General features: G+C 33.1%; 4 protein-coding genes and 1 non-coding gene across 17 annotated transcripts in view; 3 read left to right on the top strand and 2 right to left on the bottom strand.

Moving 5' to 3' along the window:
* The first annotated feature begins 19280 nt into the window (after positions 1 to 19280).
* LOC126691909 (uncharacterized) lies at positions 19281 to 29800 on the top strand. Its single transcript, XM_050387247.1, has 14 exons — positions 19281 to 19802; positions 21385 to 21460; positions 21608 to 21697; positions 21786 to 21830; positions 21965 to 22045; positions 22996 to 23110; positions 23434 to 23492; positions 24847 to 24957; positions 25071 to 25207; positions 25293 to 25332; positions 27125 to 27187; positions 27269 to 27462; positions 28238 to 28735; positions 29561 to 29800. The coding sequence occupies exons 1-13, from the start codon at positions 19471 to 19473 to the stop codon at positions 28728 to 28730; spliced, it is 1836 nt and encodes a 611-aa protein (XP_050243204.1). The 5' UTR covers positions 19281 to 19470; the 3' UTR covers positions 28731 to 28735; positions 29561 to 29800.
* A 1237-nt stretch (positions 29801 to 31037) lies between these two features.
* Positions 31038 to 31130, bottom strand: TRNAY-GUA (transfer RNA tyrosine (anticodon GUA)). The gene is made up of 2 exons: positions 31094 to 31130; positions 31038 to 31073 (listed from the first exon to the last, which is right to left on the bottom strand). It is a non-coding gene; the product is annotated as a tRNA-Tyr (tRNA).
* A 3971-nt stretch (positions 31131 to 35101) lies between these two features.
* Positions 35102 to 40686, bottom strand: LOC126690827 (probable xyloglucan endotransglucosylase/hydrolase protein 32). The gene is made up of 5 exons (XM_050385955.1): positions 40665 to 40686; positions 37114 to 37530; positions 36901 to 37001; positions 36505 to 36722; positions 35102 to 35945 (listed from the first exon to the last, which is right to left on the bottom strand). Exons 1-5 carry the CDS (start codon positions 40684 to 40686, stop codon positions 35579 to 35581), a joined length of 1125 nt encoding a protein of 374 aa, XP_050241912.1. The 3' UTR covers positions 35102 to 35578.
* Positions 40687 to 46730: 6044 nt separating this feature from the next.
* LOC126691908 (uncharacterized) lies at positions 46731 to 54335 on the top strand. Of its 9 annotated transcripts, none has more exons than XM_050387243.1 (6): positions 46731 to 46911; positions 47539 to 47599; positions 50229 to 50373; positions 52020 to 52107; positions 53817 to 53883; positions 53986 to 54335. In XM_050387243.1, exons 3-6 carry the CDS (start codon positions 50265 to 50267, stop codon positions 54037 to 54039), a joined length of 318 nt encoding a protein of 105 aa, XP_050243200.1. In that variant the 5' UTR covers positions 46731 to 46911; positions 47539 to 47599; positions 50229 to 50264; the 3' UTR covers positions 54040 to 54335. The 9 variants fall into 9 exon arrangements, with proteins under 9 accessions (XP_050243200.1, XP_050243198.1, XP_050243199.1 ...); XM_050387241.1 differs by having other exon boundaries at positions 50194 to 50373; XM_050387242.1 differs by having other exon boundaries at positions 50145 to 50373.
* Positions 54336 to 68112: 13777 nt separating this feature from the next.
* Positions 68113 to 72089, top strand: part of LOC126691907 (uncharacterized) — an 11817-nt gene continuing 7840 nt past the window's right edge. The window contains exons 1-3 of one of the 5 annotated variants that reach the window (XM_050387237.1): positions 68113 to 68321; positions 68530 to 68576; positions 68780 to 68899. In XM_050387237.1, the coding sequence (XP_050243194.1) occupies positions 68799 to 68899 (101 nt within the window). In that variant the 5' untranslated portion in view covers positions 68113 to 68321; positions 68530 to 68576; positions 68780 to 68798. Of the gene's footprint in view, positions 68409 to 68493; positions 68577 to 68779; positions 68900 to 72089 lie in introns of all 5 variants that reach the window. The other 4 variants (XM_050387235.1, XM_050387234.1, XM_050387233.1 and 1 more) reach the window with 4 other exon arrangements.

Below are 72089 nucleotides of genomic sequence, written 5' to 3'. Positions count from 1 at the left end.
TTGCTGTTACTAGTTGTACCGTACTCTTTCGCTTGCCCGGAAAGCCATTGTACCCTTTCTATAATTCTATTGTATTCTTTTTGCCTATAGTAACTTTTCTATTGTTGCTCACATCAGTCACATGTACTAAATATTTTGCTAAGAGTATTGTTTTATTCTACTCTAGGCTAAGGGAAATGATTAAACATGGGCGTGAATTTTGCATTCAGCACATAAAAGTCAGAAATAGATCACTTTTAAGCCTCTTTTCATGATGCAATAAGTCTTGTGTGTGAAAAAATTATTTGAGAACTAATAAAAATTTATCAATTTACATAATCCGACTAATAATTGTGCAATTAACTTTCACAAGCAAAAAATTTAAACTGTTGTTGTTTCATAGATAGATCAATTTAGTCTAAAGCCTTGCAAGCACATAGGCAGCAGTAGTTCTACTTTCTCACACGGGCAAATACTATTTTACACATTCGTTATTAGCTGAGTCCATAATTTCACACCTATATATTGTCCACATTTTTTATTTTTAATATGCCCGTATTTAACACGGATGGTTTAGATTAATATTAATCCCTCCTTACAAGCACTCCAAACTCCAAAGTCATTACCTCTTCACAACCACGGCATAGTTTACAACAATACAATAGATAGACAGAACCAAAAAAGAATAGTTATTAATAACCAGTAGATTTCCTACTTAATGTGACACCCATCATATACATATATGCAATTTCAGGTTAACTATGAACTTTACTATGCTACCTGATTTCGACGAGAGATTTGGAAAACAAACAAATTTCCAATGTAGTATCATATCATTAATGGAGCTACTTCAACATGTCAAATTGATTATTTCGGGCTCCACTCATAGGCTGCTATGTAAAGTTACATTCAGTGTAACTTTAAGTAATATTAAACTACTCAATATTTTTAATTGGATGTGAATTTTGACAAATCTATCGTTGGATTACATTATTTTTGTATATTCTTTATGTTTGCAAAATTTCAGGTAATTAAAAATCAATAGTTGTATTATCAATCAATTCTTTAAATTCAAGTTTTTGTAGTTTAAAATAATACATAAAATATGAGTTTATAGATCAAATGGTAAATAACATCTTATTGGAATGAAAATTAGCATGCACGTTAAAAACATATAAATCATGTAATCCAACGATGAGATTTCTAAAATATGAATTCAGAAATATATATATATTGGGTAGCGTAACTCCCATAAGTTTGTAATTAACTTTTATGAGCATTCACATTAATCTCCTTAGATTTTGAGCTAAATTAACCTAAAATTTTTTACTTTTTATAATTTAGCTATCTACTTTTTCCATATACATATATAAGACTCAATACTCTATTTTTTACTTCATTTAAATATTAATTTTTCCCTCTCTCCCCTCCCTCCTTCAGCATATACTATTATACTACCACCACCACCACCACCATATACACCAAAACCACAGCACCACCATAAAAAACCCAACAAAGCCCACATCAAAAAATCTATAAGAAAACTAAACAAACCCAAACCCATCCATCACAGCACCAACACCATGGCACCACCATCAAAAACCCAACAAACCCAAAGCCAACAAAACCCAAATAAAAAACTCAATAGAAAATCAAATAAACTAAAACCCAACCATGCACCATGACACCACTATCAGAAATCCCATCACAACCAAAAATTCACTGTGGACATCAAAATTTTATGATATATTCACAACTCCATTGATCTTTATCAAATATATGTGATAAATTAATTTCCAATTTATGATGTGTCCATAGTGGACAATAAAGTCACATGCTAAGTCTTTGAGTTACCATGACTCACATAGAAATGACACGTATCCAAGCCACATGGCAACGTCAAATAAAGAAAGTCATGTGACTGGTTTTTCCCCATTAATCAATTTATCCAAAATTAAAAAAAAAAAAATTTATTATTGTAACACGTTAAAACCCCCCAAGGCATTTATGAATAGTAGATATTGTGTAGTGTATAAGTTTTTTTTTTTTTTTTTTTTTTTTTAAGGAAAAAATTAATGGATGTCCTAAGAATATTAATTTAGGAAATAGTTTTTAAAAAATTTTATAGAAAAAAAAAAAAAAAAAAAAAAAAAAAAAAAAAAAAAAAACCCTAATTGAAGTGGATGTGTGCATTGAAGGAGAAAGAGAAGCTTTGTTCGTTGAAAAAAAGAGAAGTTGAGTTGCATATGAAAGTAAGCCAATTTTGTATATAGTTAATTTTTTTTTTTTTTTTTTTTATTGTATTCACTGTACAACAAATTGTGTAATGGAATAGGTCATTATGGATTTGGTACTTCTTGAGTAGAAAATATTAGCAGTCATGTTTTCTGCGCTTCCGCTACTTTTCTTTATGTCACATTCTGATCATAATGTTGTCATTGCCCAAGTTCTCCATCTCTTTTTTCATACTTTTGCAGTTTTGTCATAAACAATTATCATTATAGCTCATTGCCTTAGGAAGTAGTTATACAAGAGAATTTTGTATGATTGGATGTTTGCCTTAGGTAGTGTTCACTTCACTTCTTCTATACAATTTATTGATGTTTTAAACTTAAGAATGTAATTCTTTAGTGTTAGGTTCACATTTGTATGTAATTGGCATATCCTATGATAAAACGTACTTTACTTGTTTATTATCTGTCATTGTCTTCCACATGGTGCACATAACATGTTTGTTAGGTGCTTTCAGGAAAGACAGGTATAAAATAAATCAAAACAGTCAATCCTAGTTCGTGCTATGATTTCTCAGGATTGGTTGTTTTTAGATAGACTAATTTATTTAAATATGAGTTCATTTATTGTATTCGGGTTATTAATGTATTGGGCTTACTCTTGGACTTGAGGTTTTGTCATGGATTGACAAGGGGGGAGATTGTTAGGGTCATGTGTTTTGATATTGTCAAACTATGCCAAATTATGTGTCTTTTTATTGAGTTTTGATTTGTCTTAAAGTTATAATTGAAGACCAAGTTTAAGACACAAAGTTTGCTTAAGAAAATGAGGTGAATTCTCTCATTGCACAACAACCACATCAGCATTCTATATCAACAAGTTCTGCAGCTGAGCCTCATCAAAGAAAAAGGAGTAGGAAAGATCCACACGTTGAAGTTGTTATGGATATTGGTTCCTCTCATAAAGAGTATTGTTCATTTGTAAAAGAGTACTTCTCAACAAAGAAAAATCAAGAGCAACCACAACCTTCTGGTGAAGAGATACATGAAGTGGTTTCAAACTTTTGGTGAAGAGATACATGCAGTAATTTCAAAAGTGTCCAGACTCATGCAGCTTGAAATATTCAAAATAGTTGAGAAGTTAATACATGGAGGTGCAAAGGACTTTAAGTTTTTGAAAAGTCTTGCAAATGAGGATGATAAAAAGGATTGAATACGAGAGTTTTTGAAATAATTGAGAAATAAAGAGATGGGTTAGAGAATATCATTACAATACTTATCCATACAATGCTATAGTTGGAATGTTCTTGTAGCAAATATCAAATTTGGTGCACACCTGATGCTAGTGCTCTAAGTTAGTTAAAGCAGGAAATATCAATAGGCGATTTTTTTGTTTTATTTTTTTGCTTTAATATGCCATTTTTAAAGGACAAAGTTAATTTAGTACAAAATTAGTTGTAGTCTAAAGTTACAATCTTACTTAGTATCTTTGTATTGGATGTGAATTTTGACAAATCCGTCATTAGATTACATCTTCTTCTTATACTCTCCATACTTGCGAAATTTCTAGAAAATTAAATATCAATAGCTATGTCATCAATAAATTGTTTAAATTACAAGTTTTTGTAGTTTAAAATTATGCATAAAATATAAGTTTATAAATCATATAATAAAGTATATTCGATTGACATAAAACTTGACATGTGTATTAAGAATGTAAAGAACATGCAATTTAACGGTTAAATTTTCAAAATATGTAATAATATTTATTTTATTGAATAAGGTTGTAGCGTTAGGCTACAACTAATTTTGTACTAAATTTTTTCATTTTTTTAAAATTTCAATTTTTTAAAATATTTTTAAAAATACTTTTTTCACTTTTTCAAAATACAAGTATACTTTATCAAACTTGTAGCAAAAAGATAAATAAATTGTTCCCAAATAGAGTATGTCTAAGACCACAACTATTTTCACAATTTTGCACAATTTTCCCATATGAGAAGTAGTAAGCAGTAGGGGGAAAAAAAGAAGCAAAAGGTCCACATGGGTCATGTGTAAATTGATGTGGCAATAGACTTTGATACAATAATAATAATAATAATAATAATAATAATAACAACTAAAACTAATGTCATAAAAGATGTTGATAAACATGTAAATATGTAATAACCTGAAATGCTGTTGAATCTTTGCATTCATGTTTTGCATCTAATTACACATTTTCCTTTTCAAAATAATGGGAATCCACCTAAGGAAGAAGAAGAAGAAGAAGAAGAGATAGAGATGGACAATTTAATATGAACTCAACAAAAATGAATGCGTTTCAAATTGCATAGAAAGAGAAAAGAGAGGAAAAGTAGTCCTACATAAGTGATAAGAAATTCTTGTAATTGGCCTCTTACTTCCAGGATTTTCATCATCCGTAACTCAACGTTTCACATTGAGTGCCAACCCATTATGTACCAAAAAAAACTTGACTGAGCACTGAGCAGTATACTTTTTTTTTTTTTGGAGTCATGTTGCAGTTGACTTCAACCTTTTAGATTGTTATTTTACCATTTTGGGCTTTTTTTTTTGAATCATGTGGCAAACTGGCCATAGTCTTCAACCTTTTAGATTGTTATTTTACCATTTTGGGCTTTTTACAATGAGACTACCTTTATAAGAAGGGTAAAATCTTTAAAAATGAGGGGCACTTTCGGGTTTTACCATTAATGGGAAGGGCGCCAACTTGTTTCACATAAAAGTCCAGGCTTTTGCGTTAATGATATGCCCGTTTTCGCGGAAGGTTCATTTCACCCCCCAAGTCCAGTATAAAGCAAGAGCCCAGCCTTAAAAAGCTTTCAACTGCCCCGAATTTTAATATAACGAATATTCTCAAGGAATTCTTTCGTCCAATTAACACAAAATTGGTCCAACTCTTGTCAAAATTCAACCCACAGCTTCCACTGCCTTCAACTTCTGGTGTTCTTGTCGACCCAGAACTGGTAGTTGAAGTACGGCCAGCAGAAGCAGCTGGTCTAGTAGTTGTGCACCACCACATCCTGTACATGGACTGGGCTAATTTAACGATTGGTTTTTGTTTGTCTGTTGCCCTTGAGATGGCTTCACTATCCGCTCAAATCAACACACAGCTTTCTGCAGACTTCCACTTGCTTTCTCTAGCAATCTTATTCGCCTTTGCTTTAGCCAATTCATAAAGCCCAAGTTCTTGGTCACAGCCCAAAAGCTTCAGAAATTTGGCGAATTCTTCGCCGTAACAGCATTTTTCATCATCATTACCATTCCAATACCTCTTTACCTCAAATTCGCTACCGGGGCCATCTATGCAATTTCCGTCTTAACTATTATTATCTGCCATTGTTTGTAGCTTTGGGGTAATTTTTTGGAAAAGAAATATATAATTAGGGTTTAATGAGGATGCGTATGTCCAATATATGACATAATTTTTACTACAAATTTGTGTTATGTTTGAAACTTTGCACCAGCTCTCGGTCTGTGTAATAAAGCTGTAAAGGCTAAAGGGTGGTCTGCTGGTACACGATATGTTTTTAATTCAATATTGTAGGAACCAAAAAAAAAACAAAGAAAAAAAGAAATACAAGTGTACCGTCTTTGGAAGTTTGAAAGTGACAATAAATCCTTGTCTTAAACCGTTAGAATTTGGACCGAATCTAATGGATGGATCTAAAGTTATAATGATCTCATGCATAGGCTCCATTCTTGTTACTAGTTGTACCTTCTTCTTATACTAGTTGTACCCCAAAGCATTGTACTCATTTCTATTTTTTCTTTTTCTTTTTTGAGAAGAGCCATTGTACTCACTAGAGCTCATTTCAGTTGTCACATGTAATAAAAAAAATGTTAAAAGTATTATATTATTATTTTCTTGAGGAAACTGGATGTGAATTTTGCATAAACCTCTTGTAAGCCCCTTAATATGATATAACTACTTTCAAAAATATTTATCTAAATAAATGATCACATGAATCGTACCAACAAACAAGTCAAAAAAACAAAAAAAAAAAAAAACACCAGAAGCTAAAAAAAAAAAAAAACTGCTTGATTCATTTCTTGTTTCACATATGATTAGTTCCAACTGAGCTAGCCGCATTTATAAGGAAAAGACACCTGAACAATAGTTCCACAGCTCACAACACTCTCTACCACCTCCAAAAGGGTTCTGATGGAACAAGCATCCCAATTACAACCTTGAGACATATAGGTGGATAGATCAGATGCATTAGGTGAGACTATATAAACGAAAGGAACCCCTCTAGGAAAGGGGTTGAGAAACAGAAGCAAAACTAGAGATAAGAGTGTATCAACTTGTGTGAAGAAGATAGCGAACAATATATGAACAATCCATCCTCAGACAAGCCCGAGGAAGAGTTTATACTTAACTTGAGTTTCATTTCATCATATTAAGAGTCATTAATTCATTAATTTCATGCTTGGATCCTACTTAGCATTATAGTTGACTTAGAAAGCCCATTCTCTTATAAATTAATTGTGTTGAGCCGGAAATACTGAGTACCACTATTCTAAGTAGGTTTGGGTCATTTTTTGAGCTCTTATGTTATAAACATATATTAATTTAATTTAGTTAGTTAACTTTGTTAAATATTATTATATAATTATAAATGATGATTAAATTATTCATTAGTTGAATATATTTCATATTTATAATATATATACATTTTATGTATGTATGTATATAATTTTTTTTTTAATTCAATTGGTGTTTGTATATCTTAAAATATATGATATAAGATACTGAAAAATAAAAAATTAATTCTTGATATGCTCCATGTCATGACAATTATGATTTCTCACTTTTTAAGACACCCACTTTAGGGAATGAACAATGTCTCCTAAGATAGAGAGCAATTGTAGAAAAGTCCTTTTGGGGGGGGGGGGGGGGGGGGGAGTGGGCTTTTGGTTTTTTTTTTAGTTACTTATAAGTTATATTCACCTGTTATCCTATTCCAACTCCAAGCAAACTGCTAGGTTTCTACCAATGCTCTAAGGTAATTCCTCATTTCTTATTTGTCCGAAACTTTTCCTTAAACTTAGCAAGTCGTCTAATTACGTAATGTTGCTTCCTAAGATTCATTCCCCTACATAATCACTTATTCCATAATACAAATACTATTCACAAGCGATTATTTTAGAGATACTATTCACAAGTGATTATTTTAGAGATTCAATCTGGGTCGTCTATTTACAGGGCAAACTTTGGTCAAACAAGCTGCATGGGACTGTGAGGTGTGACCTTGTGAGAAAATCATAGGAAGGAGGGATGTGAAACATTCTTTTTTTAATCCCTCCCAATAAATTATGAGAAACATTGGAAAGATTGAGAACCCAATCAAGTCCCAATGGTTCATTGAGATTGATTGGGTTCCCAATCTTTCCACCCAACATATTAATAAGTGAAACATTTGTCGCAATCTTCCAAACCTAATCAAGCCCCAATCCTAAACCTAATCAAGCCCCAATATTTATCAATATTTATTGACAAATATTGCCCCAACATTTGTCGCAATCTTCCAAACCTAATATAGTTGACAAATTTAATCAGGATTAATTAGCAAGTATTAACAGAACAAATTAAAACAAGAAGAGCGAGAGAATAGCCAAAAGAATATGAGAAATCCACTCAAGCTATTCTTTGTTCCAATTATCCAACTCTTCTTAAAATTTTACCCACAACTTCCACGGCCTTCACCATCTGCTGAGACTGTTGACTCAAAAGTGGTGGTAGCTTCTCTGGCAGCTGGGAATGGTGCTAAAAAACAAGCTCAATAAGCTGGCTTGTTAGTCGTGCACCACATGGAATGGGCGGAGATTGTGATTGGTTTTTGTTTGGCTTGGGCCATTGATATAGCTTTACTATCCCTTCAAATCCACTCACAACTTCCTGCACCCTTCCACTTGTTCTCTCCAGCCATCTTACTCTCTTTTGCTTCCATTGTCGTTAGCAAATTCATAAATCCCAAGTTCTTGGTGAAACCGCGTTTTTCATCGCCATTACCATTCCTTTTCCTTTTTACCTCAAATTTGCTAGTTGGACGTCTATGCCATTTCCGCTCTTGCCATTTTAATTTGCAATTATTTTTATCTTTGTATAAAATTTAATTCAGTCTTTCAACTTTATTTTTATTCAATTTAGTTTTCTAACTTTCACTTTTGCTTAATTCAATATTCCAATTAGTTTTCATCAAAATTGCACTGTTAAATTTCAATTTTATTCAAGACAAACTATGTCATTTCGGAGATCATTAACATCTCAATTTTGACAGAGAGTAACAAGAAGATTGTATTGAACAAAGTAAAAAGTTAGAAAACTGAATTGAGTGAAAATGAAGTTAAAGAACTAAATTGAATTTTAGACAAAGTTAAAAAAAATTCAATTTGTAATTTAGCCTTAAAAGAGGCGTGGTGAGAGTTAGAGCACAAACTTCCAAAGATGTACAATTGCCCTTTTGTTACCTGCATTCGATAAGCAATGATAAATTAAAAATATGGAGTCGATCACCTCTCCTCCAGGCTTTACTGCACATACAAATTGGTAAAAGAGGATTCACATTAAAGGAAGAAGCTCTTGTGTCTCACCGTCTTTTGCTTCGTGTAACGACTTAGAAGTTAGAAGGGATTATGCTTCCTTGCGGTTACTAGTTGTGCTTTACTCTTTCATTGCACCCAAGTCATTGTACTCTTTCTCTCAAAAAAAAAAAAAAAGAAGAAGTCATTGTACTCTTTCTTTTGTTACTCGCATGTTCTAAATTTGTTAAAAGTATTATTTTGTTCTATTCTAGGGGATATTATTATACATGGATGTGAATTTTGCATACAGCACTAGAAGTCAGAAACAAATCACTTTTACGCACTTTTAAGCCTCTCGTCATGATGCAATAAGTCTAATGTGTTTGAAAAACTTATCTAACATTAATAATGGACTCAAATGAGAACTAGTAAAAATTTATTAATTTACATAATCCCCCAAAAATTGTGCAATTAACTTCCACTTGGGAAAATACCCAAATTAAACTCTAATTCCTTCAAGTTCTACATCCATACATTATGGAGACTTTTGTGTTGGAATAATCACGTGCTAATGATTTAATATGTTAAATCAAAGTTTTATTTTAGGAGGCAAGTATAAAAGTGAATGTTTGATAAAATATGTTGGGCCTAAGTGCACTAGTTTTAAGATTTTGGATCAAGTTGGTGTTCCAACATGTTACATCAAAACTTCACAGCAAATTTGTCAGTCGTTTTAGAAGAATATCAACATGAAACAAGAGGGTATTGGCAGTTTAATTAAGAAGGTGAAAAGTGATGAGCAATCATTGGAGCAATGATGAGATAAGCAAATTCCTTGGTAAATAGTTTCCAAATCATACTTTCATGTCTTCAGGCTTAATTTCATTTGAACACATGTTCCAAAAAAAAAAGGGATTCTCAACAATTTTATAAGCACATTCCTCGGTAAATGGTTTCTAAATCATACATTATTATTTGGCACTAGTAGAACTAATTATTTGCAATATCTATGTCTTCCGTAGACAACGCACTAAACTCTTTGATTGTGTACAACTATGACTTTATAAAAAGAGAATGCTCTCAAAGTTCTTTTCTTTTAAATTACATTGTTGCCTTTAAGTAATTCTTTATCTGTGTTACAAGATTCAACCTCATGTTGTGCCTTTTACATTAAACTTACAAGTTTGAACTATGAACTCTTTAACATTTGAAAGCTAAGGTTGAAGGACCTTATTGGTCTCTGCTTGCAAGCTTCCTGCTTAACATTTATTCACTTTTGGGTTAATTGGAGTTCCATAAAAAATAACCTAAAGCACTAGCAAACACTTATATCAGCCATTTAATAGTAATTAATGATACATGGCTAATTGTAACAGGGGCCTAAAAAATCACTCATGCTTTTATTATATGTTTTTGACTTTCGTATCTTTTTTTCTTAACTTATGCAAATCATATGGATTTTTTCATTTTCCATAAACTTATGCTTTTTTTATTTTTTTATTTTTTATAATTAATATAGTAATCATTTCATTTAAAATTAACATACCAGAGAAACCAATGTTACAACTCAAAATTTAAAGGGAAGCCACATCTACATGACTGCACTGTTATAGGCTACAGAGTACATGCAACTCAAGAATCAAAGCCAAGCACACCACATACCATGACAACCTGTATAACTCATTAATCCCATAGCTTTTGAAAGAGACCAGATCAACACACAAAACAGAGCTTATTACAAAAAATGACAGAGAGAAATAAAAAACTTACAGGACAGTTGCTGTCGATGCTGGGTAGTGGAGTCGGCGATGGCGCAGCACCGCAGTTATGGTTGAGAGAGAGAACATGGAATCGTTGAGGAGAGAGGCCGAGACAGTGGTTGGTGCGAGACCCGGCAGTGGCCTCGGCAGTGTTGAGAGGGAGAGAGCAGAGGGAGTGGAATTGTGAGGCAGAGAGAGGGAGTTTGAAACAATTAAATTGAGAAAGAAAGAGGCGGGTTTTAGAGAATAGGGATTTTAGTTTTATTTATTTATTTATTTTATTTTTATCATTTTCACGCGGATTAGTGATGTGTCTCTATCTTGGAATGAACTGAAGGACTGAGATTTGAATTGGAACTTAATAGAAATTGCATCACATTGACTAACCCCAATATTAGCTTTTGTTGCTGACTTGGTTTACTGATGTCAGAACTTTATACTTGCTTCCTCGAAGTTCCCCTGCATAATCAGTTATTCTTTCTATATACTATAGTATACGCTGTCAAGGATGAGGTGCGAGTGCGACCGCTTGAGAAAATCATAGGAAGTTGGATCGCGAGAGAATATATATATTTATATTATTATTTATTTATTTATTTATTTTGGCTCGGAAGAGTTCAACCTATTCTCCATATATAGTGACACATTAACTTCAGGATTAATTAGCAAGTAAACTGAACATAGTAAAACAAGAGGAGCAAATAGCCAAAAGAATATGAGAAATCCTTTCAAGCTTTTCTTTGTTCCAATTATCCAACTCTTCTCCAAATTGTACCCACAACTTCTACTTCCACGGCCTTCACCTTCTGCTGAGTCTGTAGACTCAGAACTGGTAGCTCCTCTGGCAGCTGGGGACAACGACGCTGTCCATCAAGCTGAAGCACCAACTCAAGCAACTGGGGATGGTGCTGAAAAACAAGCTAAAGCAGCTGGCTTGGTAGTCGTGCACCACATGGAATGGGCGGAGATTGTGATTGCTTTTTGTTTGGCTTCGGCCGTTGATATAGCTATACTCTCAGTTCAAGTCCATTCACAACTTCCTGCACTCTTCCACTTGTTCTCTCTAGCAATCTTACTCGCCTTTGCTTCCGTTGTCGTTAGCAAATTCATAAATCCCAAGTTCTTGCGGACAGCCCAAGTGCTTGAGAGATGTGGCGTTTTCTTCACCGTAACCGCGTTTTTCATCATCATTACAATTCCATTTCCTTTTTACCTCAAATTCGCTAGTTGGGTCGTCTATGCCATTTCCGCCCTCGCTATTTTAATCTGCAGCCGTTTTTAACTTAAGGTTAGTTTAAAAAAGAAAGAAGTGTTTGTGCGTGAGAGAGAGAGCAAACTTCCAAAGACGCACGGTTACATTTCTCTCCTTTTTTTTTTTTTTTTTTTGCCTTTTTTGTTTCCTGCATTCGATGAGCAATAGTGAATTAAAACATGGCATCGACCGCCATGCCTCCAGGCTCTACTACACAGTCACATACTGATAAATTGGTAAAAGAAGGATTCACCTTACAGAAGAAGCTCATGTGTCTTCACACTTGTACAAAGTTAACGACTTTGAAGGGCTTGTTGTTTAATAGTAGTACCGTACTCTTTCACTTGCCCACAAAGCCATTTTACTCTTTCAGCTGCCATTCACATGTACTAAAAATTTGTTGAATTATTTCGTTCTAAATTCTTGGGGAAATAATTTCACCTGGAAATGAATTTTGCATAAAGCACAGAAAGTCGGAAACAGATCACTTTTAAGCTTATCATCATGATGCAACTACTTTCAAAAACAGTTCCTGCAACTGTTATATATATCTAAATGATCACATGAACCCTACCAGCAAAAGAACAAAAAAAAGGCTATAAAACCAAACTGCATAATTTATAATAATAAAAAAAATAAAAAATGCTGTCATAGACATTAGAAGCTAGAGCACACAAATAAATAAGCAAGATTCTTAATCTGAATCCATGGGCTGTTTTTGTTTGTAGAGGATTCAGTCAACTGAGGCTAAGTGTGTTTCTCTTAAGAAGAAGGTAGGTATTTTCAGTCTGCAATGGTTTTCTAAACATGCCCTAGAAAAAGGCATAACAGTGCAAGGAGCTAGTTTCTAAGTCGTCTTTAATTGACTCTTTGGTTGGCTAATGGTGCAAGCATTTAGTTTTATACATTATTTTGTTTAGGGTGCCAATTGGTGCAAGAAAGAATTTGAACCGCAAAAAAGAGAAGCTGAGTTGCATATAAAATTAAGCCAGTTGACAGTTGACACACAGAGATAGACTTCATCGGTAGGTCAAGGTCCGGTTTTTAGATCTGGCCATCTTTGCGCCCTGCTTTGCATTTTTTTAAACATTATATGCACATTATTTGTAACTCTTTTGATATGGCTTTTGTTATATTTTATGAGTTTTAGCAGTCAAAAATTGCTTTTGTTATAGAATGAGTAAATTTTGTGATTCGGAAGTTGTTAGGCTGTTGAAAAGGTGATGAAAGGAATCAAGTTGTTTGGTTAATGAGAAAGTGATGGATTTTTTTGGCCTATATTTAGTTGGATTAAATTTGTGATTTGTGTATAGAAATTGATAAAAATTTGTCTGAATTTATGTAGTTTTTATTTTTATTTTTTATTTGGAAAAATCAGAATAGAAAATTTTTTTGGATTTTTTTTTTTTTGGTTTAAATCCACATCCATATTGGCTTTTCCTAGTCATGTATAAAAATTTGCATTGATATAAAAATTTTGTTGAATTTGTGTATTATGAGAAATTTTTTAGGAGAGGAGTCTATTTATTTCTAATTTATATATTTATAATTCAATCAGTTTTTTTCTTCTTCAATTAGGAAAATAAAATCAATTTTTATTTTTAAAATTTTGCTGATTTTTATTTTTTGTATTAAATTTTTTTTTTAAAATAACAAAACTTAGTTGTTTTAACTTTTAAGAGCACTTAACAATAATAACTTATTTAATAGAGTGCACAAAGTTTAAGGATTGAAATGATAAAATGGAATGAAAACCGTTTATTTATCTATCTATACTACTAATAACTGGATTCGCTTGTTTAGGTTTCATCATTTTGTGTACCAAAATATCCTCAGATTTATATATTTAGAAAGTTTAAATAATAGGGTTAAATACTTAGTATTCTAAAATAATACTCCCTCCGTCCTACTTTGTTTGTCCTATTTGAAAAGTCAAACTTTTTAAGGGAACATTATTTATTATCTTGTCTACCTTTTAAAAATGTATAAATTTCCAAAATTACCCTTAAATAAATTTATCAAAAAATTGAATTAGTTAATTAATAGGGGTATAATAGGAACATTAATAAATTAATTACTTTTATTTTTAGAAACAGGACAATATTTTGGGACATCCCAAAATGGAATAGAGGACAAACAAAGTGGGACAGAGGGAGTAATAATAATAGGGTTATTTATGTAAAACTAGCATGTAGTCCGTGCTTATGCACGGAAATATTAACAATTGTGATGATAAGATGTTTATCTTAGTAGATTCAATTTCCACATTGAGCATTATGAATGGAAGTAACTTAACACCAACATTTAAAAATCAAATTGGACACATAGCACAAAATTAAACTACAATTAGAAATTAATTTGATTCAATTTGAATTCTAAAATTGAACTTCAACTTAATATAATATATATGATTATATTTTTGTCACTTTTAACAAATTAACAAAATCTTAATCCAGACACAGTAAAAACTATTAAAAAATAAGAACTAATCATTGAGCTTGGAATCTTCTTGGAGGCGCCAATGAAGCGCTAATGTATGAGAGTGTGAAGCAAGGAAGAGTGGGATTGAACATTGTGTTTGAACCCGGCCTTGCTCTAAAAAATCCGTAAGGAGGAGGAGAGGGCAGTATGTGGATCTAGTTGGTAGAGGTTGAGAGAGGAGGAGACATGGGATGAAGATATGGAATTAGGAGGAGATGATGTTTTACTTTTATAGTCTTTCTCGTTGGACTCCTTGGTTCTGGTTGTGGGATTAGAAGAGCTCCAGACTCTATTGAGATCACCCATAAAAGTGTGCAGGTGAGATGTTCTTGCTTAGGCCAATGAATATTATTATTGTGGTTTTCTTGGCTTCCGTGTTAAATGTTAATGCATCATTTATTTGGGCACAAAAATTAGAAAATTTAGATAAGATATATGACACAAAATTGGAGTCCAATTTATAATCTTCATGAAAGTGTACAGGTAAGATGTTTTTGCTTAGGCCAATGAGCATTATTATTGTGGTTTTATTGGCTTCCGTGTTAAATGTTAATGCATTATTTATTTGGGCACAAAAATTAGAAAATTTAGATAAGATACATGACACAAAATTGAAGTCAAATTTATAATCTAATTAAATTTTTTTTGAGTTTTGGTTAGGACAAGTGGCGCAAAATTGAGAATCCAATTGAAATCTAATTGGATTTTCTCTCTGCTTCACCTATTATTATATATATAGATTATTAATTTAAACACTCCTAAATTTCAGATAAATTTTAAAAAGTAGTTTTTTCACTCTATCTCTCTCTTAAGTTTATTTTAGCTAATTTATTTTAATTCAATCATAACCCCTTATCCATATCCCTTAAAATTAGGTACTTTCATATCTCTTTATTCCTTGAGTAAGAAAATTACTAAAATCAAAGCTAAATAAATGTATCTCTTCCTCTGTTTTAAAAATCAAATTGAACTAGCCAGTTCAACCGGTTCAATCGAGAACTTGACACTAGTTTGATCTGGTAAAATTCCTCAAAACCAATAAAAACCAAATTAAACAAAAAATTGGGGCACAAATCAATTCTTTGACCATACTAATTTTTAAAACCATAGTTTAATCTTTTTAAAAAAATAAATAAATAAAAGAGCAAGATTTAGGTACAGTATTTAGGTGTTGTTCTTTAGATTCCCCTCTTAAAATTCTGTCATGTGGATTTTTTCTCATGAGATGTAAGTGTATTTTCTAGTTAAATAGCTACATGTTTGAATCTTAAAAAATGAATCTAAAAAACAATACTTAAGGTACTATTCTTAAGTTTTGTCTTAAATAAAACCTCTTTCTTCATCTCTAGGGTCCATTTGGATACAACTTATTTTTGTTGAAACTGAAAACTGAAAACACTATAACAAAATAATTTTTTAATGTGTGAAAAATTACTGTTCACTCTATTTTTTATTATTTATAAGACTAAAATCATTGTTTATGGACAATGAATAATGACATAGGCGCTGATCTTAAAAAAAAATATATTAAAAGGATAAAACACACAATTGCTAAAAATATAGACGCAGGACGTGAATCCAAACGCCACCCTAATAGGAGGGAGTTGTAATTTTTTACAAAGTATTCTTTTAGTGCTTTTTTAAAATTATTTTTAGTGCTTTTTTTTTAATTATTATTTTATTACTCGTATGACTTTGATTGTTATATACGCGTTTTAGTCGTTTCTTTCTTTTTTTATTTTTCTGGAAAATTTTGAAGATAAACTCAAAAAAAAAAAAAAAAAAAAAAAAATTTCTCACCACACTTGGGTGCGGCAAGGCTAGTGTACGGTATTGATTTTACTCAGCCGATCTTTGTCCCTCACGGTTTGGCTTGCGCGTGAGTGGCATTGATCACTTTACACGGTAGACTAACAAATGCCTCATGACACAATGACACGTGTGAAGCCAAGAGTCTGCCCTAAGTTTTGCTTTCTAACTGCCACAATATGACAAATATTCTGAAAGGAATCCTTTCTTCCGATTTTCACAAAATTGCTCTCAAAATTTTACCCACAGGCTTCATCTTCCAGTGATACTGTCGACCCAGAACTGCCAGAGCTGGCAGCTAGGGACGACACCGTCGGCGTCGGCCCAGCTGAAGCAGCTCGTTTGGTGGTTGTGCACCGCCACCATGGCCAGCACCACATGGACTGACCGATGTAATGATTGGTTTTTCACCATAACAACATAACAGCATTTTTCATCGCCATTACTATTCCTTTTCCTCCTTACCTTAAATTCGTCACCTGGGCTATTTATACAATTTTCGTCTTCGCCATTTTTATTTGCCATTGTTTGTAGCTTTGGGTTGAAAGAATAATTAACTATATATGGGTTAGACGAGGATGCATGATTATTACCTTGAAATTGTGTTGTGTTTGAAACTTTGCACCCGACTGTGTGTGTAGAAAAGTGGCGCTCCACGACGTGTTTCTGAGTCTCTGTCTCAATAATATCGTAGGAAAAAAAAAAAAACAAAAAAACAAAGAGAAGTACTAGTTTACCCTTTTTGGAAGTTGGAAAGTGACAATAAACCCATTTGGACTGAATCTTGGTAATTCCTATTGGAATTGGAGGGACCTAAACTCTTCAAATCCTGTCTCATGCTCACACATTCCAATTGTACTCTTTCAGTTTTTAGTTGATACATTTACTAAAAAATTGTTAAAAATATTATCTTGTTAAATTATTATACCTGGATGTGAGTTTTGCATACAGCACAAAGATAGAGACTTTTAAGCCTCTCGTTATGATGCAACTGTTGGATCCTATATAGTGAGGATGGTAATCTTGTTAGGGTGGTACTCATCATCCTTGACGCTCGGAACAATGTGTAAAGAGTGTTAGTATTTATAGACTCCTTTATATCTCTTGAAAAGATATATATGTTTTTCAAGAGATAATATATTTCTAAAAAAACACAACTCTTTAATATATAACTAGCTTTAACGTTTAATTAATCTCTTGTGTAGATTGATGAAGTAACATCATTTACCAAGTAAGAGTTATTGTATGAGTGAGAGTGCACCATATTATGGTATAATCAACTATTACTTTTTTACACGAACAACTACTTTCAAAGACTTAGCATATGTTTATCTAAATAAATGATCACATGAATACTGAATAGCACCAGTAAACGTGTAAAAAAAAAAAAAAACTGCACAAGCAAAATGACTGCTTGATCTATTTCTTGTTTCATAGATGATTAGTTCTTGAACTAGGCAAGCACATATGCTGCAGTAACTAGCTCTCTCACAAGCACACCAAAGTATTACCTCTCCACAACAATTTACTAGCTAGAGACAAAACAAAAAAGAAAAATTATTATATGACTAGTAGATTTGCAAATTAGTGTGAAACTCATCATTTAAGCAATTTCATTTCGGCTAAACTGTGAACTTTACTATTCTGTTCTGTTTGATTTGACTCATTTGAGGAGAGATTAGACAAACAACAAATTTCCAACGTATATGATAATTACAGTAAACCCACCTGAGGTTAGGCCTGTTTACACTAAGCCTACCTGTGGTTCAAAACTTATCACTTTGCCCACCTGAGGTGCCTTCCGTTAGGGATCTGTTACCCACCTCTCCGTTTGCCGTTAGAAAAACACATTTTTAAAGATAAACAAACATAACAAAGATCAAAAAGTTAGGACTTTTTATTGCTTAAGAACTTGTTTGAGAACAAAACACAGGAATAGCACAGATCAAATGCTATTCCTGATTAAAAGTGATATCATTGAGCATTTGTTTTTTTATTCTTGTTTTTTTTTTTTTATAGATCTCTCCAACTTTTATTCAAACCAAACCAAACCCAAAAAAAAAAAAAAAAAATTCCAGAAAACACAAGCCAAATCCCAGAAACACACAAGCCAAATTCCAGAAAATCATATCTCGCCGGCGCGATCTCGCCTTTGCGAGATCGCGCCGGTGAGATTGCGCCGTCGCGAGATCGCGCCGGATCGAGATCGCGATCGACGGCGCAATCTCGCCGGCGCGATCTCGCCAGATATGATTTTCTGGAATTTGGCTTGTGTGTTTCTGGGATTTGGCTTGTGTTTTCTGGAATTTTTTTTTTTTTTTTTTTTTTTTTTGGTTTGGTTTGGTTTGAATAAAAGTTGGAGAGATCTATAAAAAAAACAAGAATAAAAAAACAAATGCTTAATGATATCACTTTTAATCAGGAATAGCATTTGATCTGTGCTATTCCTGTGTTTTGTTCTCAAACAAGTTCTTAAGCAATAAAAAGTCCTAACTTTTTGATCTTTGTTATGTTTGTTTTTCTTTAAAAATGTGTTTTTCTAACGGCAAACGGAGAGGTGAGTAACAGATCCCTAACGGAAGGCACCTCAGGTGGGCAAAGTGATAAGTTTTGAACCACAGGTAGGCTTAGTGTAAACAGACCTAACCTCAGGTGGGTTTACTGTAATTATCCCTATATAATTAATGGAGGAGCTGGTGACTGATGCAGGTGCAATATGTCAAAGTGATTATTCAAACTTTAAGTCCATCACTGCAATGTGAAGAATCAACAAGAAAAATAAACTAAGTGAATGTTTAGATATTGAATTTTTTTTTTTTAGCTCCTTCAAGCATTTGTCAGTAGGTCCTGTGCACTGTTTACAAGACCCACAAACTTTATTTTTTAACAAAACTTTCATTAAAAATGAATCTCACGGCACTATTAACATATTTAAAAATTATTTTCTTACAATATTTTCAGTTTTCAGTAATAAGTGGTATTCAAACAGACCCTAAGTGTGAATTTGCATAGCCGTATCCAAACATATTTAGTGATTTTTTTAGTAATTACTTTTTTATTTTTTTATATATATTTTTTTCTAAATACAGATTTTTAAACTCCATTTGTTAAGTATAATTCATTTTAAAAGGCTGTAAAAAATTACTAAAAGTAAACTGTAAAGAATAAAAATAAAAGCTGTAATAGACATTATCAAATGCTTCTTCACGAAGGCGCAACTATACAAGTAGCGTTTTTATACCGTGGTTCAAATTCCTTCAGCAACGTAAAAGCGCGCTCCCAATTTAGGGTTCATATCTTTCCCAAAACGTCTTCGCCAATACTCCCAATCAAAACGACCAAAATTTTTGCGCAGTCCCTCTTTCTCTCTCTCACTCACACTCACTCTCACACACACGAAGAAACTCTAATGGCGGACCACGACGAAGACTACGCTCGCTATCTCCAAAACGTTGATCAACTTGCCCCGTTACAAGTCGATTCCGGTTCCGAAACCGAAGAAGAAGAAGAAGATTATGATGAAGAAGAAGAAGAAGAAGAAGAAGAAGAGGAGGAGGAAGAGGAAGAAGATGAGCAATGCAAGCGGAGGAGAATCGAAGGAGGAGGAGAAGCTTGTTCGTCGAACGGACTGGGAAGCGTCGGAGGCTCGCAAGATAATGAGTGGAATCGGAGTGAAATCGACGGTCTCTTTTGCTCTATTTGTATGGAAGCTTGGACCACCGACGGTAACCATTATATCTGGTTAGTACTCGCCTCCCAATTCTTACTCTTCTTTGAGCCTTATATTTGATGAATTTTCATTACCTTCAATTCTAGGGTTTTACTCTAATTTTGTTCCAACCTTTCAGTTACTCACAATTTTGTTGCTATTAGTATAATGCACAACCGACATTATTGATTTAGTGGTAAATTGGTGTAATCTTGAATTTTGGATTCATTGGAGTTTATAGAGGCATTTATTTTGGTTAAATTTGATAAATTGATAAGAATTTTCTGATGATGTGATTGTATTGACTGTTGAGTATCGCCAGATTATTGTTTATTCATAGTACATTGGAGAGGAATTTAAGTTTCATTTGGTACATTGAAGGTGTGTGTGATCTGCCTTAAAGTGGCGGCTGGGTGTCAAAGACTTAGTTGATTTCAATAAGGCCTTATTGGGGAAAATGGCTTTGGATATATTCTCAAGGGTGAGGCATTATGGTGGAGAGTTGTGTGTACTAAATTTGGCAGTATGTTGGGGGATTGGTGTTCAGATGGGGGTTACAGGAATGTATGGGGTAAGTATTTGGAAGTACATAAGGGCAGGATGGGATAAATTTGTTGGCTTCATTAGTTTTAAGATGGGAGGATGGAACTTGGATAAAGTTTTGGCATGATTCCTGGTGTGGGGGGCAGCCATTGAGGGAGAGGTTTCCTGTATTATTTTGGATAGTACGTGACAATTATTTCGGATAGCACGTGACACAGAGGCTTCAGTGGCAGATCACTTGGTTTTAGCCGGAGAGATGCACCGCTTGGATATTAGTTTTATTTGAACAGTCCAAGAATGGCAGTTGGAATCCGTGGTAATCTTTATGGATCTCATATATTCTAGTATGGTAAATTGGAGTGGCATGGGTACAATATGCTGGACTCTCTCCTTCAAGGAGCATATTTGAAGTAAAATCTTATTATAGACTTTTACAACCCTCACCTCCATCTTCTTTCCCTTGGAAAAGTTTGTGGAAGCCAGAGTGCCCAGGAAGGTTGCCTTTTTTCTCTGGACAACGGCTATGGGAAAATTTCTGGCTATTGATAACCTCAAAATAGGCAGGTGCTTGTTATTGACTGGTGTTTTATGTGCAAGTCAACTGGTGTAACTGTAAATTATTTGCTTCTTCAATCCCCTTTTGCTCATGAATTGTGGAGTTTGGTTAATTGGTCATCGCCCTGTTTGGGGTCATGTGGATCATGCTAAAAGGTGTGGAGTAACTTCTTCCTAGTTGGAAAGGAAAGTTTGGTAGAACAGGCAATAATATGATTTGGAATGCGATCCCACATTGCCTCTGGTGTATTTGGTGTGAGAGGAATGCAAGGACCTTTGAGGGACAGGAGAAATCAGTGAATGATCTTAAGCTTTTTCTACTCAATCTTTATTTGAGTGGATGAATGCTTCCCCTCTCTTTTCTTTTGATAATATGTTTGATAGTTGTTCATTTCATGCTTAATGTCGATTTACTCTGTGTACACGGTTACCTCTATGAGTTTCATTAATAAACTTTTACTTATCAATAAAATGATTGTTTAATCATAGTATAATTGTGTTGTTTGAGGACTGCAGTTGTCTTCCTTGTGGGCACATATATGGTATGTCATGCATCAAAAGATGGCTACAACAACGTAGAAATGCTGGAAAGGTATTGTCTGTTATATAATCAATTAATCATGACACCATTTACATGAATTAAATAGAAAGAAGCTTCTTCCTTTTCTTTTCTTTTTTTTTATATTTATATTTGTATTTGTTGTTATTTTTTATTTTTGATAATTTTTTGTATTTGTAGTGTCCTCAATGCAATAGGGCATGCACACTGAAGGATGTAAGGAAGCTTTTTGCATCACGGGTTGTTGCAGTTGATGAAGAATCACAAAAGGTCACGTGAAATCTAGTGGGGTTGTTATTATATCAGGAGAAACTTACAATATTCTTAATCTGAATCCATGGGCTGTTTTTGTTTGCAGAGGATTCGGTCACTTGAGGCTAAATGTGCATCTCTTGAGAAGAAGGTAGGAATTTTTAGTTTGATATGGTTTGCTAAAACATCCCCTATAAAAGGCATAGCAGTGTAAGGATCTAGTTTCTAGTGGTCTTTGGTTGGTTTATGGAGCAAGTATTTATTTTTGTGCTTTATTATGTCTAGGATGCTAATTGGTGTAAGAAGGAATCTGAATGGAAGAAAAGAGAAGATGACTTGCGTCGGAAAGTAAGCCAGTTGACAAAGGTATGCTTGATTTTATATGTCTACTTTTTTATTGTATACATTGTACAATAGAGGTTGAGCCTTGGAGTGGTGGCAAGTGCCTTCCACCAAAAGTGATAGCTCACGGGCTTGAGTCCGGAAATCAGCCTCTCCGATAAATTGGGGTTAAGGCTGCCCACCATGACCTTTCTTAGACCTTGCATGAGTGGGAGCTTTATACACTAGGTACGACCCTTATTGTATTCATTGTACAGCAAATTGTGTATCGGAATAGATCGATATGCTTTGGTGCTTCTTGTGTGGAAAATATCAGCAGTCATGTTTTATGTGCTTTCACTACATTTCTTGGTGTCATTCTGATCACAATGTTGCCATTGCTCAAGTTCTCCATCTCTTTTCATACATCTGTAGTTTTGTTTAAAACAATTATTATTATCATTGCCTTAGGAAGCGGTCATTCATTAGAACTTTGTATGATTTGATGTTTGCCTTAGGCAGTGTTCGTTTCACTGCTTCTGAAGAATTTATTGATTTTTTAAACTTAAGAATGTAATTCTTTAGGAGCCTCTCTAGTGTACTTGAGCGTTCTCCTCTTTCTAATAAACTGATTATTTGCTTACCAAAAAGATAAAAAAGGAAGTAGTTATGTCATACCTTTGATTTTGTTTTGACCACCTTTACCAATATGCATTTTAGACTTGTGTTCTGGTGAGCTTTGTGGTTGTCTGCTCTATGTATTTGTTTATTTATCCAGGATTTGTGTGCATTATTTCATAATATTAGGGATTATTGGGTGTATGTTAAGTATTCAAATGAAAAGGACTGAGGTTGCAAACTGAATCTGCTCTTTGTTAGTATTTCCATCAATTGAGTTGCAAAGAGCTTACTAAAGTATTTAGGTAGTATAGAGTTTACCTTTTGTGACTGTCTGTGTGTCTTTATCTCTTTTGGTTTCAAACTCTGCTTTGCAGAGGACAACTGATTTGGAGCATTTATTAGGAGATGTGCAGAGCAGAGAATCTAGATTAGCAAATGCCTCTAGATTAGCAAATGCTGGTGGGCACTATCAAGGAAGTCCTGTATTTGGTAAGCATCTTTTAGAATGTAAGATATATGCCTTGTGAAATTCAATTGTAATGTTATATATACAGATTTGTACATGTTGTAATGTTATATATACAGATTTGTACATGTTATGTATTTATAATGTATTGTTGTACACATGTGTGTTGAATAAATAGATAAACACTCTCCAATGTAATTTTATGGTTAGGTCATTCATCATTGATGTCTGCATTGGAGCTATGTTCTCATTGTTTTAGATATCCTTTCCCCTACTGTCAAGTATCAAATCTCTTTGTACCCACCGAATCTTGTAAACACATCTGTATGTTGAATATATCTTGTAGGCAACAACTTTGGCTCAACTTTTTGCGGGCAAGGATCTTCTTGCAGTTTCATATTACAGGTGTGCCATTTCTTGCTTTCTGTTATGCTATGTTTCCTATCCTCTCTCAACATGCACCAGAGTTATTAGACTATAAATAATAACCAATAAGAAATTTTGTTAAAGAAAAGATGAAACCTCAACTATGCAGGATGTCTAAAAATGTATTTTATTCAACATACATGGAGTTTTACATTTAACCAGGTTGTAGACTTTTTTTTTCTTTTTTCTTTTTTTAATTTTATTTTTATAATCATAGGTAATAGATATTTCATTAAAAAAAGTACATCTTGCTAGGTAATAGACTTTTTATTTTTCTTATTCTTTATATAACATCTCCTTTATCTTTCTATGTTTTATTTGTTTTGGAATCTTTCTTTGGCATCTCTATCTCTCTCTCTCACATGCCATAAGGACTGAAACTTACTTTTGAAGCACAACCATTATATCCCAATGTGTGAGGAAAAAAAAAAGAATTTATGTTATCTCCAAGGTTTTAATTTTTTTTATTCTCTTTTTATGATCATATGGAGAAAATCCGATGATTACATGGCTAGTTAGTGATGTTCAGACTTTTCTATTTAAGTTTGTGATATTCAGTATTTTCAGTCATCTATGAAATTCGAAAATAAATAATCCCTTCAACTTCTTTCAGCATTAATAAACTACATGCAAAGTTGCCATTAATTGAAATGAGGAAATATATCACGCGCTTGTCAGTTATCACATAAAAAAATTGTTGTCTATTTCCTTAATCCTTACCAAATGATTCTCTCTGAGCAACTTAGAATCAGTAATGCACAATATATCCAACCCAAGAACATAAATCAATATCGAATTACAACCAAACCCAAATATACATGAACCAAATTCAAGCACAGGAAAGATTTCACACAAGTAGACTGCGAGGTTTGGAATTGCAAGTTACAGCATGGTAAGTAATTGTGCTTCTGCCCGTTATCACGTGACAAGCACATGATATGGTTCCCTTATTGAAATCAACGACTTGATGGACAGGCAACTGATGCTGAAAACATGGAGCTTATGAGTGTTCTTGTTTTCTTTTCTTTTTTGTTCAGGGTGGTTAATAATATTTGTAAATTTATTCCATGAGATAGTATCTTCTTCTTTGCTTTGAATTGAGCAAATGTTTCCTCAAGTAATTTTTTGTAGCCCAATTAACCTATGCTGATAACATGAAGCTTATGGGCGTTGTGCCGTTGTTGTTTTATTCTGTTGTTCAAGGTGGTAAATAATGTTCATAAATTTGTTCCATGAGATAGTATCTTCGTCCGTGCTTCGAACTGAGCAACTGTTTCCTTGAGTAATTTTTTGTAGCCCACATAAAATTAACTTATATTATAAATTTCTGTAGAAGGAATTCCAGGTAGATGGAGCGCGTTTAGTCGATGTGGATGCTTCTAGCCAAATTTTGTTAATCGTGCGAAGAGTGTCTGGGATAGATGCAACACCTGTACTTACCAAAGTAAAGTTTCATGACATAAATTGTGGTCTTAGTAATATTGTATGCATATTTTGGACTTAATGGAAACTGCTCCTTAATTTTGCAATTTTGTTCTTTTGAATATCATTTTGCAGATAAGCTTGATACCTCCACATGAAAAACAAGATATCATACTTCCTTCTTATATGAAAGTTATTCGGGACCTACGTATTTGTCCTTCTAATGGTAGCCTTGCACTTTTTGCTTCACTAGGGAAACTATCAGTTCTCAGGTGTGACCTTATTTGTATAATCTGTTGTTTTGGTTGTCTTCTTTAATCTCTTTCCCTATTGACTTGGTTGTTCCACTTTTTACAGTCTGGAAAGCAACAATATCATCCTTTCCTATAATTTACCGGTAAAAGTTCAATCCATCAAGTATATTCTTGTTAAATAACCGTAGGTCTTGAATCTCTTGATATCAGGTTGAGCTCCCATATTGTCTATGTGGGTAGAGGCTTTTGGTTACTTTACAATCCTTTTCCGTTAAAAATTCCCTGAAACTTATTGTTGCCTTGCTATTTTTCACTATAAAAGGCTTGTTTTTATGTGATTTGTCCATGTGTAGGAATGCACAAACCCAAAATTTTAAGTATAGAGAACTTCATTCAGGGAGATAAATTAAATCTTTGAAGAAGATAAAGACCTTTATTAAATCTTTACTATGTGGAACCTTCCCCAACCATTAATGACTATTCCTTTGTTGAGTTGGTAGCTACATATTTATGTGATATTCTTGGTTCTGGGAATGTTGCTGATAGTTGCAGTAACAGTTACAGATCCAGTGCACGTTATATTCTACATGGACATTGATGAATATTGCATGGTAATAAGTTCCTCAATGAAATTTTTTTCATTGTGGATAATGGGGAGGATAATTGACGTGATGATCTCTATTGTGTCTGACTTGATTATGCTCTATTTAATCATGAAATCCTTTTTCAACATTGAGTGTAGTACGAGGATGGGTGACCTCCTGGGAAGTCCTCATGTTGCACCCCTTTATTTTATTTTTTAAAAAAAAATCCTTTTTCAACATCCCCCTTTCACCCCTCAAATCCTGTGGTTCTTCAATTGGTACTCACCTAATCATTGGGTTCTTTCCAATATTTTGTATCTTTTAATCCACTGAATTTCTCACTAATACATTCAAGCAGATATGTTGGACATATCTCAATTTCCGTCTGGCAATGTTTGAACCAGTGGAATTGCATGCGATAATCCCATCATTCATAGAGACTAGGAGTTGGGATTAAAGGTGGGATACAGATCTGGTTGAGTTGGATCAAGCTTGCTTTGAGGTCAGACGTGAATAAATACTTGATGCCACATAAAATGTCAGGTGCACTCATTCTAGCAAGTTTTAATAACACAATAAAACTTCCCCTTCACTGTAGCCCCTTTATAAAACTTAAACCATCACCCAGTCTATATTCCTTAAATGGGCTAAAGGAAGGCTTGGATCTTGGTCTTTAAATTTTGAGAGTATGAAACCTTGGCACAGAGCTATTTTCATTGCTTGAATATGAATACATAACTCTATTAATTTGAAATATATTTTAAAGAAACAGTAGTCAACTACATTGCCTTTTAAGCTGGGCAGTTCCTGCTAGGCTGAAAGTTTAGCTTGAGCTGAACTTAGCCCAAGTTAGGCATGGTTGACTAGCTCAAATTTGGGGCAAGGAATTTCAGTCTTTAGATTATGCCTGCTCAGCCTAGTGGGTTGTTTCATTCAATTACTATAATGGAGTTGTAGTGCTATAGTGATGCTGCCAAATTGGCTTTTAATTTAATTCTCTTTCATGTTCTGTAGAATGTGTCTATTATTGATATACTTTGGTTGCATTTGGGATTTGAGAAAAAGTTAGTTTATTTTACATTTTAGCTTATTTTTGCTCTTAAAGTGGGTCCCATTGCAAAAAAGTCAGCTTTTAGCCTTTTTTCTACATGCTTTAAGCAAAAAGTTTTCAATTTCAGCAAAATAAGCAGTTTCCAAATAGACCGTTTATGTAATCTCTTCCTCTCACTGTCTCTCTCTATATGTACACTCCCCAAATGTGTGTACTCCAGGACTTTTATATTTTCCTTCACTATTTTCTTTCTATGAAAAATGTTATCATTGGTACTAATAGTAAAGCATGTACTTCCAGGCTGCTGCATGGTCATGTTCATGGGATCTCAATAGCTCGCATTACATATATGCTGGCCTGCAGGTATGAAATTTAAGTGAGTTTATTTATGTTGCGAACCTAGGTGACTTATGCTGATCTTTTACTTTTTTCCCTTTTTTGTAGAATGGCTCACTTTTGGTGTTTGATATGCGCCAAACTGATGGGCCAGTTATTTCCCTGAATGGCCGGTCACACCATCCTGTTCATACTGTACACTCACTTTTACATAGTTCAACTCTTACTTCCGGTGTTAGATCTGTCCTTTCTGCTTCGTCAATTGGCTTGTCTCGGTGGAACTTTGATGGTTCTGAAAAGGGGTAGGTTGGTATTATTTTATGTATGTAAGCTTTGAGTTCTTATGAGTGCCAAACTGTCAAATTTCACTTCTTCCTTGTTTTATGCATCCATTTATGTTCCCCCACCCCCCCCCCCCCCCCCAAAAAAAAAAATTAAACTATATTTTTTGCATTTTAGAAACGTGTGCTTGTTTTGCTTGATCAGAACTTTTTTGGGCAAATGCTTTATCAGAACTCACTCAGGAAGAAACTTTGAACCTTTGAATAATTGCAGAAGTGTGGTGGTCGAGCTATAGAGCTAAAAAATAAATAAATAAATAAAAACTTTGTCTTTTCATGCATCCATTTAGATCCCCCCCCCCCCCCCCCCCTCTTCTTTTTTTTAATTTTAAACTATATCTTTTGCATTTTAGAAATGTGTGCTTGTTTTGCTTGATCAGAACTTTTTTTGGGCAAATGCTTTATCAGAACTCACTCGGGAAGAAACTTTGAACCTTTGACCAATTGCATCCAAAATCCTCATCTGATATGGTCTATTGATGGGCCCTGGCTTCTTTTTTGTATAAATAGTCAGACTTTGTTGTCATCACAAGTAATCTAAGGTCTAGTGCCTTTGCAATAAGAAATGGAGTTATGCATACCCTGTTGGCCAAACAATTTAAATAGTATTCTATCATTTAATTCTTGAGGGCTGATGAAGGGAATTTATCTTATTATTTTATTAGTCTAAAAATTAGTCTATATCAGTATTATGTGATGGTTTATTCTAACAATTTTACAATTGATTCTTATCTAGGCCATTTTTGGTTCCTGAATCGGTTAATCAAGGAGTTTGTATATCCCTTTCTTATTCTCCTAGCAGTGATGACATTGTTGCTTCATATCGTCCCAAAGTTGAGATGCAGAATGAGATGGCTATTTCTCAACCTTCAATAATGCATTCCCAAGTTATTGGGCAAGGAGTTCAGGGCTCCCATGTTCATTACAAGGAAGTGGGGAGCAACTGTTTTCAAAAGTTGGGTTCTGCATGTGCCAATGTGAATGAGAGTCGAATACCAATAAGATCTGCAATCTTAGACATAGAAAATCAAGGCCGGATGTTTGCATCTGGGGATGAAGTTACGCGCGAATTGATCTTGCAAGAGTTGCCATCTTTTACAGTTCTTCAACATCTTAATACACAAAAGCGTCCTATTCGAGATATGAAGTACACACATGCCATCAGCCAAGGTTTACTTAGTTGTTTAAGTGAGGATACACTGCATCTTTTTGGTACCAAACTCTCATGAAAAAGGTAAGCTGATTAAATTCAGTTTGAGTGAGTTATTAATATTAATATTATTGTTATTATTGTTTTCATTAGCATCATTGTTATTATTATTATCACTATTATTTAAATTTGGACTATTATTTTAATTCCTGACCAACCTCAAAACCAAAAAAGTAAAGAAAAAACCTTCTGGCAACTGCTGGTATTCTTATAGTATTACTTAAGATTTACTGTAATTTTTCACCTCTTTAATGGTGCAACTTTTTTGTCACTGTGAATTAATATTACAATAAATTGGGGTAGTATTAATTTGTTTACAAGCTACTTAATTTTAGTTCATTCATGGCTTCTTGTTATGGATCTAATTAGTAATTATCTAAAAGTATTATAATGTTGGTATTCTTTGACTGTTAAACTGATCCTACCAAAAGTGTTCTACATGAAACATCCAGTTTAGCATCTTATGTTTTTCAATAAGCCCTGGTGACCTGTTGTTACCTGTAGAATACATAATTCCTGTTCTGTTTTTTGCATATTATTTTCAAGCCTGTTCCATTTTTAATTTGTTTTAGAAATGAATCTTGTTGCTTGTAAAGAACAAAATTTATGAATACTTTTTTTCTTCTCACTACAATTAGTGGTCATTATTACTTTAAAAAAAAAAATAGTGATTATGGTCTTTTTTATTTTTAACAATTAATGTAAGAATCCTGAACCCCCATAAGTTAGGAGCCATGGCGGGTTGAATTTTTAAGCCTTCCCCCTAAATGACATGGTTGAGAAATGGTTGTATTTGTATCTGCATAATGAGTGCTAACTCTTGTTCTACTCACTTGACTTGCGTTGCAGGCTCCAAACTTGTCAAGAGGTGATCGACTGACATTTTTGGCTTATACTAATGGAGTAATTTAGGTCGATTGCAATCCAAATTTACAATAGGATTTTGTAAGGTTCACTTACTTCAAAACTGTATTCTTGCACATATTTATTAATAGTAAGATTCAGACGAAATTTTTAGGTAGCTTCTTAAGTAATGAGCTGCATTGTATAGTTACTTGTTATATAATATTTGTAGGTTAAATTTACTAATTTAGTCTTCTAACTATTGGTTAACGTTCAATGATCTCTTAATTATTAATTGCTTCAATTTGATCCTCAATAAAATCAAGTCAATTTTATCCTTACATCTTCATTTATTTATTATTTTGTTAACCAAATAAAATGCATAAAAATCTTGACTTGGTCTAAAAAACAAAAAACAAAAAATAAGCCAGCACCTTTTTTTTCCCTTTACTTTCTCACCCCATTTTCGTCCCCAGTTAACCCTTTCTCACAATCATTGAGGTGGTATATGGTGTTTTCACTGCTCTATTTACTTTTAACTTCTCACCGTTGCTGCAGTCACTACTCTTCCTTGTAGGCTGACTTCACTCAGAAACCCACTGTCAGCCACCAATCGCAAACCTAGCTAGCTGCATCTCAGTCATAGCCAGTGGAGCAGCCTTACTGAAACAGATAAATCCAAACACTATCGGTTGATTGGGTCTTCATAACAGGGCAACAAATTCCTCTACTTTTCAAGATTAACAGGAATCTATACCATTTTGGATAAGAATCACAACCAAACAACGAATAATCCAACATAAAACGGAACTATTAAGTAGTGAGTTTCTAATATTCCACATCAAGCCAACCTCTCCCATCAACTAGGTAACCAAATGAAAAAAAAAATTCAAGAGCTAAAGCCCACTAAAACCTCCTATGCTGTAGTGGTGGAGTTTGGATTAACCATTGAAATAAGGACAGCTAATCCACCGTTTTTAAATTAGATGGATAGGATTTTAGGTACTCCAAAATGGAGCTACCTACCGTAAAAGAGAATCTTATTTTAAATTAATCAATTTGTTTAACTATTTCTATAGTTAAGATTGTCCTTATTTACCTTCCCTTTCTCTTTTCCCCCTCAAACCATGGTACATAGAGCCAATAGCCAAGTAATACTCCAATCTTTCTTGGTCAGTTTCTCCGGACAACAATAAGACAGAAGAAAAGAAAAGATGAGATTGGAAAAAAAAAAAAAAAAAAGGTTTATTAGTTTCAAGTAGAAACGTTGGGGCCAGTTTACTTGATACAATATTGATTGTGGCCTCTTTGCTGAGCCCAGTAACTAGTTATGCTGACCGAAGCAAAGCCAAACCAGGCAAAGAAGTGTTATTTGTTTTATTCAAAGCTATATAACCTGGCCCACTTGATTAAATATTGGTTGTGGCCCATTTATTGAGCCCAGTAACCAGGTTATGTTGACCCCAAAAAAAAAAAAAAAAACTCCGACCTGCCGGATTCGAACCAGCGACCTAAGGATTACCTGTTAGGTTTTAACAACTACAGTCCTCCGCTCTACCAACTGAGCTAAGGTCGGATCATGTCAAAAGCAACACATTATTTTATAATTAATTATCAATCGCTCAAGACGTGAATCATATTCATAGAATCATAGCGTTGAACCGTTAATATTCTGTCTGCCGAATTTTGCAGTGCAAATGCTTCCACTGAAGTAAAGATGAAACAATATACACAAATAGATGGAAAGCCAATATATATCATACCCTAGGCCATAATTTGATGTTGAATCTGGACAAATTTACAAAAACAATATAAATACTAAAGAAATCTCATGCTGGCCAAGGAATTTACAAACAGAATATAAATACTAAAGAAATCTCACGGTGGCCAAGAAATCCTAGAAAATCCTAAGAAATTAGTCTAGAAAATAAGAATTTTTTTTTTAAATTGAGAAAATTACAAAAATCAAATCCTATGAATTATAGGGAACGTCACAAAAATATTACCATTAATAAAAAAAATTAATTAAATTATGGAAGCCTAAACAAAGGGATTTACCCAAAAAAAACGGCATAAGTTAGGATCATAAAGTTATGGGTTTTGATCCTCGTGATGATTCTTTCATGCCACCAAAATTCCACTGTTTGATCTAAAAAATTTTACTAATACTTTTCTGCCTTTCAAACTTTAAGTTGTCTTCTATTCAAATGTTTTGGTGTATGATTCACCAAACTAATAAAAAAGAAAGATAGGAGAATTCCACCTGCAGAATTGGTCTAAAAAAGCATTATCATGTCCGGATAAGCTACCTATTTGTTGCAACCACCAATGGCAAAATGCTACTTTAAAATATTCGTTCAATCACGTGTTCCTTATATATAAAACAGGAATAGAGAAATTATAACTTTAGAAATAAAAGGATTACTTTTGGGGAAATTTTGATCCTAAATCTCCCGTTCAGATCCTTTTTCAATCTTTCCAACTTGAAAGTGGTATTAGATTATTAGTCAAAGTGTCATATTCATAATAGTTCTCAAGAAAAAAAATTATCATATTCATATTACTTCAGACCCCATTGAAGACATTAATTCAAAGAAAATACTTACAAATGAATCTGTTATGCTTATAATTTGGTTAATTATAAATTAAAAAAGGGAGGTATGTATATATATACACACATAAACTTCAACTCCCATGAATTTGGAGTACAAAAAATATTGCTGCAAACACTGTTGTGAAAAAACTTCGAATAAGATTTTTATTTTTATTTATTTTTAATGTGTAATGTTCTAATTCTAACGCTTTAAAAATGCATTATGGTAGCCAAGAGGATAATTGACTTGTTTGTTGGGAGGCATCATCTTTGTAGCTGCAAAAACCGAATATTTCAAAATCAAATCGTCATAAAATGACAAAAGAAGAAGAGAAAAGGGTGAGAGAGGAAGAGGATTTGGACTTTTTCTTAGCCACATCTACTTGTTTGAAGACATTCTATCATTTTCTGTTTCTTTAAAGTTCAATAGCTCCCCACCAGCGACCCCATGTAATTCATTGGCAATAATGGGCTTATATATATGTCTTCTGCATTATTGTTGCTCAAAGCATCTCTAATAACATTCAAAAAGTCATATTGATTGGGAGAAGGAATTTAGTAATCATGTTATTCTGGCTTCAGGGGTGAAAAAATTATATTATTATGATGAGCTGCTTCTTTTTAGTGTTGTGAAATTTTGTGCTAAATTGCTTGGCTCCCTGTGAATTGAATATGGGCTCACAAGTCACAACTATGGTTGCTAAACATAGTCTCGGGATTTAAGATTGGATAGTAATTTTTTGATAAAATCACAACAGTACTTAGACAGTTAGATGAAAAATTTATACAATATAGGTTTATGTTTAGACTCTTACAAAACTTACCAAGTACATATCTTTGCTCTTTGTGGCATAAATTTGTCATTTCTTTTACCAAAGGCATATCAACTAGATATGTGTAATGGTATGATTCAGGACGTTGAGGTAAGCAAATATAAATATTGGAGAAAATAATAGTAATAATTAAGCATCTTTTTATTAATGATTATGTGATACAGTGCGCATTCTATTCCCTTCTATGTTATTGGATTTGCATATTGAATTATCTCAACTTTCACTTCTGAAAATAAAAGCAAATGTTTTTTTTTTTTTTTTGCTTATTATTCTGAATGTACTACTACATACAGATACATAAGAAACATGAAGACAATGTAAGGACTATCTATATTTGATCTTTGACCACAAAAATGAAGCATGAAAGTAGTACCAATAATTATCGCCCTAGAGCTTGTTTGATGCTCAATCTAAGTTCTTGCGTTATTATGATGGAAAATGTTAAAACTATTACTGATTTTTTTTTTTTTTTTAAATCTTCCAAATTGATTTGACATCTTTTTTTTTATTTATTTGATAGAAAGACTTGACATCTTGATAATGAATATGATACTTTAACCAAAAAAAGATAATGAATATGATAGATGACAAAACATCAACAAAATAATTAATAAATTTCTTAATTTCTTTTTTTAATAAAGTGTTCAAAAGTTGACATCTCAATTTATAAGATTTATCATTTATGTAGTAAGAATTATAATACTCTATTATTGTTTTCATTTTTAAATTAAAATGGTGACCTAAATTTATTCTTTTGATACTAGTTTCCCATGATTTACCGTGAATTGTTGAAAGGAACAGACAGAGAGAGGACAAACCAGCAATTGCCACAGGATGGGTTGAATATCATAGCTACCGCCTGTGCACTCACAAGCAATGATACATGATTATGTAATGTATTAAACTTAGAAAATTATTATTATTATTATTTTCCTTAAGTTAGCTTGAAATCAATATATATATATATATATAAAGTAGAGACCTCATGTGGGAAAGTATGAGATTCTACCAAGTGGTGTGTTCTATGCAACGAGAATTGAAATATTCTTAAGTACCACATAAGAGATAAGAACAAATTAAATATTGACCTTTTGTTTCATTTTGTTCAATGTTTCAAGACTTTTCTAATTAAAAAATAAATATTCTTTGTATTATTTGATTCAATGTTTCAAAACTTTTCATTCCTCACAGGTACACACAAACTTTTGCATTTCAATTCATCATTTTCACCTCTTACACTTCTACCCCTTTATATATACCTACTCATAGTCCTTCATGCCATCCCATTTTAAATACACATAGACCAAAAACGATTTTCATTTATCTTCAAATTTTCAACGACACCTACCTAGATTTAACATTATTGTCTCATCTAATCCTAACCCATACAAGTTAGCTACAACCAAGGAAGAGGGGTTTGCATTTCATATTGAGTGACAATGACAATTACGACCTTGATGTTAAGGTCAGACGTTGTGAATTTTGTAGATGATGTGATTAATTGTGATTGTTTGGAATATGTATTTGGTTTTAGAATTAATGAGAAAGAGAAAGATACAATCTATATAAACTTTTATTCTATAATATTTCTCCTAAGTTTTTTTTTTTTTTTTTTAGTTAAATTGAATAGTTATAATGGATATGTATGTGCAATTTATAATTGTTGCTTTTTATGATGAACTCATTACTAATAAATTTTTATAACAATTATGCTATAATGCATATACAATATTCTCTAAAATCATTTTACATAAAACATTACAACATTATCCGTACATCGCATGGAAAACTTACTAGTTTGCGTAAAGAGGAAAAGTTATAGAGGGAGGGAAAGAGCGCTCGTTCCCTCATTTATGCGCAAAAGGCTCATTTAACTATATTGCATTTGTGGGTAACCAAATTAACCTCTTTTTAAAATGTAGTTTACGAAACACTATGATAAAATTTCGAAAAATTATCTTGATCTCATCAATAATTGAACAATGAAATGTAGATGATGATTTTACATTTTTACATCTTTAAATGATTCTTGGGATTTACGCTCTGAGAACCATTTTCATTTTTCATGGTGTTCCATTTTGATCCAACATTCATATCTCCAACCCATGACCAATCATAAAGTGCCCCAACTTTCATGGCATTAATTTCAGACACATTACACATGGTACAAAATCTTCTGCTTTATTATTTATTGAATCTTATACAAAAAGTGAAAACCCTCACTCACTCACTCAGACCCCATGACCCCATCTCTTTTCTTTGGCTTCAATATTGCCTTCATTTCCATTCTCTTTTTTTATTTCTCTCCCCCCAAGTCTCATACCTTGTATGTTTCCAACCACAAATGTACACAAAAATCACCATAACAAAAAATGAAAAATGCACACAAATTTTGTTCCAATTTTTTTTCTTTTGTGTGGAGCCTTGGACGCTCAAGTACCATTTGCATCAACCTTGTTGGCAAATGGTACCCATCACAAGACACCCTCACTAAAATTTAAAAGAAGGAAAAAATAACAAAAAGTGAAAATTTGAGTGACTTCCTATGCATAGAATTAAGTAGACACATAGCAGTAACTCCAATTTTCACTTTAACTTTTAACCCCAGCACTCAGGTGTCAGGGAATGGTCCCTCTTGGAATCCCTGCAATAGTCATAAACCAAATTGTGGCTTTGAACCCATCTCATGGCTCTATATTGTTGTCTAGTTAGCCCACCGGACCTGAATGGTGAGGCAGAGACTGGGTGGCACCTAGCTGGTGAATAGGCTGAGCAACCAGTGGCCTTGAAATTTGTGTACCTTGCAACAAATGGCTGGTACTTATAATCAGCTTTGTATTTTCCATCTTCAGTGGCCCATGATGAAGCATCCCATATAGAACCATAAACCCACATTGGCCTTAGTGGAAATGTGGCATCACTCTTCCTCGGGTACCTCCTTATGGGCACGTCATCCACAAGGAATCTGAATTGAAATATGATAATCAAATTAATAAAGGGAGACACAATAAGACAATTAACATACCAATAGTCCAATACCAACATAATCATTTGCATTAAATCAATATAATACTTTGTTTTTTTTTTAATATTAATTTTGCTATATACAATGACATATATGTGGCCAGCCAATAGGTAGTCTATCCACTCATGTGAACTTTTTTATTTTTTTGAGAAACCACTCATGTGAACTGGATACTATTTTTTATTTTACACTATCAAATAACTTATAATTAAAGAGAAATGGGAATAAATACTTGCCTCATTTGCATATTCATTCCAAAAATACTTATTGGCCCCATTTGCATATTCATTCCAAAAATACTTATTGGCCCAACTACTCACATCTTAAAATGTCGATCAAGTGGGAATAAACAAATTCCATGCACATATTAATAATTGCTAATCAGACTTTTAGAGCTTTATTAAGAACGAACTCCTCCTAGTCTTAAGATAATCATAACTCAAAATCTAAGTTTCTGATACATATTGGTATTTATCAAATTAAAATACAATCCACTTACATGAGCTCTTTAGGACTCCACAGTATAGCATAATGATGAAAATTTTGGGTGGGATCAAACCATAGATGAAACTTCATCTCTCTGCCTATAATTCTCCCATCCCCACTCCCTCTGATGTAAACATTGGTCTGTAAAGTATAAGGCTTCCCAAATGTTGTCCCAAGGAATTCAATGTCTACTTCATCATGGAAACCTGGATGAGCTTCATTGTTGGAGAGCTGCCATGGCCCAATTTAGTATACAATTAGACTAATCAAATTATAATTAAAAAATATAGTTCCTTTAAGAAATTATTATACTTGTCAATACACATACATTTGAAGTACTTTTAAAAAATTGAGTCTTTTTTAAGTATACTAAAACTAAAACAACTTATTATTTGGTCCAAATTCTCACATAGAAAGCTGTAATGACTCCTGCAGTGTAACCAGGTTGAAGCTTAATGGAGGCACCAAAGTAGCCAGATCGAAATGGACGGACAGACTTGAACCCACTTCCTGTTATGAAAAACCAAGCAATAAAATGGAGAATAGTTAATATATAATCAGGATGTGCACAAAGAAATTTAAGAGCTATATATTAAGTATACATAATGAGACTGAGTAAGACCTGAGGTACGATCAAGCCAGATGCTTAATGCATTTTGGCCAAAGCTTTGATGCGAAGGACCCCAGAGGTTTTTATATCCTTTGTAAAAGCTCATAGAGTTGAACCTAGAGCTTGGCCAGTAGCCAGGTGAAGGTGGCCACTGAGCATTGCTTGAAGGGACTAAAAGGATCAAAAGTAGGAAAAGAAAGAAAGCCATGAAGAGGGGAAGAAAGATGAATGAAAGGAAGCTATAATGTGGAGAAAGTAGAATGATTGTGATTGTGCGTGTGTATGTGTGTATAAAATGAACGGTGAGAGAATGAGACAGAGAACTTTGAGAATTGAGACAAGGTGCATATGTAAGAAGAGTATGGCATAACTGTTTGATATAAATAAGAGGATTAGTGGGTCCCTCTATTGAGAGGTACAAGTAAATGACTCATGGGGAAATTAATTATTATTAGGACTAAAAACCAGTCAAATTGCTCACAATTAAAAGAGACCTGAAAAGCTCTACACCTCTGCACAATAATAGACTTGGTAACAATAAGTACAGTAAACTAATAAGTAGTATATGTATGAACTATTTGTTAAAAGAAAAATTTTCTTTTTCTCTACAAGTACTTTCTTTCATGCTCTTAATGAAAAGAACAACCTGTTATCTTTGTTTGCATGGTTGGAAAGCTAGGAAAAGAAGTTGAAATGAAATGCAGAGGTACTGGTAGTAGATCATATATCTTAAATGTTCTTTTTTTCCATTGCATGTGTGATTTGTGTGGCAATCTGAATCCACAGGATATCGGATTCGTGCTAAAAGTCATCAATCGGTCATTGAAAGCTACATGCCTCTCTGTCTGAGAGCCTTAAAAGCTAGCCTTGTTGGACTGAACCAAAATGTTTTTTACCATTCCATTTTTCCCTCTCTTTCGGTGTGTTAAAATGTGGGTCAGTTTCTGATATAGTCAAATCTCCATGTCTCATGCATGAATCATTTTTTTTTTCTAAGTAATGGTGTGTTTGAATCTGACAACTTCATCAATTAATGGAGTGGGTCATGAGGTATCTATAACGGGACCAAGTTGGATTTGATCATAAGGGCATATGTCTGATTAATTCATTGACTCATGAACTGAACTATTTGTACTGAACAAAATGTTACGTACTTACGTTTGTGTCTTGATTGATTAACCAAAATAGTCTCATATATAGATCTCACCCAATCAAATTGGAGACCAACTTTCCATGAGAATGTACACTGGTAAGTAAGTACTCTTAAGTGCTAAAAAAGACCAATACGTGAAAAAGAAAACACTCAATTTTCGAGTTAATATTTCCTGGAAGCATTAAATGTGGTTAGGATTATTTGTCCTAATTTCCCTATCCTTGTCTACCTCTGATTGACACTTGAAATTGACTCCATTTTGGTCTAATCCATGAAGTTTGTTGGTTGGACTAAGATATGTTGATGGAATCTAAAGCTCAATTATTTTAGATGTTACTTAAATGAAAGCTACTAGATTCTCAACTTGAATAAAACCCTTTTGTTTAAACTTAAGTATTTAATTTTATACTCCACCGATCACACTACGTGGTATCATCACTTTATACGTGTACGTAGTAATTAACCACATCATCTTATTTAGCACCGAACAGAATCTTCTGCTTAAGATCTGACCGAGTTGGCTATTTGTGTGTTTTGAGAGACATTTAATATGCATTAAAACATTAGGGTCCTCACCACTGCATACGGAGAACAAAAAGAAATTGACAAAGATTGAGAATTTAAAGGTTTCATTAATTTTTTTTTGGTACAAAAATTTAAGTCAGTTCCACTGCCAAGATTCAGGGGTATAGCACAAAAGGAAAAGACAAATCTCTCTTAAAAGTCTGAAACTTTAAAAAAGTTTCGCTTTGATGGTTTATACTAATTCTGGCAGATTGAGATTTCGGGCTATTGCACTATCTAATACAATTTTCAAGTATTAGAATTAAAAATAAAACCATCGCGCTCTTGGTGTGATGGTCACTCCACAAATATAAATGCTTGCGGGGTGTGGGGAGTAAGTTTAAGTTTTCAGGAGACAGCTTCACACACATATACACTTAGATTAGGCTAGAGTATAATTTATATATTGTAAAAAAAAATTAAAAAAAAAGAAAAAAAAAAAAAGAAGAGAGAGATTAAAAACAAAGTTTATATCCTTTTTATTTTTATCTTTTTCACCATTTTTTTTTTTACCTTGCTCTCTCACATTAAAGATTAGGATTGCAAGGTGCAATAGTCCCGATCCAAATCCAATTCTGGCCTCTATTGATAAGAATGCGAGAGACTACTCGTTACTCCCTCAATGATGATCAAATTAATATGGTTTTTTATTTTTTTGCTCAAGTGAAAGGGATAAAATTAAATAAAGGGATGGACAAAATCTATCTGGTTGCTTTTATGAGGATCTTTCGTCGTATTATTCAAAAGCTTTGATTTCTTTGACCGTGCCTCAGAAGCATTAATGCTCTTCTATTTAATTTTTTTTTTTTTTTGAGAGAATATTCAAATAATTATGTAAAGAGGAATTAAAACACGTTCCCTAGTCTTAGCCAGCAGCCACAATATATTTTGCACAAAGAACTGTAAATCGTTGTACACCTGCCATTAAACTTTAATAAGCCCCATGTAACTATACCTAAAAAAGAATACCTTACTCTTTTATATAAATAATATGGAAATAGAAAAAAAAAAAAAAAAAAATCGGTAAGATACAGTGAAGTAGAGCTGGCTCTAGACCTAGGCATCAAGGCGGGCTCAATATAGTTTGAGGTCTTGGGTGACAATTCTAAATAATTTTTTATGATTAAATATCACTTAAATTATATTTATTTTTTTATGAGAATTATATTTAGTTAATATAACATAATTAAGTTCATATTCATTAAGCTTAAGCCTTTTGGGACAAATGATAACACTATATGTTATATTAAGTACTCAATGTGTTCTCTCTCCCAACAAGATTTTTGTAGAAATAAAGCAATCCCTTATTTTGTACTTTTTAAGTCTAGGAGTGTCCATTAGTCTAAAGTCGGTGACTTTACGGCTTACTCTTACCATGCCATATTGGTATTGCCATGGTGAAAAAAAACTTTGAACAACTCTGATAACTAAGTCGGTGACTCTACTTACCATGCCATATTGGTATTGCCATGGTAAAAAAAACTTTACACAACTCTGATGTGACAAGTTGTGAGTAATAGAATAAAAATTACAAGTTTATGTGAGAATATCATTTAGTTACTGTCTACCATATAAGATAGTAATGAAAAATTGTATTGTCCTAGAATTACTATGTAATAGTTGAGTTAAATATCACTTAAATTATATTTAGTTAATATAATATAGTTGAGCTTATATTCATTAAACTTAAGCCTTTTGGGTCAAATGATAACACTATATGTTATATTAAATACTCTATGTGTTCTCTCTCCCAACAAGATTTCTATAGAAATAAAGCAATCCCTTATTTTGTACTTTTAGGTCTAGAGGTGTCCATTAGTCTAAAGTCGGTGACTTTACATCTTACCATGCCATATTGGCATTGCCATGGTGAAAGAAACTAAGTCGGTGACTCTACTTCCCATGCCATCTTGGTATTGCCGTGGTGAAAAAAACTTTGAACAACTCTAATGTAACAAGATGTGAATGGTAGAGAAAAAATTATAAATTTATGTGAGAATAACAGTTAGTTACTTTCTACCATATAAGATAGTAATACCATATAAGATAGTAATGGAAAATTGTGTTGTCCTAGAATTATTATGTAATAGTTGCAAGGTGTGAAAGATGTTCTCTGGATTCAAATTATGGGAGCTTCAGTTTGCAGACTAAAAAAGTAGTCTCACAGAGGAATCCATTACCAAATAAGTCATTGACTCTGCCTCTACGTCTTGCCATGGGTGCACCCAACACAAGTGCCAGGGTTGTGACCTATGAATAATCAATAATGTTATCTCTTTGGATTCAAAATATGGGAGCTGCAATTGTAGACCAAATATGACAAACAGTCTCACGATGGAGAATTGCACTATAGTGTCGGTCAGTACAGAGAGAGAAAGCCTGAAGGGGAGGTGGAGGTGGGCCTGTGGAAGAGATGGCAATGGGGACCACCTTCATTTGCCGACGATTATTGAAGCTCAAAGGACACTTACGTACTTCAATCTTGGTTAAATAATAATGATGGACCTTTTTGCTTTTGCCTCCTCTCTACTATAAACTCAACTTTCAAGTGAAAATTGGTTTGTATATATATTAGAGTATTTACCAGGAGAGAAAAGAATGATCGATGGGAAATGAAGCTAACTGTTTATTAGGCAATAGTTTAATGGTTGCTTCATTAACTTTTGGCCAGAAAGATGCATTCAAGTCAAAGGGAATCGACGTGAAGCTGACAAATGTTGCTTCAATGTTCCTAAGAACATGGGTGCTTAACCTAGCTGTCTCTCGAATGCATCATTCTTCTCACAACATGTAAATTTTATAACAGTAGGAGATTCAAGTATTATAAAAAGAGATGATTTATATGTCATATGAACAAAGATACATGATTATCAAAATATATATATATATATATATATATATGAACAATTGAACAAAGATACATTCTCATCATGCGCATAAAATATCACAAGAGATGAAGTGTTAAACTTGACCTCCAAAGAGGTTGCGTGTTTTACGGAGAAACCAAAACTATGAGGGTTTTTTGTGTTTTCCTCGTGTGTGAGAAAATAAATACAAAAACAAACAAAACGAACAACCATGGCACCGTCACAAATTGAAATTAGGCGGTCCTCATTCTTCTTATTCTTTTTTTCTTCCTCTTTATGGTGATGGGCAAAGTATTGATATAGGACAAAATATGGGGTATATTCTTTTTATTACTTGTTATTTTTTTATATTATATTTTACATATAATTTTAGATTTTTAGGACTTAAATTTTATTTCCCTTTATTTTAGTTACTTTGAGACCTTCTTTATCAAATTACAGTCTCATTACATATTGTACAATATATTTGTTCACGAATATTTTCATTTGGAAAATAAGTTTCTTAACCTTTTTCTCAACCAAAAAAAAAAACCTCTAAATAAAAAAAACCTCTAAATAGTGATGCAATATGTAAAAAGAAAAATAAGATTCTACTATCAAAAAATTTTCAGTATGTTTGTTTTCTTTTATGATGGATTTCAAAACTTTTCTGTGTATTCAAGGAACCCTTAAGAGTTTACATCTAACTAGTATGGTACATGGCATCTACACTTTCTATCTTGTGTCAAGTATATACATGAGAATATAGGTCAATTACAAATGATAACCTATTATTTTGTTTTCATGTCCTTATTTTATAAACACATACAACTTAATACATAAAATATGGTATGCTCTCTGTTTCACTACTAACATTTAAAATATACCTAGAATTGACTATTAGTATTAGGTAAGTTCGAAGTTTATACTTTATAGGGTTAATTGAAATTCCCTTGACCCCAACAAATTATTAGACCAATCTTAATTTCTTCCTAAACTATAAAATCCAATAATTACTTGATTTTATAATTTATGACGAAATTGAGATTGACCCAAAAATTTAGGAGCAGTGCAATTAACCTAGGACCTAGGTTTATGTTTTTGACTTTTTGTCACTCAAAGGAAAAGAAGAAAAGAACTTCTATTTTGTGATGCACTGATGGCTTATGAAGAAAACAAAAAGCTCAGCTATATTGAATCGGGAATCCACCTTTGTGGTGGACATGGACATTACCTTTGCCTCTAATATCTTTTTTGGTTCGTTCTTTTTTTTCGAAAAAAAAAAAAATTATGTTGCTGTTAAATTCTCATCTGTCCTTGAAATCAAAAGAATAGATACGATGGTAACAGGCTAACAAGTAACAACAACTATTACATCAAAATGCGACGGTACACATGTACAACGATTAGTGCCCTTCACCGTTTCGATGATTCTTAAAAATATAATAATGATAAGAATAAGAAAGAAAGAAACATTGCCTCAATGAGCAATTGATGTGTTGAACATTAACATTCATTGAATTTTCAAATGTAATCACTTTTGCTGTTACTTCGTATTCTCGAGTGCAATTGTGCACTAAAAAATTAATGAAGTAATAAAAGTAAAAATAGTTTTGTTTTTTTCCTTGTCCCCTATATATATACAATATTAAGGATAAATAATTAATGAGCACAAAAACGTGTTGGATAATGTACAAAAAGTAAATAGCAAAAGAAAAAAGTTGCTAGAATATGGGTGGTAAAAAAATTTTAAATAAATAAATCAAATCAATAAATTTTCGACATTTCGGGTGTGATAAATGAGAGCTAAATCCAGCAATAATTGTTCTTTGAATTATTTGAGACGGAAATGGATACATCAGACAGTGTGGCAAGCACATAGAAACGTTGATTATAATACTCTCTTGATGATAATGTTTATCAGAATATATAGCATACCCTAGCTATGAAACATTGCTATTTGTTAAAGTTAACAAAAAGTAATAAAGAAATCCCAATTGAAAGAGACATAACCTGCTCCCAAATAGATACCCCACCGACACTTAATATGACACTATATATTTGGAATTTTGTGTAGGTTGGGTCTTGTTTTTTGGGCATGCATGTGTGCCATGCCATAATTTGAAGCAGCTAGTAAACTCATAGTTAAGCTAGTCTGCAATTCATGTATATTGTAGGTCCATTTTCATGATCTCTATGTTCTATGAGAAAGAGGAATGGTCTTTTAGCTAGTCTCCTATCTATGCTTAGAGATACAAGGTGAGCTACAAGATAATGTATATGATATACCTCTAGAAGACCAATAATCAGAGCATGTAACCTGTTGTGTATATGTAGAGCAGTCAGCCACAGGAAAATACAATAATTCGATTTTATTTTATCTTATGACATTTTTAGTTGGTCAGAATTGAGCATGGGGCTTTGGAAGTCCAATGTTTTATGTGTGTGAAAACAAATATAGGACTATCTTACAACCAGCAAACGATAATTGATGAAAAAAAAGTTTTGGATTCATATGAGACTTATAGACAATTAGTCTCAGTCTGTCAGAAAAAATAATTATGAAAAATGGTATGATAAAGTGTGTGATGTGAGTCCTGTTTCCTTTTTCTTTCGGTGGTCATTAAAGTCCTATCCTATGACACTATATGTTTTGAGATGCAATTATGCAAACATTTGTTTGTTTTGATTTTGTTTTGATTTGTTTTTGTTTTTTTGGGCCTAGATTGTCAAGGTTCATACTCAAATAGACTTGGGCCCCAAGCCATGCCTGTAAATGGAAGCCCATTTTCGTTATTGACATCCAATTATGCCGCAAGACCCCCAAAAATGAAAATGTTCAATTTTTATCAAATGAAAAGACCCTTTGAAAAGCCATTGGCCTCAGTAGCCTATTGGCACCTAGGTACCTTTGTGGCCTGATGATGCTCGGGGGTTCTAGTTCCCGCAAAATCACCTAGGAAAAAAATGAAAAGAAAAAAGAAAAGACCCTTTGAAAAGCCATCCCAAAAACAAAATAACCGATGGCTGAAAGGGGGAGAGAGATTAAGAGCCTGTTTGGCCAACTATTTTTCATCACTCAATTTCCATCACTCATCACTCATCACTCAATTTTTCACACCCGTTTGGCATCATCACCCAATTTCCATCACTCAATATTTTTCACACTATTTGTGGGCCCATACCTATCAGCCGGTGTAGCTTTTTCTTTTTTCTTTTTCTTTTTCTTTGTTTTGTTTTCAGTACCCAAACTCACCGAAAGTAAAAAAAAAAAAAAAAAAAAAAAAAAAAAAAAAAGAACTGAAGACCGAACAAGTGAAAAAAAAAAAGTCAAAAGGTGGTCAAAAGTTGCGGTTGTGGGTCCCTCCATATGTGTTTATTTACGAAAATGCCATTGAGTTATGAGTTATGGAAACTGAAAACAGCCTTTGGTTGTTTTCAGTTTCCATAACTCATAACTCAAAAATCAGAGAATTGAGTGATGGAAACAAAATTATGGAAACAGAGTTATCGTTTGGCCAAACAACTTTTTTGCTATGGGTCCCACCATTTTTTAGTTATGAGTTATGGAAACTGAGAATTGAGTTTGGCTGTTTTCAGTTTCCATAACTCATAACTCAAAAATCAGAGAATTGAGTGATTGAAACAGAATTATGGAAACAGAGTTATCGTTTGGCCAAACAACCTTTTTGCTAGGAGTCCCACCATTTTTTAGTTATGAGTTATGAAAACTGAGAATTGAGTTATCAAATTTGGTTGGCCAAACAGCCTTTAACTTATTAGGCTTATGGGCCATCATCCTTTGGCGCCTTTTAGTATTCTAACTTTTTTTTACCAAAAGTATTATGGTATTATTTGTACAAATTCCTTTTGGAGTTCATATTGCACATTTCTTTTATCATTCACCTCTTATTCAATATTTAACATGAAATTATTATTTTTAAAAAAGACATGACACTTAATTACCTTTAAAAAAAAAAAGTGAAAGTCTTTTACTAATATTTCTTCAATAAATGAAATGGACATAACTAAGATGCTACATAATTAATAGGAATATATATATATATATTACCTTTTATGTTTTACTTTGTACTAGTGTGTAACTCGTGCATATGTATGGACACAATTAAAAATAATTACAATTATATAGTTCAAATTATACATTTTGTTAGAAAATGTTAAAATTATACGTGATATTAGCTTACTTCTTTTTAAAACCATAGATTTTTAAAATTTGTAATGGATTTAGATTCTTCGGTTTTTACACACAATAATTCACTTGCTACAAAAATTAAAAAATTAGATGAACACGTGGAACAAAATTGGACTCCAATTAAAATCTGATTAGATTTGGACTTTTCGATTTTTACACTCAATAATTCACTTGGCAAAAAAATTAAAAATTAAATGAGACACATGGCGCACAATTAGAATCCAATTGAAATTTAATCTAGATTCTAATTTGATTTTCTTTGAGTTTTGACTTTATATATATATATATATATATATTTTATCAATTACAACTTGTCACTTATTTTTTAAATTTTCTTATAAAATAACTAAACCTTTAAAAAAAAAAAAAAACTACAACAACGAGACAAATGATTTTTATTCAATTAAGATAAAATTTACTATTCTGATTTTTAGAAAAAAAAAATTAATTAAAAGGATCTTCTCCGTATATCAAGCCACGTGTGCGAATCATAGAGGTAGTATATTGAGTCACAACAAAAAAAAAAAAAAAATAGTCATAAATATTTTGATGAATAATTATGGAATTTCAACCAAATTAGTTACGTTCATAAATCAAGATATTAATTTCTCAACAAACAAAAAGATACTATATATAGAATAATAAAAATAATTCTAGCAAAAAAAAAAAAAAAAAAAGTATTGAAATACAGTAACATTTTTCAGACAAAATGAGAATTAGCCAATTAGGGATCATATGTTCTAAATATCTCTAATGCACCCATCCAAAAAAAAAAAAAAAAAAGCTCTAATGCACTTTGAGCCACGTGTGCAAAATCAAGGAGGTGATATATATTTGATCGTCCGAGTGTGTCTAGATGCAAGATATTCCCACTAAAGCAAAGAATCTAAACGCTTTCCCGACCTTGATTTTCACTCCTGTTTTACCAAAAAACACAGTTCTCGAATCTTCAAAAAGGATCTGTCTTCTTACAAAGTTCAACTTCTCCTTCACACTCCACAACACAGTTCAGACTTCATAGCTTCACACCAAAGGTACGGCTTTCTTTCCAATCCTTTCTATTACTTTGCCCTTATAACAGTCTCTGAAATTTTTTTTTTTTGGGGTTTATTTCAGTTATATTTTGGATATTTTGATGTGGGTTTTATGTCATCAATGGAAATTTGTGATTTTTAACCTTTAATTGCATTGCTAATGCTATGAAAGTTAATGGGTTTCTCTGGTTTTTTGCTTGTAATAGGGTCTGTTATCAGTTGGGTTTCTTTGCTTTTGTGTGTGTGTTGCAATATTACCTCACTGGATTGATATTTTGATTGTGAGGCACATATATGTGTGCATTGTAGAATTGTAAAAAGTGAATATGATTAAAATAATAGCTAGTAAGAATGCACTGATAAATTTTTTTTTGGTGTCTTTCATTGAGAAAGTTGAAGTGGAATGTGGCAAGGACAGAAAGCTATGGTATTTTGCTTTCTGTAGAGGTCTTGTACCATTTAAGAAGTTGTTTCTTGGGCATGGGGAATTGTATTTGATAGTGATGGTAAAGTTTGTGTTTTTAATTTTGGTAAAAGCATGGAAGCTAAGATTCATGAATAAATAAAAACTTAGGGCTAGCTAATAGTTAGTTCTGACTTTTGTTTTCCGCTTGCTGCTATGCCCAGAAAGAGCTGTCTGCAAGCCCCAGCAACAGCGAAGTGCATGCTTTGAAAGCAAAGGGAAAAGGTAGAGCCTATTACTTATTAAAAAAATAAGGTAAAAGGTAGAGCTGTGTTTTTTCTTATCTATTTTGAAGCATATTTTATGGGACTTCACTGTGATCCAAGCTGATATATTTATTATTGAATCTTTTGTCATTGCTGTGTTGCTTTGGATGGGTAATGAGGTTTCACAATGAAATTAATGGTAAGAGCTGATGAAAACAGTGAGTGATATTGCAAAATTTGTGGATAGTGTGGTTAGGCCAGGGAAAGGACTAAAGAGATTTACTTATCAATAAAAATGAATGAATAAAGAACTAACAGGTTGAAGGGGTGATTGAGACATGATCACTTAGCATAACACTGAAGATATGGCCCTAGATAGTCCAGGACTAGATTACACTGGAAAAAAGGGGGGAGTAGGGGTGGATGGGAAATTGTATTTAAAACTAAGTGATTGGATAAGGCTTGTATGAATGGAGGCGTCTAGGTAGTTGATGTCCATAATTTGGTTCAAGAGGAAGTCCCTTGGTGTATGCTTTTTGTGGATGATACAATTTTAGTGGATAAAACTAGAAGTAGGGTTAAAAGATCTATGCCAACATAATCTTTTTGATTGGTCTCAGTGCTGGGTTTTACTAATTGTTCCTCTCTTTCAGAGTTTATGTCTTCTCTTAGAATAGCCTCTTGATTTCTTTTTCTTTTTTGTCTATTTTTGTTTCCCTTTGTTCATCATCATGAACACCTTGTATTTTTCCTTTCTTTTTTCATCAATAATATTACTCTTATTACCTAGAAAAAAAAACCCTAGAAGTAGGGTTAATTCCAAGTTAAAAATTTGTCGAGTTGCTCTAGAATATAAAGGTTTTTGATTAAGTAGGACTAAAACAAAGTACATGGACTGTTAGCAAAGTTTAGTAAAAGTAAAAATAGAGACAAAGGGGCAGTAAGATTGGATGGTCAAGAGATACTAAAAAGAGATAAGAGCAAGTTGGATGAAATGGAGAAAGCACATTAGGAGTTTTGTGTGATCATAGCATACCTATTAAGTTAAATGGAAAATTTTGTAAGAATGCTATATGACCAACTATGCTCTATACTACTAAATATTGGGCTATTAAGAAGAAAAATACTTATAAAATGAGTGTAGCAGAATTAAAAATGTTAAGATGGAAAAATAGGATTCAAAATGAGGAAATCAGCTTAAAGTACTTGTAGCCCTATTGATGAAAAGATGAGGGAGAGTCGCTTGAGAAGGTTTGGTCATGTTCAGTGGAGAGTGACTAATGAACCAATAAGAAAGTGTGAATTGATCTAAGTGGAGGGAACAAAAAAAGGTAGAGGAAGACCAAATATAACATTAGTAGAAGTAAGTTTGCACACGCCTTATGGAGTGAAGTGTTTTTGATATGTGGTTTGCAGTGGGTGATGCCAAGGATTGTTGTTTCTCTTCTATTTGCATGGGAGAATTTCCTAGGGTTACACTCTTCTTTAATCTGGAATATAGTGCCAGCCTGTTTGATGTGGCTTATTTGGAGGGAATGTAATACTCGCATTTTTGAGGATTTTGAGAAATTTGCTGATTCTTTGAAGTCTTTGCTAGTTGGGACTTTGTTTGGATGGTCTCGTATTTGGGGTTTTACACAATGTATTTCCATTTTTGATTTCATGCATTCTGTTTCTTTTTCTGTTTGATTTGTTTGTATTTGTTTCTAGTACTCTGTTCATCATCGTGAACATGTACTTTTTTTAATGAAAATATCTATTACCTATCCCAAAAAAAAGAGTAACGGAGAGCATGACTTCAAATAGAATAGAATGGAGGAAAATAATACATATGGCCGGCCATAGCTAATTTGTTGAGGATCCATAGACAATTTTTCTTGTAAAGGAACTTATTTTATGAAATATTTGGTTTTTGTATGTTGAAAGGTTTTCCACGAAAAATGCCTCCCACAAAAATGAGATTGATATAGGATGGATAGGATGGCCTTTAATACTGTGTTTAGGACTGCATTCTATCATTGTACATGGATAAGCTTCAAGAATATTTAATGGGAAGGAAGTTTCAAGATTTTTTTCTTGAATAGAATTATGAAAATCTTGATGGATATTAACTTGCCAGAGACAGGAATAAGATTGGCAGAATTATGGAAAATTAATGGGAGGAAATATGACAGCAGAAATTGGAGAGGCTTCTGATTGTTTAGGTTAGGTTTCACTGATGGAAAAAGTATAGCAAAAATGTGGCTCTAGGATTTCTAATGATGTAATAAAAGATAGGTGTTGCCTTTTTATTAAAGGAAGGGAAGAAAAGTTTTAAAGGCTGTTCAGGGGACTGTGAATTGTACACCCAAAAAAAATAAATAAAATAATTTAACGCCTATATTATTTGTTATGACTGCAACATCTAGAAGCTGTAAATTATTCTATTACGGTTACAATAATGAAAAAGTTTGAGGCAGACTCATATCTCACTGTTTAGGTTATTTCTGTTCAATTTCCAATTTTAGTTTGAATTTTATCTAACTGCATGAGACGTTTCTTTTCCCTGCCCTTTCAATATCCAGTGCAATGGATTGCTTCCTTGTGAGCTGATGAATGGTTTCTCATGTGGAGACTTGCACTCCTCCTTTACTTTTTGTACAGAGCAGTGATTTTCAAGGCAATGTTTGTCGAGTCCAGAGACAATGGAAACTAATGGTAGCAGTTCTAATTCCAATGAAAGCCAACCTTCAGGAGGATCAAATAATTCTAGCATAGAGAAGCCTAATGAGAAAGAAATCTTTGTTAATCACGGTATGTCTATCGAAGGAAAGCTTGTATTTGTTATAGATCTGATGTAATTTTGCCTTCAAGGACAGTATTATCACTTACCAGTCTACCATTTGAACAATTATTTTGGAATGTGGTCAGAGTGTCAAGCTAATGCTGAATCTGATATTTTCTACGCGCATGGGGTGGTAATAGTCATTGACCTTGTGGTCTAAATCATAGGTTATAATAAAAAAAGTGTTCCAATGTTGGTATTTATATTGTATAAGGCCATTTACGTGTTCTTTTGTTTCTATATAAGTGTATTAAGACCTAAAAAGCATGGTCTCATACATTGACACAGACTCGGCATGGGACGACGACACAACAATTCTTGAAAAATTAGGACACCGCACAGTGGGGATACAACAAACAATCGATTAGTTAATATATACCTTTAGGTATATCTTATGTTTATTTTGACTTTTCAAAATAAATAACAGCAATAAAAATCTTTTAAAACATATGGGTGGCAAATTGGAGGGCCTACTTCTTCTTCAGGTGTCTAGAATCTTGTTACTTTATGTTTGTTGTGGACCATATGGAGGGAAAGAAATTGACATACTTCTGAAGATGTGGAGTATATGTCAACTTAACTGCAAGCTTCCTTCATTAGTTCTCTCTATGAGTGATCTTTTGCTTTGGGTTCACAGAGTAATTCTGTTCAATCTTTCATAGAGTCTATTCATATGTAGATATTTCCTCCAATGGTAATTCTTTACACTATTTCATGTATTTTTTCATGAAGTAGTCTCATTTCAATAGAATTATTCTTACTTATCAATTTTTTTTTTTTTTTTTTTTTTAAGAAACATATCTAAAATCAAAAGAATTTTATTAAATAAATTTTTTTTCCCTCCCAGTACAAAGAGGACACATGCAGAGTGTCCCTCACATGTCTGACACGAAGACGGGGGTTTTGAAGTGTTCATGCTTATTAGAGTAAGACAATATATATATATATATATAGAGAGAGAGAGAGAGAGAGAGAGTCATAATAATTATGCTTGTAACACTATTTAATATACTGTGAAACTGAGCAAAGTAATCTTGAGTATTTTTTTTTTTTGATAAGTAGTAAAGTAATCATAAGAGTTTTTTTTTTTTTTTTTTGATAAGTAGCAAAGTAATCTTGAGTATGGTTGAACTTGTTTGAATTTTACTAAACAACAATTGTTATATGGCAGTAAAAACAAATGAATTTGTAAAATGGTTTTATCAGCATATTTTGGTTTTCGGTGTAAGGTCTGAATATGTGTATGAGTGGGTGTGTAATGAACCCTTAGTTAAAAATGGTGAGTAATATTGTGATTTGAGGAGGGGGGGGGGGGGGGGGTGTACGTGGTTTGTATTTTTTTCAATAAAATTTCTTGTTACTTATCCCCCCAAAAAAAATGATGAGTAATATGAGATGGCAATAGCATTCTAGATGAGAACTTTCTCCGAAGACATATAAGAAGTCATTTATCTTGATGACTCATAGAACTTCATTTTTTATGAAATTTTCTGGTGCACTTCCTTGTTACTAGTGCATTCAGTGCAAGTGAAAATTCCTTTGTTTTTCGCCTCTCTAGAAAGTTTTCAAGTAAAATCCTTTTCTTGTGATTAACACGGATGGACTCACTTTGCAGCTGAGATAGCTTGGCATGAGAAAAGAAGAGAATGGGTTGGGGACCAATCTCAAAGATCAAGAAGAACGCCTAGAGAACCAATAATGAGGTATATGCTTATGTTAAAGATTTTCAAGATTCCACTTATCAAAAAAAAGAAAAAAGAAAGAAGATTTTCAAGATTCCATTAGATTTTGATGGTTAAAGCGCTAATGGCAGATGCCAGTTTTGTCTTTCACTGCTACTATTTTCTTTCTTTGACCTGCTTGGAGTTATATGTGGATTTATTTTGGGTTCTTTCGAAATGGCTCAGTCAGGAAATTTGTAGCATGCTTGTAAATATGTGCCTCTACTTGCAATAAACCATTATACTAACCATTAAATTTGTATGTTTTTTATTATTATTTATGGGTGGATAGGGTAGGGGATTCATTGTCCTGTCAAGTTTTGGTGGGGAATTTACTAGTTCCATCAATTGTGCCTGGAACTTGACTGGCAAGTTCCAGCTGCAGCTTTGAGAGAAAGATGGATCTGGATACATCCAAGAATGTATAAGGTGGATTACGTCATTTAACTTTTTTTTTATTAGGATTTTCCTCCTATTATAACATTTGAGTAATAAACTTTTGGATTTCTGTACCAATTGACTAATCCACTGTGGAGTCGGGAGTAAAAAAAAAAGTTAACAGTTAAATTCTTGATCCACATACTGTGAGGATGTTGAAGTAAACAAAATTAGATAGGATAAATTGAGAGGAAAAAAGGGTGACACAATCTTTTTGATTTGTAAACAATGTCATTAAAAGTCCAAAGGGCAACCAATGTTGGTGGGAAGTATACAAGATATATACCAATTTACCTAAGTTTCTAGAAAAAGAGGGGGTGGGGGCAGGTACAAAAACTATGTTGACGTTGAACTGAAGTGCTTGTGTGAGAGGTATTCACTTCGCTGATAGTGTACTCCATGCTTGTGAGCGTCATTAAAACCAATTGGCCATTTGTGAAACCTCTACAAACCCACCCTTATATTCTTTATTCTAACTCTGGAATGTGATTCATGAAAGCTTGATGTTATGTTACCTTGGGTATGGTTCCTTGGATACTGTTTCTTAGGTTTTCTAATTAAATTCAGCTATGTGCTACATTAGCCAATGTACCATAAATGATGTTATGTTTTCCCAAGGACAATTAAATTTAACCATGTGGCTTTTAGTGGTCAATGTTGTCATATGGTTGAATTTAATTGGGGAACTTAAGGTACAACACTTGAGGAACTGTACTTGACTTTTGCCCTCCTACTCGAATATATCCACTTATGTGAAAAAGGAATCAATGTATGACAATGAGAAGACTTCTTTAAGATGTAATTTTTAGTGTAAGAAAGGAATTAATGCTCCCAAATTAGGACTTGCTCTTCTTTGGCTTTGCTAACATGTTTGATGTTTTATAAATGGGAATAATGTGAGAGATTTCTGACAATCCCAGTACCCTTCCCTGCCAGGTTGTGTGTATTTTATTTGAATGTGTATTGATTTTTCCTTTTTGATCCTCTTATTCATCATAATTTCATTAATATTTGAAATATGTTAAAAAGAATTTTTTTTAATTGCTTGATGTGGTGAAAGTTTTTTGTAGAGGGGAGATAGAAGAACGGGCATTATTACCTCTGCGGGGGTGGTGTATTAAACATTTTTGGGGAGGTTTCAGTTATACAACTATTTAATGTGTGTAAAACATTTTACTTCGTTTACCAAAAAAATAAAAACATTTTACTTCTCTTTATTTTACAGAATAATGTAACCATGAGATCTTTTGCAGCTGGACCACTACATACGAGGATCTGCTTTTATCTACTGAACCTTTTCAGCAGCCAATACCGTTAGCTGTAAGTTTCTGTAGAAGCTTTCTATTTTCTTCTTTGTTTTTTTTAGCTTCTCACCTGTGGGACAATATTGAAATGAATATTATCATTTGATGGATTCTGCAGGAGATGGTTGATTTTTTAGTTGACATCTGGAATGAGGAAGGCCTTTATGACTAAGTTATTGGAACCTTCTAGTGTTCTTAAGAATTTTGCACAGTTTTATTTGTGCGGATTGATGATGAAGCAACCCATAGGCTATACAATTTTTTATCCCTCAAATTGATCTAATGGTGGTACAGTTGGTTTGCCTGTTCTCAGTTTACACTTTACATAAGTCATGCACAGATAATTTGGTTTCAGATGCCAGTAACAATTAGAAAATTGTAGTCTTAGTTTGGTTCCTGTCAACAGCTAAACATTTGTGTAGTTAACTAATCAGTTCTGAAGTAAGATTGCTTCTAATTTTGGGAAAATACATCTCTTGCTTTCATTGAAATTCTTTCTTTCTGCAATGGCAACTGGAGGTGCTCAGATTATTCTTTTTTATGTGTATTATATTCCTCCAAAAGTTCATTAGAATCATACGGAGTTCTGTATGAAAGGCCATTGTTTCCACCAAGCTATAAATAAATATAGTAGCATTTTTTAAGCCAATGGAAATTCAGCTCAATGACACACTCCCAACCCTCTCTCTCTCTGTGTGTGTGTGTGTTGGGGGGGGGGGGGGGGGGGGGGGGGGGGTGGGTGGGTTGGGGCTGCTCTAGGTATCTTTCTATGGAACTTTGCAGAATACAGGGGCTGCCTTTGTCTATAATTCCATCTTCTCTGGTCTGGTGCTATGTACTCTTTGACTCTCTAAAGAAATGGAATTAGCTGGATTTAAAATGTGATGAAATTACATTTGTTGCAGTTTTCTTGGCTTGCGGCCATAGTTGAGGATGGTAAGAAGTGACTTCAATCCTTGTTGAATGTCAATGGCGTACAAACTGTTTTGGAAGACTATGATTGTGTGGTTGCATGGGATAAAGCTTAAAATTTAATTCAAGATATGCCATTAGAGGCCAACTCTGTAACATAAAGGGATCTGTTGGGTGCTTGCAAACTCCATGGGAAAAAAAATGTTCAGAGGGGTGAGATTTTTGGCTTCATGAAATGGAGTCTGCTCATGCAGCTTATTATGGACTGTTATCATATATGCTTGCTAATATAAATCTACGGGAAGAAGGTAGAAGAGCTAGTGATGAAAGTGCTGGAAGACAAGGGCATTTAAGAGGGTTGAGCTTTCTAGAGTTGAATAAAATTGTTACCCCAATTTTTGGCAAGCGTTAAACCAGAGCATTCACAGTTAGAAGTGTTATCCTATTCTATTTTATCATCCCAAAAAACTATTTTATCAATTATACTATACTATTTTACAATATTCTCCACATCCCAACTTTTATTTTATAGTGCAACACATTAAAATAATATAAATTATACAATAAAATATATTTCATTCTCTCTAATTTCTGTCTCCCTTCCTCTCTCTCAACTAGTCATCACCTCACCACAAAGAAAACCCAATACCCCCAACACAGAAACTCATTCCAAACCCTAGACAAACCCAGCACAAAAATTCATCCCAAACCCCAAACAATACATCCACCTCCCAAACCCAAATCAACCCAACCATCAACAACACGACCACCCACCGATCCACCCAAAACTTTCCGATCACCACCCACCAATCCACCATCAACAACACCACCATCCACTGATCCACCATCAACAACAAAACCACTACCCACTGATCCACCATCAACAATACAACCACTACCCAAACCCAAAACTTTCCAATCACCACTCACCGATCCACTAACCACAACACTACCGCAATCCACCATCAACAACACAACCACCACTCACCAATTCACCACCTCGGTATTGCCCTGATTTGCCACATCTGTCACCACATCAAACCCATGAGCTTCACCAAACTATGAGACCCACGGAGGCTTGATTCAAGGAAAAAAAAAAAAAAAAGAGATTTGCCGAAGCCTCCAGACCCATGCCGCCACAACCACCTGCCCACGCCACTAGACCCACCACTGCACCACCTAACCCACGCCGTATGCTCTGAGATACACCAATGCACGGGCACCGATCCACACGGAGGGGACGAGAAAGGGGGAGGGATTGAAAAAAAAAAAAAAAAAAAAAAAAGGAGATGAGGGTGACCGGTGAGAGAGAGGAGTTGAAATATCAGTTAAAGCAAATAGTAAAAAAGAATAAAATATTAATATTTTGTTTTACAATTGAGTTACAGTGCGATTCTACATTTAGAATCATACTGTAGTACAATTGTAAATTTTTTTGCAATAGTCAACTTTTACATGTCCAAATGGTGTGGGGTTCTGGGCTTTTATGCTAAATTGAACCAACATATAACATATGTCATTCCCATTGTGAATGTTCTAATCAACAAACTGAATTTGGATTAGTTAATGCTCAAAGACATGACCGTGCTACTGAAATTTGATGGGTGTTTTGATACAGATGAAGAGAATGAATGTTTTGTCCATTGGGGCACAGTGAAAAATTGGTTTTGGCACCACCACTGAGGTGAGTGGTCCAGGCCATTCTCATATAATTTGATTGAGGTCAACAAGTTTGAATTTTTGAGGGCATGAAGTTTGTTCCCAGGATATCCACTAACCCACTAACTGATGCTACTAGGACTCCAGAAGAGTTGGGCTTAAGTTATGGCTAGTTTCTCCACACAAAAATAAATAAATAAAAGTTATGGCTAAACCTGCATGAGGAAGCTAGTAAACCTTGCTTTAGATGATCCCAATATTATTAAGGCTTTGACTTTAAATATTCTAACATCTGGTTATGATATGAAGGAAGGTAGTGAACCTCTTGCTATCATTTATCGCATTTATTATAGATTGCTGAAAACTAATCTTAATCCAAATGCTAGACTTAAAAATATTATTTTAGTTGTGTAGCATGAGTTGTGCCTTTACTATTTGCAAAGTTACACAATTTCACCATTCATAGTAGGTCTTGCTCTTGTATGGGACTTCTGGTGATTAATAACAGGTTGAAACTGTTTCTGGAGTTCATTGATTGATAATTTTCTCATCCGTTGATTCTGTAAGGGGCAATATGGCAATAGTAATTAGAGTTTGACTATTGTCAGGTCTTTTTTTGTTCTAAGCAATGCAATTGAAAACTTGAAATTGGTTAGGGCTAATGTAATTGAATGGAATTTCAACGAAGGGTATTTTGATGGAAGTTCCTACAAAAGAAGATAAGTTTGGTCGTAACCTGTACACAAAGAACGCAACAACTGCGGCTAAAGCGATAATCAGCACTTTGAAGCTCAAGTTGGTATTTTGTTGAAGAAAGGTTTAAGTGGGTGCAATTTGTCTAGGCTAAGAGTTACATACCTCTTAAATGTTGTTGAAAGGAATATTTCTTGATTGGCACATGCTGATTCTAGCAATCTATCATTGCTTACATACATTGTTTTTGGTAAATGTGACAATTTCTTGCTAGTTTTGCTGGTTTTAGAGTACTTTTAAGATGTGGTAGGAACTTCTACCACTAAGACAAGTCACATCGCATTAAATATTGAGTGGGTAATTGGACTTAATTAATTTTATTATAATTGATCTGACTTCTTGGTACGCATCTTAAGGATTATACTCATGTCAACCATAATGAACAGCATGCCGAAAAACCATTGAACCAATAATTTGAACATATGTCTATCTTGTGTACATGTCTCCCATGTGACTGGCATATATATAATGTGAGATTCTTGTTTTTCCCTTGCATAATGTATTTGTTGCTCTATTGCAAATGAATTATAACTATTTATTAGATAATGAAAAGCAAGAAGAAAAATTAAAAAAATATCATCTAATAAATGTATAAGTGTTTAGGTACCATGAAAGTAATAAATAAAAGAAAACAAAAACATCAAGTGTCCTGAGAATATACATATAGTAATTTTATATTTTTGTTGTGTAGCATGAAATGGCAGAGTGAATTGTCCCTTTACTGCATGCAAAGATCCATAATTTCACCATTTCAAGAATAAGTCTCACTTTTGTATGAACTTTTGTTGATTAAATATTGCATACCGTGTTGAAAGTTGGAACTCATATGAAGAGGACCATCAAAAGGTTGATGTTAAAATGTTCTAAAGTACTTGGATTTTGTTGACTAGAGCCCAAAAGAAAGAAGACAATGGCTAGCTGCTGCCTGATGATGGGTTCAAAGTCGAGGTCAGATAGTATTTAGAATCTTAGACGGAAGAACTTAAGAATTTTCTCAGCTTCCGTATTGCTTTGTGCTTACTCTTTCATATGAAGTTTCTTGATCACTACAATGATGGGTCCAAAAAAATGGTATTTTTCAATTTTCAATCCATCCCTGACTGACTTTGACATAAAAGAAATTACCAAGATATTGATGTCCTGCGTGACGCACGGGATAAAACAAATCCCCCTAATATATAATTTTACATATATATATATATATAATTTTACATATATATATATATATATATATGTATATATTTATATAATTTATTAAATGAATGCCCTTAAAGTATACATTAGTAATAGGGGTGTGCAGAAAACCCACCGACCCGCCAAACCCGACCCGTCGGGTTGGGTCGGTTTTTAAGGCTTGGTGGGTTGGGTTGGGTTACAAAAAAAAAATTTATGGCGGGTTGGGTTGGATTTAGGTCATAAAATTACAAACCCACCAAACCCAACCCGACCCACCCATATTTAATATATATTTCTATATTTAATAATTTTTTTAAATCAATTGTAGGGCACTTATATATATATAATATTATATAATTAATAAATTTTTTTTAAATAGCCAGTTCTTCCTATCTTATATAAAAGTCAATTAGTTCACACAAATCCTAATAAATTACTATTGTTGTTTAGTCATTAGTGTTGCTTGCTTTTAAGGAGTTACATTTATACTAATTTTTAGGTTTTTTTAATATATTAATATTTTTTTTTCTACTCAATTTAATAATAATAAAAAAAATTTCAAACCCATGGGTTCAACCCGACCCATGTAGGTTGGGTTGGACTTATGTGATGGGTTGAGTTGGGTTGAGTTGGGTTGAATTTTTTTTGACCCACCATGGTGGGTTGGGTCAAAAAATCCCCTCAACCCAACCCAACCCGACCTATGCACACCCCTAATTAGTAAAGTATTTTAAGAAAGTTTTTATAATAAATTAAAAAAACTGACAAACCTTTTGTTAGTTTTTTCAATTTCCCATAAAACCTTTCTTCTTCCTCAAAAAAAAAAAAAAATAAATAAAACCTTTCTTAAAATGGATAGTTAATGTATGCCTTAAAGACATACATTAATCAATCCTATATATATTGCACACAAAGTATAAAGTATTTCTTTCAATAGTTTTATTTTTATTTTTTAAGTATGTCTTTCTATTTTAATAAGTCAAAGGATGGCATCAGCAAGTTTGGAACAAATGTTTGAATCTCAATTCAAACCTTCATATTATAATTGCAAATTACTTTAGGTGTGAAAGAGTTCATCATAGGAATTGTTAATTTTTCGAGAATTCGTAAATATTTGATTGTTTATTTATTTGACAAAATTCTTTTACAAATGAAAAACTTAAATTTAGATGTTCTTAAGCTAATTTTGCAGATATGAAATACCAATTCTCGTTTACACTGTATTGGTGAGAATTACAAATGAAAAACTTAAATTTAGATATTCAAATTATTTTACAAATTTTTGATGTAAGGAGTGGTTACTGAGAATCAGTAAGTATTTGCCACATTAATAGTTTGTAAAAATATTATAATATAATTTGTGGATCTAGCATTACTCTTTGAATTTATATTATACTTTACATAGAGCTATACAAAAGGCATATTTTATATAAAATATGACCAAATTTATGTACAGTACTTTAAGTGTTATTCCTTAGGTTTTCCTTTTAAGATTCTGCCATGTGAATACTTAATTTAAAAAATACACTTCCATCCATAAGAAAAAAGCCACATGATAGAATCTTAAGAGAAGAATCTAAAGAACAACACTTAAGTATTGTACCTAAGTCTCGCTCTATAAACTAATCTAACACAAACGCACGTAGTCACAACTAATTAACTGACAAGTTAACCACTACAAAATTGTATTAAATGAAAAAAAAATACCCTTAATATAGGTAAACATCTTATTGATAAAAAAAATAAAAAATAAAAACAATTTGTTTTATAAAATTAACTTTCTATAGTTTTTTTTTTTTTTTTTATCGGAATAACTTTTATATATATATATATTTGGTGGAGAAGAATAACTTTATATAGTTAGTTTTGAGCAAAAGAGTAATTCTCTTTTAGCTCTATGTAAAGTATAGTATAAATTCAAAATCTAAGTATATATAGATTATAGACAATATAAATGTCTTTTTTTTTTTTTTTGATAATTTGATGGTTGAAGTTTGAGGTACCTAATCCTTGGATGTCTTTGTTGGAAATACTAGGATTTGCCAATTGATTTACATGGCTCTTTGCATAAATGTCAACTTTCAGGAGTTCTAATTCACACTAAATTAACTAAGTCCTCAAGAGTTTAACTCCCAAGATTTAAAATTCTTATTAATTAATTGAACATGTCTTAAGACATTGTCTTTGTTTATAATGAGTTTAGATGGAGGGGGAGGAGTGGAAAGTAGATGGAAGGAGATGAGAATGGTTTAATGAATCTTGCTCGGATGTTTTCTATAAGGGAAAAGGAAAGGATTTGGGGGATTGGAGGGGTTGGAGTAGGATACTACTCATTTTTAATTGCCCAAAATTAGGGGAATTTTGGGGGGAGGGAAGGGTTCCACTTTTTTTTTTTAAATTAAATTGTTATTTTTGTTCTTATGATGTCAATTTATATGATTCTTTTTTCAAAATTAGTTAAAGAGGGTCATAATTGTCAATAGGGGTGTAATCGGTTTAGTTTGGCCGATTTTCTTTGTGTTTGGCCAACCGAAACTGAAAATTTGGGTTTTGAAATTCTCAACCAAAACTGACCAAAATAATTGGGAATCAATCAGTTTCGGTTTTATTTTGGTTTTGGTCAGTTTGAAAAGGAAGCAAGAAAACTCAAAAAAAGTGAAGTGTACCCATTTGAGGTGTTGGAATATGCAATGTGAAACAAAGAAATTTGAGTGAAATATTGCAGAAGAAGAGGCCCCAACAGACCAAATAGTACTCTCATGATATATATCAGAGACAGAGAAAGAAAAGAGAAGAGAGAGAAATAAAAGAGAAGAATCATACCATGAGAGAAGAAGAGGCCGACATGTGGAGTGGCAGTGGAGGTTGGCGGCAAATGTGGGTTGATGTAGGCCGGTGTGTGTGAGAGGGAGTGATGGAGGCTATGTGTGAGAGAGAGTGATGGAGGCATGTGAATGTGAGAGGGACTAAATGTGGGGTAGGTAGGGTAGGGTTTCTATTTATTTTTTTTCAATTAGTTTATGTTTAACTTACTTAATTTAAGTTAATTAGTTTAATTTTAGTTAGTTAATCTAACTTATCTAATGGGCAGTGGGCTAGAGTAATTTCTACAAGGCCAAGCCCAGACGCTAGACCCAAGTTGCCCAATATATTTGAAAGGCCGAAGGCCCAACTTATTTGGCAAGGTCTATATAAACTTATATATATATATATATATAATATAATATAATATAATATAATATAATATAAATTGTATAGTTACTTCGATTCGATTTTGGTTAGTTCGGTGCATGAAGACCTGCCACTGAAACCAAAACTGAATTTTTCAGTTTCAAGAAATGGAAACCTAAAACCGAATCGAAATTTTGGACATGGTTCAAGTGATTTTGGCCTGTTGTTTCTGTTTTCTGGTTTTTTGCACACCCCTAATTATGAATTTATATGATTATTCTCTTCTCCTTAATTTTTAGGATATCCAAACAAGATATAGAGATATATAAAGAAGGAGGACAAAAATGTCTCGTCCTGTTTGACCTGCCATACCATACTCTGTTTAGTGTAGATTTTCCCTACCTTGAAGATATGATGGGGCATGAATGGATTTTACTCGCCTAACCCCATCTTGCCCCACCCTGAATGCATATTTACAAAAGCTATAAATTTTTTTATAAATATAGTGTATCTTTTCTATATATATTCTAGTTATAATTTAATACATATTTTATTATCATTTCCAAAATACTTGTCCCTTCTTTTTCTCTCTCATGGTCACCACTTCCCTTTATATGTAATCTTTATGTCATTCACTCTCATTAGAATTAGTAAAACATCTCCAACTCTTCCTAAATCCAAGCTAGCTCGGTCTCACTCCATGTGGGTTTTTTCCAACCAGAAGAAGAGACGAGGCAGGACGAGGGTCCACCCAACCTCATTGCCATCCTTGTATATATTCTCCTCTCCCTTACTTAATTTTTTAAAACATCCAAATAAAAGGAAATGAATAACCATTCCCCTCTCCTATCCTCTACTCTACTTTTCCCTTCTTTTCTCTATTATCCTTTCTCTCCATACTTCTAAACAATTAGAAGTTTTTTTACTGTGAAGATAGAACACGTTATTTGAAGTTGAAAGGTCAATAAATGCATAGTAACTATAAAACAAAGACAACATGTTGTTATTGATGTAGACCTCTTCACCTGCCTATGTTTTTAAGTTCACAACATTTTAATTGGTTTATTTTGTTTTGTTTTGTGTTTTGTGTTTTGTGTTTTTTTTTTTTTTTTAGCAAAGTTGTATATAAGTTGGTGCTAAAAGTAATTTGCATTTTATGTTATAATAAGGGTCTATTTGGATACCGCTTATTTTGTTGAAAAATGAAAACACTGTAGTAAGATAATTTTTAAATATGTGAATAGTGACATGGAACCCATTTTTAATGAAAGTTTTGTTGAAAAAAAATGTTTGTGGGTTCCGTGAACGGTATACGAATCTACTAGAAAAGTACTTTGCAGCTGAAACGCGCTACTCCCAAAAAAAAAAAAAAAAAGAACGCAAAACGCAGACGCTGGGCTATAGAAACAATCCAAACACATACTAAATGAACTAGCCAAGATACTTCAGCATGGAGTTCTATGAATCTGGGATCATTATCAGGGTATGCTCACTGTCACTGCAATAGAAATTGCTACTGCCAGACAACGTTTTGATCAAATTCATGAAAGAGACCCAATTTCTTGCTGTCATGATTAAACATTAATTAGTGGCTACTCTCAAGTCTCAATCAGTGATTCTAGTAAAGCATTAGAGGAGCTCTTAATTTCTCACACTCACACACGAGATGGAATTCTAGGCCACACCATGATTGCTGTTCTTAATTATTAGAAGGTTTCACTTTCACTTGCACCACCCACGGATGGAAATTAGGTTATTGGGTCAAACTGTCATTGTTACTACAGTTAACACATACGTACACGTATGCAAAATGTGAAAGCATTAATGATACTGCTCAATATATCTTACAGGGAACTCTAAGTGCGATGCAGTTAATTTAACTCCTCTAGACATCTTCTATAGGAACTAGGAAGAGTCATCATTTAAGGCTGTGTTTGGTTCGATATAAAATATTTTCTAAGTGTAAAATATTTTCAAGTGAAAATATTTTTCAGAAAAGAAAATATTTTCAAGTGTTTGGTGGCATTTTAAAAAATACTTTGAAAAATATTTTTTAGTGTTTGGTTGTGTTCTTGAAAATACTATAGAAAACACATTTTCTACTTGTTGCTCACATTTTCTCAACTTCCAAACAAAAATATAATATCATTTCTCAATAGATAAACACAAAAGAAACAAAACCCAACAAAAAAGTTCATCAAATCCTGTCAAATTGAGAGAATAAGGAAGAGAGAGAGGCGACTGGGTTTGATCTAGAGGCGGCAGAGGTAAGATCGCGCGGTAGGGCAGATCGACGGTGGAGTCGATCTTTGCTTGATCGGTGGTGAGAGGCACGGCCCAGACGGTGGTGGAGTCAATCTCAAGTTTAGGTGACTGGCCTCTCTCTCTCTCTCTTGGTTCGGTTCTTTTTTTTTTTCTTTTTTTTTGAAAATGGTTTGAAGGTAAAATAGATATGTAATCTATTTTACACTTTAGACAAGCTCATTTTATAGTCAACAGAAATGATTTTCCATTTGATCAAATTTTCCATGCGCAACCAAACACACGGCAGGGTGTAAATTGTTTTTCTAAATCCATTTTCAGCTGAAACAAACGCAACCTAAACTTCAGAAAGGTTGATAATTTATTGCCTTTATAGTATAAGTAACACAGGAGAGGAGGAAGCAGTCTCATATTCATGAGACTCTATATTCATATGCATTTTCTTCTAGATGTAAGTTTGTGAGTGTGACCATTAATAAATTGCATTCACCTTATGCAACCGATTTTAATATTTTGTGAGTTTCAATTAACTCAACTAAAGACTCTTGTTTTCGAATAAGAGATATGTGATTCAATCTCTACTTACTCCGAAAACCAATTGGTATCTTCGCTTAATAATAAAAAACAATCATCATGGAGAGAACACAATAGACTTAAAATACAATCATGTGTGCGTGCATACATATATAAGGAAATGTTAACAAATGCTTTAAGGGCATTGGTATATAAACTATTTTTAAAAACATTTTATGGGAAAATGATAAAGCAAATGATTTTTCTAATAGCTTTTTATATTTTATATGAAAATGGTGTTAAAAACTTTCTTAATATGGTTTATTAACAATTGCTTTAAAGGCACCTATTAATATATAATCTTATATATATATATATATAAGATTTTTTTTTTCTTTTTATGTAAAGGAGTCCAGCCTAAATGCTCTCTACCCAAAGATAGAAGGAGGGGAAAGTTCATACACACGTATTAATTTGTTTAACCATAGAAATTTTTATATTTTTTGGAGGTAAATTGCAATCGACTTCCCTCCAATATAGTGTGTGATAGGTTTTTTTGTTTTTTGTTTTTGTTTTTTTTTTTTTTTTTTGAGAAGGAAGTGTGTGATAGATTTCAGTCTTTCAATTTAAAAGTTATATTTTCATCCTTTAATATAGACATAATTAGTGTAGCATTTTTTAGTTAATATAGACAAAATTGGCAAATTACATTTTGATCCTTAAATATGGGATGTCTGAGCAATTCGGCACTGAAATTAATGGAAAAAGAGATGAAACGACTAAAATGTTACATTTTAAAATGTTGGAGTGTCACAATCTTTTTTTTGAGCGAAAAACGGTAGTGGAGTGTCACAATCAAACCTTTTCAAATTTAGGGACCATAATCAGGCAAATTGTTCAAAAATACTATAATTGCTGTTTTTTTTAATCTAGCAAAAACCAAACTATAGTAAATAGTTCTTAAGCTTTGGTATCACTAAAAGGGTGGGATTAAATATTTATAATTTTATATTTCACCTTTACCCGAAATTATTGGATTTAAACTCTAAAGTGATGAGCCTGAAAAAAAAAAAACTTTAATGTGAATTTAAAATTTAATGATTTGAGAGTGTTTGGTAGAGAAGTTTGAATAATGTAGTTTATAATTTTTTAAAATACGTGTGGATGAAAAAATATATAAAGATATATGTAATATTATTTATAATATGAAAATATGAGTTTGTGATGGAATAACAACCATGCCTGCTTTTTATATTTGTTAGTCCCAAGTCTCAACCCAAATTTTGGACAATGTGAATCGCCTTCCTTATCTAATACGTAATACAGTTCCAATGAGTCATGGCGTCATGCACTCTTTCCTAGAGAGAGAGAGAGATGGCCCATCGCAATCAAAATTTTCTTTTCTTTCCTCTCTTAAAAAAAAAAAAATGAAAAAGAGGCAAAAGTAACAACTTCATTAAAAGAACTAAGTGTGGGTTTCGACTCTTTTGTCAGTAGCTTGGTGCTAGTAGTTTATACTCTTTTGTTATCTTTTTCTTTTTGTACCCATTGTCTGTAGTGGAAAGTATTCTAGCAGTTGATAAAGCTTGCTTACGTTGTAATAGACTTATTAATTCCTAAGTTTAATGATAATTCCTCTGTCGACCAAAAAAAAAAAAAAGTGTGGGTTTGGATTCACGTCCATGGCCAAGTTTTGCTTCTTTGCGCGTTTTTAGTTTTTTTAATCTGGAAGCGCGTTTGGCACTGTTCATTGTCCATGAACAGTGATTTTAGGCTTATGAACAGTAAAAAACAGAGTGAACAGTAATTTTTCACACATTTAAAAATTATTATACTATAGTGTTTTCAGTTTTCAGCAAAATAAGTCATATCAAAACGGACCCTTAAGAAGAAATTCGCCAAAAAAAACAACAACGATGAAAAGAAATCTATGCAATCATACATGATATATCTAGAAACCTTCATTTTCCCTTGATTTTTTTATTTATATAATCATTTACTAATTTTTTTTTTTTAACTCTATATATATCCAAGTGAAATTTCTGTATAATCATTTCTATAAATAAAAGCTGTTTTTTTTTTCTTTATTATGCTTTATTTGTGGTAAAATTGAGCACTTTTGTATAATCAGCTTTTTAAAAATATCTTCTAGAAAAAAGCTTTTTTTTTAGTAGAATGTAGACAATAAAAGAGAAAGAAAGAATAAAAAAGAAAGTTTATGTGATTCTACTCGGTCTACATCCACAATGAAAATCTCTTAGTAACTACATTTTATTACATTATGAATTGTGTATTACAAGAGCTTAATATAAAGTATATGTAATTGAAATGTCTTGGTTCGGGCATATTAAAAGGGCCAAGACTAAAATACGTACACAATAAAACATAGATGACAAGTACATTAAGTTAATTAAAACATGTGCATATAGTAATATCCCCTATCAAACCAAAGTGGAATCTTGAACTTGGAAATGTAATATCATGAAGGAAACCATGTCCATAAATGACCGGATTGGAAATAGTGAACCAAACATAATGTGGAATGAATCTTCCAAAATGTTAGCAATGACATTAAACAATGATGATCAGCAACCGGAGAATAGCCACGCTAGTGACCAAAAAGTGGCTACCAAGGTCGAAAGACAGCTACACTAGTGGATTGAGGAACCTCAGCAAAGGACAATGTTATGGTGGAGTTCTTAAGCGAGTTGGTGAATTTTTGCATAAATTGAAACAAAAGGCACGGGTGATGCACCAATTAGTATGATTTGGGTGTCTTCAATGGGAAAATATACCCCAAAAATCATAATCTACGTGAATAACTAAGTAAAAAAAGATGAACCTTGAGAGAAGTAATTATGATAGGTGCTAGGATGTTGTCTAGTAAAGATTGGTCCATTATGTTTCAAAAAATACGTGATCCAAATAATTGTTGATAGCGTTAGTCAGAATCATGGTCAGTAGCGAGCCCAAAAAGTGGTTAGTGATGGGTTGCTTAAACCTATTAAAAGCATAGAAAAGTGTCTTTATAAAAAAAAAAAAAAAAAAAAAAATTTGACTTACTTTTAGTACTTTTTTATCTGGAGGTTTTTTTATGTTTTAAATACAGCAAGTGATAATAAGTTTTAATCTTCACATTTTATTTAGTTAGTAGGTGATATGACAGTTTCTTATTAAAACAAAAGGAGATTCCAATAAAAAAAATACTGAAAATAAGCCAAACCCAAAAAGAAAACTCTAGAAAAGTAAGTTCAATAATACCTATTAATAATTACCATAGTTATATATTTAATATTTTGAACATAAAAACATTGTCATAATAAAAACATATTAATAACTACCATAATTATCAAATTTCATATTTAATATTTAATATAAAAACATAATCATAACAAATGTATATTAATATCTATCATAATGATAAATTTCATATTTACATACAAAATAAATGCTAGATGAAATATTTTTTTGATAAAATTATATTTTATCAAAATTTCTCATACATTTTTCTCAAAAAAAAAAAAAAAATTCTCATACATTACACGGATTTTTGACTGGTTATATAATAATCAGTCAAAAATAATAAGCAGTCAGATAACATGTTGAGCAACAAGAAATAACGACAATATATGATATATTGTACTCCACATTTAATTAAAAAAAAAAAAAAAAAACACTCCATAATGGTAGCATTTTTTGTGTTCCCAAAGGAGATAATGGAAATCCTCCACTCCTTTCCATCTATAGAAATAAATAATTTTTTAGAAAAAAATCTTTATATGTCACTCCAAATGTGAGAATCATATATGGATTACATCTAGTGCAACCTTATTATCTACTTCAAAATCCAAATAAAAAGAAAAGAAAAAACCATTCCCAAAAACACAAACGCACAGAGAAAGTGGAATCATTCTGGAATATTTTGTTTTATTACAAGACCGTCCATCCGGATCCAAGTTTCCGTTTCATTCATATTATTCAACGGCTTGACTGCGTGCTTTGAGCAGAGTAAGTGTTAAAAATAAATAGTTGAAGACGCAAAAGAAACCACTTTCAGTTTCAGATATACAGAAGTTTGTGCCATCCAAACAACACGTAATGCTAAATCCAAAATATCCATCTCAGCAATTTGTTCTGATTCAGAGAAATCGATTATAAATATCTCTCACTTGTTTCACAGCTTGTTCATACATATTCATTGCTCTCCCTTTCACAGTTTTTGCATCAGAGAAAGAGAGAGTCTTTTCAGAGGCGAGTTTGAAAGTGAGTTTTTCGTAGTTATAGACTCATATCTCGCAAGTAACAGCAGTTTTGAATACCCATTTGCCTAATTCACTCCAAAGTTTTGAGCTTTTTGTTGATTTATGAAGACCCATTTGCTTGTTTTTTTAAAGAAACAGCAATATATTTGAAATTTGTATAAACCCCATTTTCTTTATTTTCATGTCTGATGGTTTTTTGTACAGATTTTGCGTGTCAGGGAACATGGAGATCGATAAGGCAATCAGAGAGAGCAATGACAGGAGGCTCAAGACCAAGTATAACAACGCCATCTATGTCATTAAGAGGGCCCTGACTCTGTACTCGTAAAGTTCTTTTCTTTTTCACCTTGCCTTTTGGTTTTAATTTGTTTCTGAAAGTTCTGTAATTTGTATTTTTGTCTTGCAAAGTATTTGTTATGAATTGGGTTGTGATTTCTGGTGTCATGGATTTTGGATTTACACTCCATTTGGTTAAAGGAAAAGAATGTAAACATTTTGAATCTTATTCTTAATACATACTGATTTGATATAATGAAAAAAAGGAAGAATGCCCTTAGGCTCAGTCATGCAGTTGTTAGGGTCAGTTTAGTGGAGATATATGTTTCCTCAGGCCCTGAATAATGAAATTTAATGATACCAAAAGTTAAGGTTTTTTATTTTATCCTTCTATATTATGAAATGGGTGATGTTGAAATGAATATAATCGAATGATGTTATGTCTATGCATTTATTTCTAAAAGAGTTTATCAGAGCCAGTTTGGTTTGCCTTTTCTGCCACCAATTTATTGAAGATGACATTTGGTGGATTTAACATGCCTTTTAACATGTTATAGTTTTTCTATATTGTTGATTTGTATTTACAAATGGTCTTATTGTGAAGCTGTTTAATCCTACAATATTATTGAAGAAGAAAGTTAGATCTGTGGATTAAAATGAATGATTTGGTTTTGATAGGTACATAACTATTTCTATTTTTATTGTTTGAAACTAAGTGTCTAGTGTTTCTGTCAAGTTATTGGTCAAGATTCTGTTTAATGAGTGGAGGATGAATGAACTTTTTAGATACGGATGTGAAGAAGTTTAATGGTTAACGATTATACTTATTAAATCTAAGAAAGGGCACTGTGGCACATTCCTTTTAACGGTTTTTTCTGGATCGTTGCTATTTTTTTATTCTTGTCTAAGAGGTTAGATTTTTTTGCTGCATGTCGTTACTGTTTGGGTGGGGCGGTGGTTTAGAGTAGATATGACAAACATTACTAGATTTTTGTGTCTGTTGCTAGTGTGTTAGGTGTCAATCTGAAGATTCAGGGTGTTCTTTGGGACAGATGCGATAAATTCTTGTTTTGTTTTGGGTGTTAGGTAGATATGAAAAGTATTACTAGGTCTGTTTTTTATTTTGGGGGGTGGGGGGGGGGGGGGGGGGGATTGTAATAAGTACAACAAATATTGCTGGCTTATTAGAAGAATTTTTTTTCCTTAAATGGAGGTTTTCTTACAATTGAGTAAGCACCATGAGGCTTTTGATTTTCCAGTCTCCATTTTTGGAATAGAATCATATTAGCTTATCAAATGGGTTAAAGTTTGTGCTAGCATAATTTGGTATTTAGTAGAATGTTTTGCGGCGTTTGTGGTGGGCATCAATGAGAATAAAATACCCTTTTTGTCACATGTTGATAGCACTTTTGGGTGCCAATAAGGAGATTTGAGGGTCTTCTTGGTGGTTCTAGGATAGACACAACAAATTCGTGTTATGTGTTTTTGGCTCTGGGCGGATACGACAAATGTTACTGGGTCATTTCAGTTTTATTTATGAGATTCTTTTGGTGTTTTTTATATGTGCTGTTACTGATTTTGGCATTGATGAGACTTAACTTTTTTTTTTTTTTTTTTTTTTTGGGGGGGGGGGGGGTGGGGTTGGTTAGGTTTGGGATAAATGCAAGTATTGCTCACCTAATAGAAGAGATTTTGTTTTATATGGAAGTCTTGTTACAGTTTGAGTCAGCAATGTGATGTTTTTGATTTTCTGGTCTCCATTTTCTGAGAGAGAATCATCTTAGCTTATGAAATGGGTAAATTCGATGCTAGCATTATTAGGTATTCAATAGAATGATTAGGGGCATTCATGGTGTCTCTAGGTGGTTACAACAAATTCTTGTTATGTGTTTTGGGCACTAGGCAGATACAACAAATGTTACTGGGCCATTTCTGATTTCTGTTTATGGAATTCTTTAGATGCGTGTCGGTAGTGTTTTGGGCATTGATGAGACCTATGGTTTTTTTTTTTCCTTTTTTTTTTTTTTTGGTTGGGGATTAGGTGTGGCATTGGGATAAACATGAAACTTATTGCTCAATTAATAGAATATAATTTGTTTTGTATGGAAGTTTTCTTTACAGTTTGAGTCAGCACTGTGGTTAATTTGATGCTAGCATTATGAGGTGTTTAATAGGATGATAAAATTAGTAACTACTTAATGGACAGTTTTTGTTGATATTTACTATTGTCATGCTCATGTGTAAAAGATGATGTTGGTGACACCAAACTTTTGATTATTGAACTCTATTGATTTACATTGTGCAAATAATAGGATTAGAATTTTCAATGTTGAATTCTTGCAAAGCTAACTACCAAATTGGAATTCCTTACGGGTTTAGGATGATGCGTATGGGAATGATAAATGGACTGGGGATGATAAATGGACTGGGGATGTCCCTCTTAAAAGTCTTTATCCTCAATTATTTCTGTGTTCAGCTAATAAGGAGGCTTGTATTTCTGATGTGTTAAGCCCTTCAGTGGGTGATAATGACAGAGTGTGGAGTTTAAGATTTCAGAGGGATTTCAATGATTGGGAGTTGGCGGCCTCCTATTCTCTTCTTCATTTCATCCAAACCCGAATCCCTAGGGGTGGAGGGTGTGATAGGCTTTGTTGGGATCTTAATGGCAGTGGGAAGTTTGATGCTCGATCTTTCTATCATAAGATTCATAATGCAGCTCACTCCACCTTCCCTTGGAAGGGTATTTGGAAAGTTAAGGTTCCTAAAAGGGTGGCTTTTTTTATGTGGACAGCGGCTCATGGTCAAATTCTAACATTGGATAACCTTATGCTTCGTGGGCGCCCTATGGTGAATCGATGTTATTTGTGCTGTTGTGATGCGGAATCTGTGGATCACTTGTTACTTTCTTGTCCGATAACTCATTCTTTGTGGATGCATATCCTCCGGTTGTTTGGGATCGCTTGGGTCATGCCAGGTTCAGTTGAGGACTTATTATTCTGTTGGTTTCATTGGCTTGGGAAGCATAGTTCTGATATATGGGATTTGGTCCCAGGCTGTTTAATGTGGACTATTTGGTCTGAACGGAATCGGCGGGCCTTTGAGGATGAGGAGAAAACTGTGGTTCAGTTATTTGAGTTTTGCCAGAGGACCCTCTTCGATTGGTCTCATTGTTGGGGTTTCTCGGATTGTTCTACCCTTACGGATTTTATTTCTTCTATTAGAATAGTTTAGGGGCTGC

The sequence above is a fragment of the Quercus robur genome, chromosome 7 (genome assembly GCF_932294415.1).
Source record: "Quercus robur chromosome 7, dhQueRobu3.1, whole genome shotgun sequence".
NCBI lineage: Eukaryota > Viridiplantae > Streptophyta > Magnoliopsida > Fagales > Fagaceae > Quercus > Quercus robur.
Note: the sequence above shows the minus strand (reverse complement) of the source record. Positions and strands in the feature narration are given on the sequence as shown.

What these genes read in the sequence shown, in the direction of transcription:
- LOC126690827 (XM_050385955.1), bottom strand. Translation starts at nt 40,686, where the DNA reads ATGGCAATGCCAATATGGCATG. An exon ending in GGCAATGCCAATATGGCATG is followed by an intron (nt 37,531 to 40,664) that starts GTAAGATGTAAA and finishes TTTCCCCATGAG; the next exon opens with TCATTTACTTGTACCTCTCA. An exon ending in CTGGCTTGATCGTACCTCAG is followed by an intron (nt 37,002 to 37,113) that starts GTCTTACTCAGT and finishes TTTTCATAACAG; the next exon opens with GAAGTGGGTTCAAGTCTGTC.
- LOC126691909 (XM_050387247.1), top strand. Translation starts at nt 19,471, where the DNA reads ATGGCGGACCACGACGAAGACTACGCTCGCTATCTCCAAAACGTTGAT. An exon ending in GACGGTAACCATTATATCTG is followed by an intron (nt 19,803 to 21,384) that starts GTTAGTACTCGC and finishes TGAGGACTGCAG; the next exon opens with TTGTCTTCCTTGTGGGCACA. An exon ending in TCCTTTCCTATAATTTACCG is followed by an intron (nt 25,333 to 27,124) that starts GTAAAAGTTCAA and finishes ATGTACTTCCAG; the next exon opens with GCTGCTGCATGGTCATGTTC.
- LOC126691908 (XM_050387246.1), top strand. Translation starts at nt 50,265, where the DNA reads ATGGAAACTAATGGTAGCAGTTCTAATTCCAATGAAAGCCAACCTTCA. An exon ending in AGAAATCTTTGTTAATCACG is followed by an intron (nt 50,374 to 52,019) that starts GTATGTCTATCG and finishes CTCACTTTGCAG; the next exon opens with CTGAGATAGCTTGGCATGAG. An exon ending in CCTAGAGAACCAATAATGAG is followed by an intron (nt 52,108 to 53,816) that starts GTATATGCTTAT and finishes GATCTTTTGCAG; the next exon opens with CTGGACCACTACATACGAGG.